The sequence below is a fragment of the Triticum urartu genome, chromosome 4 (assembly GCF_003073215.2).
Source record: "Triticum urartu cultivar G1812 chromosome 4, Tu2.1, whole genome shotgun sequence".
NCBI classification, from domain to species: domain Eukaryota; kingdom Viridiplantae; phylum Streptophyta; class Magnoliopsida; order Poales; family Poaceae; genus Triticum; species Triticum urartu.
The window spans coordinates 499,095,687-499,167,775 of record NC_053025.1 but is presented as its reverse complement, the minus strand read 5'-3'; the positions used below and the strand labels follow the sequence as shown (position 1 = coordinate 499,167,775).

The 72,089-nt window shown below is 47.1% G+C and overlaps 1 protein-coding gene across 2 annotated transcripts; it reads left to right on the top strand.

The window, feature by feature from the left end:
- The first annotated feature begins 55,727 nt into the window (after positions 1 to 55,727).
- LOC125552273 (protein SPA, chloroplastic-like) lies at positions 55,728 to 63,549 on the top strand. Of its 2 annotated transcripts, XM_048715769.1 has the most exons (7): positions 55,872 to 56,023; positions 56,115 to 56,198; positions 56,358 to 56,409; positions 57,366 to 57,512; positions 57,901 to 58,822; positions 58,913 to 59,129; positions 63,105 to 63,549. In XM_048715769.1, the coding sequence occupies exons 5-7, from the start codon at positions 58,532 to 58,534 to the stop codon at positions 63,218 to 63,220; spliced, it is 624 nt and encodes a 207-aa protein (XP_048571726.1). In that variant the 5' UTR covers positions 55,872 to 56,023; positions 56,115 to 56,198; positions 56,358 to 56,409; positions 57,366 to 57,512; positions 57,901 to 58,531; the 3' UTR covers positions 63,221 to 63,549. The 2 variants fall into 2 exon arrangements, with proteins under 2 accessions (XP_048571727.1, XP_048571726.1); XM_048715770.1 differs by lacking the exons at positions 58,913 to 59,129; positions 63,105 to 63,549 and having other exon boundaries at positions 55,728 to 56,023; positions 57,356 to 57,512; positions 57,901 to 58,133.
- Positions 63,550 to 72,089: the final 8,540 nt, after the last annotated feature.

Here is a 72,089-nt window from a genome sequence, read left to right as displayed (position 1 = left end):
GCGGTCATGTCGAGCGTGTCAACCAGATTCTTGAAGATATGCTCAGGGCTTGTGTTATCTCTTTCGGCATGAAGTGGGAGGATTGTCTTCCTTATGCTGAATTGTCCTACAACAACAGTTTTCAAGCAAGTTCGGGCAAGGCCCCTTTTGAAATTTTGTATGGAAGGAAGTGTCGTACCCCTCTCAACTGGTCTGAAACCGGTGAACGTCAGCTTTTGGGTAATGACTTAATCACAGATGCAGAAGAAATGTGCAAAGTCATTCGTGATAACCTCAAAGCAGCCCAATCCCGCCAGAAGAGCTACTATGATAGTAAGCACCGCGGTTTGGCTTTCAAGATCGGAGATCATGTTTACCTCCGTGTCTCTCCTATGAAAGGTACTCGTCGCTTCGGTATTAAAGGGAAGCTTGCCCCTAGATATGTGGGACCTTTCAAGATTGTCAGCAAGAGAGGCGACCTCGCTTATCAACTCGAGCTTCCTTCAAACTTTGCAAATGTTCATGACGTGTTCCATGTCTCTCAGCTCCGAAAGTGCTTCAAGACTCCTGACCGCACCGTCAACTTCGAGGACATTGAGCTCCAAGAAGATCTCTCTTATCGTGAGCACCCAGTTGCTATTCTTGAAGAGACTGAACGCAAGACTTGCAACAAGTCAATCAAATTTCTCAAAGTCAAGTGGTCACACCATTCTGACCGTGAAGCTACCTGGGAACGCGAGGATCACCTCCGTTCTGAGTACCCGGCGTTCTTTCAGTCCTAGATCTCGGGACGAGATCCTTTCGTAGTGGTGGAGTGTTGTAACACCCCGGATGTAATTTTCCCAATTTGTACTCCAACTCTTGCCGTTTCCGGCGTTAAGTTATATTTATTTCCTTGGGTTCAGGTTTTTGTCTCCGTGTGTTGTTGTCATTGTCATGCATCTCATATCATGTCATCATGTGCATTGCATTTGCATACGTGTTCATCTCATGCATTCGAGCATTTTCCCCGTTGTCTGTTTTGCATTCTGGCGCTTCGTTCTCCTCCAGTGGTCAATTCTACCTTTCTTTCATGTGTGGAGATTAAACATTTCCGGATTGGACCGAGACTTGCCAAGCGGCCTTGGTTTACTACCGGTAGACCGCCTGTCAAGTTTCGTATCATTTGGACTTCGTTTGATACTCCAACGGTTAACCGAGGGACCGAAAAGGCCTCGTGTGTGTTGCAGCCCAACACCCCTCCATTTTGGCCCAAAACCCACCTAACTCTGCTCCATCATCTAGAGCGTTCGATCACGATCGCGTGACCGAAAACCGCACCCCATTTGGAGCTTCCTAGCTCCTCCTACCTATAAAAAGGCATCTTCCCCGCAAATCCCGGGTCATTCGCACCCTAACCCTAGCTCCCCGCTCATCCGCGCGCCGGATACGTCCGCCCGCGCGCCGGACATCGCCGCCGCCCACTCCCGTTGCGCCACGTGGCGGCTCCCCACATCGCCGCCTCTCTCCCACCTCCGACCCGCGCGGCCCGCGACCGGCCCCCGCGGCCAGGTTTCGCCGCGCCGCCCCACGCGACGCCCCGCCGCCCTCGCCTCCTACTCCGGCAGCCCGCGCCGCCCTGCGCCATCGCCGCCGCCCGCCTTCGCCGCCCGCTCCGGCCGCCCCGCGCGCCCTTGCCGCCGGCCGCCGCGCCCGGCGCCGCCACCCTCCTCTCCCGCGCCGCCTCGGCGAGCTCCGGCCGCCACGAGCTTCTCCGGCGACCTCGACTTCCGGCGGTGAACAGTAACTCCGGCGACCTCGTAATCCGCGCAGATCTCAGATCTGAAAATATCTCAGTTGATTTTTTTGCCCGAAACCCTAGTTCATGTGCCCATCTTCATCATGCTATAACTTTGCATCCGTAGCTCCGATTTGGGCATATAGCATATCAAAATGTTCACCTCAGAGAGTGCATCATTTCATTCCATTGCATCATTTTCATTTGAGTTCATCTTGATGCCCGAAATGCTGTTAGAAGATGGCTACTTGAGATAATTGTCAGATCTGCTACTCTGTTTAGTACTTTTGTCATTTTTGCCATGATTAATGTGTGCATGCTATGACCTGATGCTCTACATGTGTTTTGTTAAGGGTTTTGTCATCTTTCCAGAGGTGCAACCCATGTATTTTTAGGATGTGGCTGGTGACTTGTGCAAGCTTGCAAAGTGGTGCACTTGCTAATTCTGTTTTCAGGGACTTAGTAATATCACTAAGTCCTGGAGCTGTTCATCTCATGATGCCATATGTTCATGTTGTTTCCTAGTGATCCGTGCCTATTTTGAGGATGATCTGTAAGGGAGTTTTGTTAATCTTGTAGTGCTCCATCCATCCATGTATTTGTTTGCAATTATGGAGCACCCTAGCTTGAGTCAATCGAGCTCTACTTTTGCTACTTTGTGAATCTGGGCAGATTGTCAACTTGTTTGCAATTTTGCTGGTGTTGTTGTAGTTGATCCGTGCATGCTATGCTATTGTTCTTGCCATGTCTAGCTTGAATTTTGTGCCTTCTTGATGGATGTATGCTTGTTTTTCCATGACTTGTACCGTAGTGGGTGCATCGAGCTCGCAAACATGCCTACCTGAGTTATATTTCAGCATGTGCCAGTTTTTCACTAAGTCTGTGATCTGATTATGTTTTTGCTATGTTCACATGCTTGCAATTGTATTTTCTAATCCCTTTTGTCTCAAGGTCACTAAGGGACTTTTGTTAAGCTCTTTGAGTAGCTCCATGCCATGCTTTACTTTGCCATGTTCAGATCCTGTAGCATGTAGTTTTGTTGCTCGGAGGAGGGCTACCTGATCTGAAATTCCAGACAAGTGTTAATTTCACCAAGTCTGAGATCTGTTTGCCATTTGCATTTTTGCCATGCTTGTTTGAACCTGTTAATGGATGAATTGGCCGTAGCTCAGTGCTAGACTTTTGTTAAGAATCTTGTGTGAATCCCTTCCATGTATTTTTTTGTCATGTTTGGGTGTTGTAGCATGTTCATCTCATTGCATTTAGATGCCTACTTGCTGTAAATCGCAGACCGGTGTCATTTTGAATCGCTTGCCATTTCCAAACCGTAACTCCGATTCCGGCGTTCTTTATATTGTTTTCAAGCGATTTCATCTCATCTTTCCAGTGGCACACTTGGAATTCTAAGTTGAGGCTAGGTTCATGCATTTCCTGTCATATCTTGCATTTTGCATCCCGCATCGCATCCCGCATAGCATATCATCTTTGCATCGTGTTGTTTGAGTTTGCACGTGGTTGATTGTATCCTTGTTGCTTGTTTGTCTTGTTTGGGTAGAGCTGGGAGACGAGTTTGCTAACGAGGAGCCCGTTGAGTTTGCTTTCGAGGATCCAGTCAACTCTGACAACTGTGTAGGCAAGATGATCATACCCTCGAAATCACTACTATCTTTGCTATGCTAGTTTGCTCGCTCTTTTGCTATGCCATTGCTACGATGCCTACCACTTGCTTGCAAGCCTCCCAAATTGCCATGTCAAACCTCTAACCCACCATGTCCTAGCAAACCGTTGATTGGCTATGTTACCGCTTTGCTCAGCCCCTCTTATAGCGTTGCTAGTTGCAGGTGAAGATTGGAGGCCGTTCCTTGTTGGAACATTTATTTACTTGTTGGGATATCATTATATTACTTTGTTATCTTAATGCATCTATATACTTGGTAAAGGGTGGAAGGCTCGGCCTCTTCGCCTAGTGTTTTGTTCCACTCTTGCCGCCCTAGTTTCCGTCATATCGGTGTTATGTTCCCGGATTTTGCGATTCCTTACGCGGTTGGGTTATAATGGGAACCCCTTGACAGTCCGCGTTGAATAAAACTTCTCCAGCAATGCCCAACCTTGGTTTTACCATTTTGCCCACTAGCCTTTTCCCTTGGGTTTCGCGGACTCAAGGGTCATCTTATTTTAAACCCCCCCCGGGCCAGTGCTCCTCTGAGTGTTGGTCCAACCTAGAGCACCGTGCAGGGCCGTCCCTTGGCAACTTGGGTTACGTTGGCTCCCGTACGCTTAGCTTATCCGGTGTGCCCTGAGAACGAGATATGTGCAGCTCCTATCGGGATTTGTCGGCACGGCGGGCGGTGTTGCTGGACTTGTTTTACCATTGTCGGAGTTGTCTTGAATTACCGAGATACCGAGTCTGATCGAAACGTCTTGGGAGGAGGTCTATTCCTTCGTTGACCGTGAGAGCTTGTCATGGGCTAAGTTGGGACTCCCCTCTAGGGATTGAACCTCCGAAAGTCGTGCCCGCGGTTATGGGCAGATGGGAATTTGTTAATGTACGGTTGTAGATAACTTGAACCTTAATTATTTAAAATGAATCAACTGAGTGTGTTACCGTGATGGCCTCTTCTCGACGGAGTCCAGGAAGTGGACAAGGTGTTGGAGTAATGTTTGCGCAGGTTGTTCTCTAGTTTCTTGCTCGTGCTTTGCCTCCTCTTCTCGCTCTCTTTTGCGAATAAGTTAGCCACCATATTTGCTAGTCGCTTGCTGCAGCTCCACCTATATTTACCTTGCCTTACCTACAAGCTTAAATAGTCTTGATCGCGAGGGTGCGAGATTGCTGAGTCCCTATGGCTCACAGATTACTATTACACCAGATGTAGGGCCTGATGATTCCACTCCAGGAGACGCGTATGAGCTCAAGTGGGAGTTCGACGAGGACTCTCAACGTTACTATGTTTCCTTTCCCGATGATCAGTAGTGGTGCCCAGTTGGGGGTGATTGGGACCGTGTCGCATGTTGGGTTCTCTTTTATTTTGGCGCCGTAGTCGGGCCATGAGTGTTTGGATGATGTAATGTTATTTATGTACTTTATTGACGTGGTGAGTGTAAGCCAACTTTGTTATCTCCCCTTTATTTATTTATATTACATGGGATGTTGTGAAGATTGCCTAACTTGCGACATATGCCTTCAATGCGATTATGCCTCTAAGTCGTGCCTCGACACGTGGGAGATATAGTCGCATCGAGGGTGTTACACAGCGGGTGAGGACTCGGCGGAGGAGATCGCTTGTAGCGATGAAGGTGAAGAAGACGAAGGGGAGGAAGGCGAAGACGTCGAGCCGGCTGGTGAAGTGGCCAGCCAGCCCCAGCCTGACCGTGCCTCCAGCAACGAGGCGCGTGCTAGCACGCCCTCTGCAGGAGGCGGTGATCATGTCAAGGTTCGCCAGCTGGCCACTCCCCCAGCTAGCACTGCCGTCTCTACCGACCTGCCCGACTCGCCAGTCGCTCCCTTGGCTTAATCTGCCGTCCTTGCTTTTCCTGCTTGTTACTCTTTGAACAATTTTTATTAAACTTGCGTAGTTCCACCCCACTGGGGGTGTATTCAAACTATGTTGAATGCTGGCCTTTCGAAGGCCTTTTGTGTAAATATGATCGTGTCTGTGTTTGGCTTCCATTCGCGTATGCTTTTTATCTTTAGGTTGTTTCCTTTGCCGCCTTCCCCTAGCCGCTGCCTTCCCAACCGGCAGCTGCTCTACAGCCTGCGGCTAAGGAAGAACTTGGCTATATTTATTTTTTTATTATTTATTTTTTGGGGAAGGCAAGTACTCGAGCTTTCTTAGATTGAGGCGAGGTGAATGGAAGCCGGCCGGCCGGCTACTCTGGTAGTCGGTCGGTGGTGGGAGAAAAACCAGCTTTTGTTATATTAGTCCATTAGTCCCTAGCCATTTTTCGTGTGGGCGTCCTTTCCTGCCTTTAACTCTTGCCAGCCGGACAGTCGGTTCTTCGAACTGCGACTTATGGTAAGAGAAGGCTTGGGTGCCAGCACACTACTTGTCTGACCGCGGGTAGGACTTATAATATAACTCAAGGCGGCCAGTCTCTGGGCCGACTAGTCGAACCCGGTGCCGGACTAAAAAAGTGAATGTAATGACATGATCATAACCATGATACTCTTCTTTTATAGATAAAAGATGGCAGTCCCCGAGCTCTCCTCGGGGGGCCTATTGTCTCGTACTTAGTACAAAAGTTAGCGTGATACATGCTGCATTTCAACTGTAAAATCTTCGGAGGAGGTTGGCGTTCCATGGTCGTTCCGACTCTTTGCCGGAGTCGTCTCTATTTTGTGCCTTCGGCTTCTGTGCGTCGATCAGGTAGTAGGAGTCATTTCCCAGCGCTCTGCTGATGACGAAGGGGCCTTCCCAAGGGGCCGAGAGCTTGTGCTGGCCGGCTGTTCGCTGGATCAGCCGGAGCACGAGGTCGCCTTCTTGGAAAGATCTTGGTCTAACCTTCCGGCTGTGGTAGCGGCACAAGCCCTGCTGGTAGATGGCGGACCGGCTGAGGGCTAACAGCCGGCCTTCTTCCAGCAGGTCGACGCCGTCTTCTCGTGATTCCTTGGCCTCTGCCTCTGTGTACATGGTTACCCGAGGTGAGTCGAACTTGATGTCGGTTGGGATGACCGCCTCGGCACCATACACGAGGAAGAAAGGAGTGAAGCCGGTTGACTTCTTTGGGGTAGTGCGCAGACTCCAGAGGACGGCCGGTAGCTCATCGAGCCAACAGCCGGCCGAACGTTCCAGTTGTACGACCGGTCGGGGCTTGATGCCGGAAAGGATGAGGCCGTTGGCTTGCTCGACTTGGTCATTTGACTGCGGGTGGGCAACGGACGCTAAGTCCAACCGGATGCCCTGCGTCGCGCAGAAACATGCCAGTGCTCCCTTGGCGAAATTCGTGCTGTTGTCGGTGATGATGCTGTGTGGCACGCCGTAGCGAGTTGTTATATCTGCGATGAATGTCACGGCAGTCGGCCCATTCAGCTTCTTGATCGGCTTTGCCTCAATCCATTTGGTGAATTTGTCCACGGCGACAAGCAGATGTGTCATGCCGCCGCGCGCCGTCTTGAATGGGCCCACCATGTCCAGTCCCCAAACGGCGAAGGGCCAAGTGAGGGGAATGGTCTTGAGTGCCGAAGCCAGCATGTGTTGCTTGGAGCTGAAGACTTGGCACCATTTGCAATGTTTAACTAACTCCTTGGCGTCATCCAAAGCAGTCGGCCAAAGAACCCATGGCAGAAAGCTTTGGTGACGAGTGATCTTGAGGCCGCATGGTGGCCGCATTCTCCTTGGTGGATGTCTCTGAGGATTGCAATGCCCTTCTCTTGCTCGACGCATTGCTGGAAGACTCCAGTGACACTGCGCCTGACGAGCTCTCTGTTGACGATTGTGTATGCTCCGGCTCGGCGTTGGACTTGTCTTGCCTCTGTTTCGTCAGCCGGCAGATCTTGGTTTATTAGGAAGTTGAGGATGGACTGAGCCCATGATGGAGCTGCGACTTCTTCTATTGCCAACACGGCTACTGCGACCAGGGCGGGCGGGCTGGGTGGTGAAATGCTGGAGTCGGCCACCTGTTGTGTTGGTGCAGTCCCCGGGCCGACTACCGCAGTCCCCGAGCCGGGTGTGGCAGTCCCCGGGTAGGGCGTAACTACGGAAGTCCCCGAGCCGCCTACTGACGTCCCCGGGCCAACTATCGAAGTCCCCGGGTCACCTGCTTGGTTCTTCGAGCCGGACCCGGCCGCGTCGGGGTCAGGCGGCACGAAGATGGAATCGGACTCTGGAGACGGCTTGATAGACGGCTTGAGGAGGCGTTGCAGAGAGACACCGGTTGGTATTGCCTGCCGAGTGGAGCCTATTCGAGCCAGGGTATCAGCTGGCTCGTTGTCGGCTCGCGGTACGTGGAGGAACTCGCATCCTTCAAAGTACCCACTGATCTGCTAAACGAGGAAGCGGTAGCTTGCCATATTTGTGTCCTTGGTGTCCCAGTCGCCGGATGATTGCTAGACTACCAAGTCCGAGTCACCGTAACATAGGATCCGGCGTATGCCGAGCTCTTTGGCAAGCCGGAGCCCGTGTATGAGCGCCTCGTACTCGGCCACGTTGTTGGAGGCAGCAAAGTGAATTTGCAGCGTGTATCTGAGCTTGTTGCCTTTGGGAGAGGTGAGGATGACGCTGGCTCCCAAGCCGGTGTGCATCGAAGTGCATGCGCCAATGAGTGGAGTCGGGAGCTGGCGGTAGGTACTGGGTCTCGGCCCAGTCGACGAGGAAGTCGGCCAATGCTTGGGACTTGATGGTGGTGCGAGGCTGGTAGAAGATCGTGTAGGGGGCCAGCTCGATGGCCCATTTCGCCACCCGGCCGGATGCATCCCGGCTGCCTATGATCTCGGCAAGCGGGGCGGTGCATACGACCGTGATGGGGTGCTCTTGGAAGTAGGGCTTCAGCTTCTTGGCGGCGAAGTACACGCCATAGCACATCTTCTAGTAGTGCGGGTAGTTCTGCTTCGAGGTAGACAGCACCTCGCTCAAATAGTACACCGGCCTCTGGACCGGCTGGGCTCAGCCCTCTTCTGGGCGCTGGACTATGATGACGGTGCTGACCACCCGGCTGGTTGCGGCAATGTAGAGGAGCATGGGCTCTTTCTCAGTCGGCGCCGCCAGGACAGGCGGCGTGGCCAGCATCTTCTTCAGCTCGTGAAAAGCTTGGTCGGCTTGGTCGTTCCACTCGAAGTGAGTGGTCTTCTTCATGAGGCGGTAGAGGGGGAGAGCTTTCTCTCCGAGCCGGCTGATGAAGCGGTTCAGGGAGGCCAAGCACCCTGTGAACTTTTGGACGTCTCGAAGTTTGGTGGGAATCGCCATTCTCTCAATGGCCTTGATCTTTATTGGGTTGCATTCGATGCCGCGTTCGGAGACCAGGAAGCCTAGGAGCTGGCCGGCTGGCACTCCGAACACGCATTTCTCGGGGTTGAGCTTGATCTGGAACCGGCGCAGGTTCTCAAATGTTTCCTTGAGGTCCTCCAGCAAGGTGTCGCGCTTCTCCGTCTTCACCACAATGTCGTCTACGTAGACGTGGGCATTTCTGCCGAGCTGCTTGAGGAGGCACTTCTGCATGCAACACTGAAAAGTGGCACCGGCATTTCTTAAGCCGAATGTCATAGTCAGGTAGCAGAAAGCTCCGAATGGCGTGATGAAGGCGGTCTTCAGGCGGTCAGCCGGATCTAGCTTTATCTGGTGGTATCCTGAGTAAGCATCCAAGAAACTCAACAGCTCGCATCCGGCTGTGGAGTCTACCACTTGATCAATCCTTGGCAGGGCAAAGGGATCTTTGGGGCAGGCCTTGTTGAGGCTCATGTAGTCTATGCACATGCGCCACTTGTTGTTCTTCTTTAGCACGAGGACCGGGTTGGCGAGCCACTCTGGAAAGAAAACCTCCATAATGAAGCCGGCTGCCAGAAGCCGAGCTATCTCCTCTCCCGCAATCCTTCTTTTCTCCTCCGACAGTCGGCGGAGGGGTTGTTTGACTGGTTTTGCGCCTTCTCGGACGTGTAGCTTGTGCTCGGCGAATTCCTTCGGAACACCCGGCATGTCCTTAGGGGACCATGCAAAGATATCCCGATTCTCACGGAGGAAGTCGGCGAGCTCGCCTTCCTATTTGTTGTTTAGGTTTGCCCCGATGACGGCAAACCTTTCTGGGTGCTCGGGGTCAAGAGGTATCTTCTTCGTCTCCTTGGCCGGCTGGAAAGATCCTTGGGCATCACACTCCTTGGGATCGGGGGGCAGGGCCGGGTGTTTACCGGCCATGGCCACGACTCGGTCCAACATCTTCTTTTCTTCGGCAATCACAAGGGACTCGGCCAGCCGGCTGCTGGCTGCAGCGCACTTGGAAGATTTCTTGTAATCGCCGGCTACGGTGAGGATACCCTTGGCGCTCGGCATCTTCATTTTGAGGTAAGCATAGTGGGGAACAGCCATGAACCTGGCCAAGGCAGGATGGCCAAGAAATGCATGGTAGGGGCTCTCCAGGTCCACCACTTCAAACCAGATCGCTTCTCGGCGGAAATGATCCTTGTCCCCAAAGAGAACATCAATCTTGATCTTGCCAATGGGGGCGCAGGACAGGCCAGGTACAATGCCATGGAACACAGTCCGAGTAGGCATGAGTTGCTTCGTCTTGACGTTCAGCTTCTCCGGGGTGTCACTTTACAGGATGTTGATGCTGCTCCCGCCGTCTATCAGCACTCGGGAGAAATGGGCGGCGCGTCTGCCCATTGCAAGGGTGGCATCCAAAACCAACGCATAAGAGCCGGGAGATGGCATCACCTCTGGGTGGTCGGCCCGGCTCCAGCTGATAGGCTTTTCTGACCAGTGCATGTTCTCGGCGGGGTTGGCAGCGACCATGTTGACTTCCTGGTGCTCTCGGCGTCTGCTACGCCGGCCTTCGGGCTGGCTTGTAAAGACGACATAGGCGGCATGCTCGTCAGGGAACTCATCATGCACAGCTCCGACTGCTGGCCGAGCGGTCGGCAGCTGCGGAGCCGGAGGCGGCGGACCAGCAGGCGGAGGCGGCGCGAGCCCTTCACCTTTGGAGATTCGGGTGAGCCAGTGGCACTTCCGGGTTGTGTGGTTGGACGGCTTCGCGCCGCTGTGGAACTTGCACGGGGCGTCGAGAGTTTTCTCGTAGGAGAAAGCCGGCTGCCAAGCCGGCCTGCCGCCCTTCTGCTTCTTGGGTGCGGGCCGCCCTTTGGGCTGCTTGTCCTCGACTGTGGCCACCTACCGGCTGGTGGAGAGCGGCACGGAGTCCCCAGCCGGCGTCTTGGGCGCCGGGTTGATTACCTTCCCGGACGCGTCTACCCGGAGTTCAGTCTTCATTGAGGAGTCGGCGGTGGCATACTTGTCCGCTATGACCAGAAGCTCGTCGAGGGTAGTCGGCTCGTCGCAGAGGAGCTTGTGCTTAAGGAGGGTGCCTTCTCGGCATCCGGCGGTGAAGTATTCTATGGCTTGCACCTCGTGCGCCCCTTCGCAAGAGTTGCGGAGCTCGGCCCAACGCGTGAGGTAGTCATGAGTGGATTCGGCGGGGCCTTGTACGCACAAGGAGAGCTGTCTGGGCTTGGGGGGCCGCTTGTAGGTGCTGGTGAAGTTGCGGACGAAGGCCTCCGTGAAGTCTAGCTAGCTGTTGATGTTGTAGGGCCTGAGGCTATTGAACCAGGTCCGCGCCGTGCCTTGCAGCATGAGGGGCACGTACTTCACGGCAACGCGCCTGTTGCCGTTTGCTATGCGAACCGCTATGGAGTAGTCGATCAACCAATCTTCCGGCTTCACGGAGCCGTTGTACTTGGGCGTGTCTCTTGGGAGCGAGAACCCTTTGGGGAAAGGCTCATCACGGATGCGGGGGCCGAAGCAAGGCGGGCCGACATCATCTTCTTCTTCTAGCGCCAGGGATCGCGCTAGGCGGTCGATCCGATGGCGGGCGTCGTTCTCGCCGACTCCTTCACGGAGACCTAGTCAGCCGCTGAGAGTCGGATGTGTGACAGGCGATGGGGTGGGATATCTCTCCCCGCGAGGCGGAGGCGGAGGCGGGTTGCCCCGCCGCTCCACGGCCCGACGACGGCCTTCTGCGTCTCTCTCGATGGAGGTCCGGGTTCGGCTTCGGCTGGCAGCCGGCTCCTTCTCGTGTCACACGCGAGTTTTACCCGCAGTCGGCGTCCGGGACGTCGCGCCGTGCTCTCGGCGCGGGGGAGGGCTTTCCGTGCGGGCGTCGGCTTCGTGCTACTGTGCGGCTGCATCGATTAGTTGATAGATGCGTCTGGTCATGTGGGAGAGTTCTTCGGCCCCCAGTCCGTCTAGCTCGTCTACAGCCGCCTGGGCGGTGCGCAGGTTCTCGAGCGGAGTGGCTTAGACTGGGCGGTCGACTCCTAGCGTGTCGGCGAGGGCAGCACCGCGCTGTCTGACAATGCCGGCTCGGCTTGGCCCGCCTGGGGGCGGCGTGCCAAAGGCGGCGCGGTCGGCTTCGCGCTGGTGGGCCTCGGTGAGGCGTCTCATGGAAGCCAACTTCCGGCCCTCCGCGAGGAGGGCGAGGCAGCGAGCCTCCAGTGCTTCGGCGTCGACATCGGCCGGGAGGGGGATGGACAAATCGTGGACCGCTGCATGCGGGGCGTCGAGGGCGTTCTCACCAGAAGCGCCGCCGTGGCCGATGTCCATCACCTCGGTGGTGGCGCCGTCGCAGCCATCGGCCCGGGGAAGAGGGTCGTTGTAGATCGCGACGTCGGTGGGGAAAGCGTCGAGCGAGGCCGTGTCGGAGTCGACGGGCATCGGATCGGTGGAGCCAACAGACTCCAAGTCCACAGCAAGCTCGCCGGAGACGTGGAGCTGGCCGAGGAGGTTGATGAGGTGGTCGGTGCCTGCGTCAGAGGCGAGCTCGTCGGAGATGAGGGTCTCGTCAAGGAGATCGGCGAGGCCGCTCGCTGCGCAGACGTTGGCGACGCCTTGCAGCGCGTCGTGGCAAGCGCCATCGGGCGTGCCGGGCTGGCTACACTCGCTGGGGAGGAAGAGGGTTCCTGTCCAGAACAAGTCTCCGGACGACGGTGCACCTGGCCCCACGGTGGGCGCCAAATGTCGGGTGGTAGGTGCAACATATGCCAACGGGTGGCTTATCATTGTGGGAGCCAGTAAGACGTCGCCGGTGCCTGGAAGCGGGATGAGGCGAAGACATGCACGCCGGCGAATCTTACCCAGCTTCGGGGCTCTCCGTGGAGATAACACCCCTACTGCTGCTCTGCGGGGTCTCCGCATGATCACTAGATGAACGCGTGGCTACAAGATGCTCCTCGAGCTGTTTGGCGAGAAGAAGAAGAAGGGCACGGCTAGCTCTCCTCTCCTCTCTATATGGTGTCTAAAACTAGCTCAGATCAACTCTTTGCATGGGTGCCCCGGGGGGTTTATATAGGCCCACCCCCCGGGGGTACAATGGCAATCCGGCTGGGCATGGGCCCTAGCCGTCTGTGTCTACGCTCGCCGGCTTCTGCGCCGGCTGCTGGGGCCCGCCAGCTGGTGGGCCCCGCCGGCTGCCGGCTCCTTGGTCGACAAGCAGGCCCCACTGTCAAGGGCCTTGTCGGTGGCTGGTCACTGTTGCCTCAAACCTGGTGACGAGGGCTTCGCCGAGGTAAGCGTGGCTACAGTGCCGCCGCCCGGCGGGCGATCGCCGTAGCCACGCCTCATCTTGTCCCCTTAATGGGGCGTCTCCTTCGAGGGGGGAAGCAAGCCGGCCGTGGGGAGCCGGTCCCGTCTCAGGCCGACTGGGGGAGGCCTGGCCGCCTTCGGGTGTCTCTCTGCCAGAAGGGGCCCACCGCCCGTGGGCCGCGCTGACAGCCGTCGTGGGTGGCATCAGGGTCAACATGGCAACAGTGCTGCGCCGGACGGGTCATGGCCACCCCGTACGGCGCACTTTGCCAGGCGTGCTCCGGGATTCGGGGGTGGCAGGCTTTACTATAGCCACGCCCCGTCACATCGCCGTTATGTGGATGCAGACTTCGAGGGTATGATCTTGACCGCTTTGTGGGAGTCGGCTTCTTGCGGCCGGCTTCTTGGAGACGGCCCTCCCGCGGCTTTCTTCTTGAGGGCTAAAGTCGGGCCGCCTCCCGATAGTCGGCCTGGGAGACAGCCAGCAAGGGGAAGGCGGCCCGACGTCTTGGATTCTTGAGGGCCGGATCGGCTCGTAATTTTTTTCAGACGGGCCAGGGGGAGCCGGCTAGGCTACCCGTGGTCATTTACTCCGACACCAGAGGATAATCCTTTGGCCACCCGAAGTCCTCAGTGTTCGGCTCCTAAAGAGAACAATAGAAAGAGTCCGGAACCGTATAGTGTGTGGTCGGACGCACTGAAGGATCTTCTGGAGCAAGAGGCCATCTCAGAAGCACACCGTACGCTAATTGGTATGGTGATTGAGAGGATTTCATCCAGCGAAAGCTGGTTGCATGAAGCTTTTATGAGTCAACTAAAAGGCTTTAAGGTACATGAAATAGTGTATGTTTTTGACAGTACTGCACGCGTTAGGTGTGCCCTATGCAGATAGTAGCCCCTGAGACTCTGGTTGTCATCGAGAACGGCGGCAAACAGAGGATCATAGTCCCAGGTAATAATCAGGCTGCCTTCATGTGCAGGTGGCTGAAGGTCCGGTGGCTCGCCGGACTGATGAGTTTGCTGAGCTGAAGCGGCAATTTGATGCGGCAGATGCCAACATCGTGCTTGTCAACAAGCGGCTCGACGAGGCACAAGGTATGTGATTTCTCCGGTAATCAACACATAGTAAGAGGAGCATGATGCTAGTATCTTTAATATGTTGTGACTACAGATGGAGCTGCCATCATGGAGACCCTTCGGGCGGAACTTGCCCGAGCCAAGGAACAAGCCAGGAATAGTGATGCGGCCACTCTAAAGGCGGTCGAAGAGCTGAGGGCCGAACAGGCTACGCATTGCCAAAGCAAGGAAAAATAGCCAAGATGGCCGTTGAGTTGAAAGATGCCACCGACCGTTACCAGCTTCTTGAAAAAGAAAGCCGAGCGAAGGCGACGGACCTGGAGAAGGCCATGGTAGCAGCCAAGGAATCCCGCTCCAAAATTAGAGCGGCGAAGGAGGAGCCGTGTCAAGCTGGGGATATCGCGGCTGGGAAGCCCTTTTTATTGCGGACCAAGTTCGGAGATCCGAAGTATGCTTCTCTTGATCAACTATGGAGTTCTGCAGACGCATACGTGGATTTGGCAGCAAGTGCTGCTGATGCGGCCAAGTACTTCAAGGATCAAAAAGATCGTGAAGTGGAAAAGTTGTTCTGGTCACAGTTCCATGCTCCAGTGCGTCCGCTGCTGTTGAATGAGTGAATGGCCGAGTGGACTAAGCTCCATAGGTTGTCCGGACTTGCCATGAGGTCTGTTGTGGATCATTTGTGGCCGGAAGGGCCAAGGCCGAATAGTAACTTTAGTTTAGTGCAACAATTCCTTGGTGTTGTGCCACACATAGACGCTATGAAGAGGTCGGCATGCATAGAGGGTGCGCGGATGGCACTTGCCCGTGTCAAGACATGCTGGGCAGAGATGGAGGCCACCACTATTGCAACACAGGGTTCGGCCGTGGGCCGAGTAGCTGCCGAGCACTACTTTGAAGAAGTCCTTGAAGGCGCTCGTTCAATAGAGGCTCAGTGCTCGAAGAATATTATGTTCGAGTGACATGTATTCCCATTGTAAAAACATTGTTTTATTGAATTATAAAGGTTGTGTTTATACTTTTTCCTAAAAGTATTATCATGCCTCATGTGCGGCCGTTTATGTATATATGAATATAAGCTGAAAGTTTGCAGTTGTCGGCTTCAGCCCCCACGCATATAATGCGGGGGTGTTTGCAAAAAACGCGTATTCACACTTGATCCAACGTCTTGGTCCATAAAGGAGGTGTTAGCGCAGCGAACGAGGCAATCGGACTATATTGCTTTAACACTTTCACTTAGCCATAGGAGTTTGACGGTGGGACTACTATATAGCCGCTGGTACTTCCGCGCTCATCCGAATACAGGGCGCGTACGTACATGACTGGGAAACGGCCCTTCGTTAATGCGGAGGAATCCCGAAGATTCTGTTAAGTCATCGAATGGTTGACCAGTCTCGCGCTTTATCATGACAGTCAGTTTTCGGCTTTCTCTACTGAGGTGCTCATCCAGATGAACTTGGGCACAATCGCAGTAGTTCTCCCGGTGCCGCCTTAGCCGATAGAGCGGAACGTAAGGTAGCAAAACACGGGAGCCAGGCAAACCCAACATTTGACCAAAGACTTGATTCGGAGCTGATGCATATAAGGCCAAACTTGCGACGTCGAACACTCCCTAAGGTATTCGGTCTTTATAACATATGTCGGGCTGAACAATGCACTTAATAATAAACCCCGACTGTCCAGGTACGTGCAATATCCTGACGTGGCCACATGCCAATAACATCGGCATCCTTCTTGGTTGTATTGAGTATCCGGAGGATGTGAATTAACAAGAAACAGTAAAAGAGGTTTACGTAGGGTCTTAATCTGAAAAGAAACCTTTGAGTGGGTCCCTGCTGCACGTCTACGCCTGTGTCTCCGTTGTGTCGTGTCCTGGACGAGTGTAGCACGATTGTTGTCTATAAAAGAGAAGAACTTAGGTGAAAGTTGCCGTGCCAAAAAAGTTGGTTATTCTAGATAAACCATTAAAATTCAAGATAAGTCAAGTTGAGCCGAACTAGCCCTGATTACACACGTGAAGCCCCTGGTACCATCTATGAGGGTTTAACCATCAAACCAATCTCATGTATATGAGTGATGCGCCGGACTCGTCCAACCGTGTCCGTGGTCTTGATGACCTGTCATTTATTCGGGTTGGTGAGGTCGTCTAGTGCTCGGCTGTTAAAGCCGCCGCACGTTCTTCCGCGCGTAGAGAACGCTCAATATTTCCACTAACTGTGATGGTGCCACGTGGACCGGGCATCTTAAGCTTGAGAGAAGCGTAATGTGGTACTGCATTAAAACGAGCAAAAGCCGCTCTTCCGAGTAGTGCTTGATAGCCACTTCGGAATGGAGCGATGTAGAAAGTTAACTTTTCGCTTCGGAAGTTGTCGGAAGAACCGGATACAACCTCTAGTAATAGAGAGCCCATGCAACGGGCCTCTAGGCCTGGTATTACTCCCTTGAAGGTAGTATTACTGCGGCTGATTTTTGTCGAGTCTATCCCCATTTTGCGGACTGTGTCCTGATATATTAGATTTAGACCACTGCCGCCGTCCATAAGGACTCGTGTGAGATGGTATCCATTTATTATTGGGTCTAACACCAAGGAAGCCAATCCTTCATGTCGTATGCTTGTCGGGTGGTCTCTGTGATCGAAAGTGATTGGGCAGGCCAACCAGGGGGTGAACTTGGGGGTGACAGGCTCTACGGCGCGTATGTCTCAGAGTGCATGTTTGCTTCTCCTCTTCGTCACCTAGATCATGTTTACTGTTTTAACCTCTAGTGGGAATTTTTTCTGTCCTCCAGTGCTTTGTTGGCGAGGTTTGTCCTCGTCTTCGCTTGGTGTCTCCCCCCCCTTGTGTTCGGCGTTTAGCTTACCGGCCTGCTTGAAGACCCAACATTCTCTGTGGGTGTGATTTGCAGGTTTTTCGGGGGTGCCATGAATCTGACATAGTTTTTCTAGAATCTTGTTTAGGCTAGACGGTCCATCTCTGCTGCCTTTGAAAGGCTTTTTCCGCTGACCTGGTCGAGAGCCCCTGAATCCGGTGTTTACCGCCGTATTATCTGGGATGTCTTCTTTATTGCGACGTTTGCTTTTACTGCGTCGTGGTTTTCCATTGCCATCCCTGACTTCGGATGTGCTTGGGTTGCTGGTGCTACTGTGGGCTAACCAGCTATCTTCGCCCACGCAAAAGCGGGTCATGAGGCTTGTCAGGGCTGCCATTGTTCTCGGTTTTTCTTGGCCGAGGTGTCTGGCGAGCCATTCATCTCGGACGCTGTGTTTGAAAGCTGCTAAGGCTTCAGCGTCCGGACAGTCGACGATTTGGTTCTTCTTAGTGAGAAACATGTTCCAAAGCTTTCAGGCTGACTCTCCGTGCTATTGAATTATATGGCTTAAATCGTCTGCATCCGGAGGTCAGACATAGGTCCCTTGAAAATTAGCCTGAAAAGCGTCCTCGAGCTCCTCCCAACTTCCAATTGAGTTTTCGGGGAGGCCTTTCAGCCAGTGCCGAGCTGGTCCTTTAAGCTTGAGGGGCAAGTACTTGATGGCATGGAGATCGTCTCCGCGAGCCATATCGATATGGAGGATAAAGTCCTCAATCCAGACCCCAGGGTCTATGGTCCCGTCGTACGCCTCTATGTTCACTGGTTTGAATCCTTCTAGGAATTCGTGGTCCAGCACCTCATCGGTGAAACATAGGGGGTGTGCGGCACCCCTGTATTTGGATGTATCATGGCGTTCGAACGGTTGTAGTATTCGGTTTTGATTTTGTGCCGGAGCGCGCTTCCTAGATCCATAGATGGATCTGGTCATACTGGTTTTTTGGCGCAAGTCTTCACGTAGATCGTGTGTTGAATCATGTGCGGCCTTGTTAGCCGCTCTATCGTGGTCACAAGGTGGTTGATCCGGCCGGTTGGCCGTTTTATTTTTCAGCTGTATGGGCTCTAAGGCCTCATCGTCGAATTCGGGTGATAGCTTGCGCTTTGGATAGCTCTTTGTGTGGTAACCTCCACCATACTTTTCTTTGTTGTCAAGCACTTTGTTCCACCTGCTGTTGAGCGTATTTTGTTCGGCCTTAAGCCTTTGCTTCTGCTTCTTCAGACTCCTCGCTGTGGCAATAAGCCTTCTGCGGAGGTTCTCTTGCTCCAAGTGTGTTTCCGAGATGATGTGTGCATCTTCGTCCGGACTGTTTCCTCCCCAGAGGGGGTTTGATGAGGTTTATCCTCGGCGTCGCCGTGTTCGGACGTCGGATCCGTACTATGTTCGCCATTTGTAGCTTCATCGTGCTCTGCCGCCGGGGCAATGTGGTCGTCATTTCCTCTGGAGTCGACTAGAGTGTTATTTTCTCTTGTGTTGTTATCGCTGTTTTTGCCGAGGCGGGATTTGGAGCAGCGCCTACGCCAACGCTTTGTTTGCTTCTTGGAGGGGTCATCCTCCGCTGTCTCCTCTCGTTCCTCGTCATCGTTTTATCTGGGTGTATCCACCATGTATATGTCATGTGATGAAGTGGCTGTCCAGTGCCCTGTGGGCACTGGTTCCTGTTCCTCTCCTGCATTGTCGTCCATGCCGTCGATGTTTGCGGAGTCGAAATCGAGCATGTCGGTTAAATCATCGACAGAGGCTACTAAGTGGGTGGTGGGTGGGTAGCGAATTTCTTTGTCATCCGCATCCCACTCTAGCCGGACATAGTTCGACCAAGGATCTCCTAACAAGGAGAGAGACCTTAATGAATTTAGCACGTCACTGAAAGGTGAGTGCTGAATGATATCCGCGAAGGTGAACTCCATGATTGGCGCCCAATCTGATTTGGTAGGCACGGACGCAGGCGGCTCGGAGCCCATGTTCGGAGATGAATCCAATGGTTTGGCAACATGGCTCTCGTAAGGGGTGAAGTCAGTATTCAGCTCTATCGCCACTGAGAGTGCGGCCTCCATGGCGGGGTCTATCCACTCGTCCTCGGATGGCGCAATTTGCTCCGGATTGAGGGCTGGAGTAGTTGCAGATGCCATCTCCCGAACACTGTCCGACGGTAGAGTTACGTCATGCTCGTCGTGATCGTGTGGCGCACCTGACATGGGCTCGAATCCGTCGAAGATCAAGTCTCGGCGGATGTCGGCAGTGTAGTTTAAGTTTTTGAACCTAACCTGATGGCCAGGGACGTAGCACTCGATCTGCTCCAGATGGCCAAGCGAATTGGCCCGCAGTGCGAAGCCGCCGAATACGAAGATCTGTCCGGGAAGGAAAACCTCACCCTGGACCGCATCGTTACCGATGATCGAAGGAGCCATCAAGCCTTATGATGACAGCACAGTGAAACTCTCAATGAAAGCACCAATGTCGGTGTCAAAACCGGCGGATCTCGGGTAGCGGGTCCTGAACTGTGCGTCTAAGGCGGATGGTAACAGGAGGCAGGGGACACGATGTTTACCCAGGTTCGGGCCCTCTTGATGGAGGTAATACCCTACGTCCTGCTTGATTGATCTTGATGATATGAGTATTACAAGAGTTGATCTACCAAGAGATCATAGAGGCTAAACCCTAGAAGCTAGCCTATGGTATGATTGTCTGTCCTCCTACGGACTAAACCCTCTGGTTTATATAGACACAGGAGGGGACTAGGGTTACACAGAGTCGGTTACAGGGGAGGAGATCTACATATCCGTATTGCCAAGCTTGCCTTCCATGCCAAGGAAAGTCCCATCCGGACATGGGACGAATTCTTCAATCTTGTATCTTCATAGTCAACAGTCCGGCCAAAGGATATAGTCCGGCTGTCCGGAGACCCCCTAATCCAGGACTCCCTCACACACACACACAATTTTCCCTTTGTCTTTGTTTTGTGTAGGTACTCACGTATACTCGTCAACCTCTCAATCCCAAGAGTTGACTAAACAATCTCTTGAGAGCAAAGATGACTTGGGATCCCGTGAACTATCCTTCCCACCATTCTCTTCACGCACCGACTACGCGCATCTCTTTTACTTGGATCTCACACGGCTATGGGCTATTTACCATTTGTCACCTTATGCCCACTATATCGTGTTCACTTTGCATGTTATGCCTATTTCTATGTCTTTGCCATGCAATTGTGACCCTTGCTTGCATTTACCCATGATTCACCATTTTACTACTCATATGTGTATTTGCATGCTTGGTGGAGATCCTTGCTGCTATTGCCATGTTTATCATGTGCCTCATGCTATTGATGCTATTTTGCTCATATCTTTCCTTCATGCTTGTGATATGTCATGTGCATTATTCATGCCCACTATTTGCACACATGACATGCTTGCCATGATTACTCCTAGTACGTTGCATCTTTGCAATACTAGCTTGCTTGACTTGATCACTATGATTGATTGCTTTGTCGCATCGCCCATGTTCCATTCTTACTCGCTTTCTTGGGTTGATGACATATATGCTCTTGCCTCTCACATGATTTATCTTGATCATTGTCTCTTGTCTCCATTAGTGGCATCCTTCATATCCACTTGTATTGCGTGCCAACTTGCTATGCTTATTGATCGTGGAGACTTTGACACTTTACTTGTGATGCATGCTTGCTTGATTGCGCCTATTGTATTTGGTAGTTCTCGCATCATATGCCTCCATACCATGAAATGCTCCCTTGTCCTTTCTTATGATGAGCATGATGCATACACTTGTTGGGTATCTTACCACACGAATGATAGGTTTTGCACTTCCGCTAACCTCATTTGTTTTTCTGAGTGTTTGTCATGTTCTTTCACTTTGAAGGATTCACAAGGTGGTACCACCACGAGACAACTTGGTCATGTGAAGGCGTACACGATGCGCGACACCAACATTTTCGACATTCTCCAAAAGGTGACCTCCTTCCCTTTGAGCCATCCTCACATATGCATATTGGACGGGTCATTCTTTCATTGTTGTTTCCTTCTTGTCTACATGATACATCTATTGGAGGGAGGATCGGCATTGAAGATTGGCTCTATGGATCTTCAAATTGAGGAGCGCTCGAACTTATTGGAAGCACCTTCGAACCTCCACTCATGCCACGACATCGAGCATTGGTACATCAACACCTCCATATTTGTTGATTGTGCTCACACATGTCATGATCATTATTGGACATATCATACACATGATAAATTTGCATCTTATGCATGGATTGACTCACATAATGATTGCCTTGTTGCATCTTGTATTCGCATGTCATCCATGATATATGATCTTGTGCATTTTCTTAGCAAATTTGTTGTGATCTACCTTGATGGCATATTCATACATCATGATCATATTACCCATCATCAATTGCATGATCACATACTCATTTTGAGCACCCATTACCATGTTCATGCTTTTGATAAACCATCCCATTATGAGATCATTTTGGACCATGGTTGCATTGATCATATTCACAATACATTTGTGTGCACAATGAATTCTTTTGCTCACATGAATGCTTTACATCTCATTTCATATCATCTTGCTAAGCTTCATGTGTTTTGTCATGAACAATCTTGCCGCACGGACTCATACTTCCTTGATGGACACTTTGTGTGCGCTAACCATTGTACTTCCAAGTGTTGTTTGTGTTTGCTCTTTTTGCATGTATACTCCCCCGGCGACACCTTGGAGTACTTGGATTGCGCAATGCCTTCAACTCCGTCCAACTACAAGTCCGTCCACGACAACCGTTTCCATGGTGATGAGGATCACGATCCGAGGTCGGATCTTTCCCAAGGGGGGGAGATGATGCGGAGCATCCCACGTTCATCCCCATGTACACTCCGACTACTCTCCAAGCCCCAAGAGAACATAAGACGAAACCTCAAGTATACACCATTGAACACAAGGTGAACTCGCTCCTCTCTGAATCGTCACTTTCCACATGTGAGACATGGCTACTACCTCAAACATGTGTGCTATGCATGACCAGGAACCAAGAGGAAGCCCATGGACAATACGGCGAGGACACAAAGCGCGATGAGCAAGAGAAGGAGCTGCTCGGAAGCTTAAGCCACCGGATGACCAGACGACGCTGGACATCCGACGCCTGGGCACTCATCCAGCAAGAAGGGCTAGCCAACGGAAGCTACAGCGGCCGGACGTCCGACACACTCAAGCGATCGGATGTCCGACCGTCGCCGGATATCCGGCGCCACCTCAACCGAGCCAAAACACCGGACGTCCGACAAGTACCGGATGACCAGACCCTCGTGAGCCACCGGACGACCGGCGCCTGTCTGTGTGCAGAGTATCGGGCCAAGGCCCATGTATCCCCCACTTACCCCTTCGTGGACCTAGACTATATATACTCCTCCACCTCCTCCTAGTTAGGGTTAGCATTGTGTTAGCTCATTTTCAGAGATAGAGCTTCGCTCATCCATATCGGATCTACTCCACGAGAGAGACCGCGGCCTCTACGGAGAAGATCCACCTTGGATTCAAGACCCCTCACGGGAAGATCCCCTCATGGATTCAAGACCTCCTTATGGAGAAGAACCGGTTACCCTATGTATCGTCCTTTGTTGGATGCGGATCGTGTATCTCTTTGTGGTTCGAGGATCTAGCACATGTGTGATTGTTTCTTGTTGATTTGAGTGATTCCTCTCTTTCCCCTCGTGTTTTCCCCCTCGTGTTCTTCGTGTTCTTCGCGAGATCCCTCCTTTCATGAAAGATCGGCCACCTAGGGTTCCACCCTACATCATGTTCTGGTCGCGGTATCTTGCGCCAGAGCATCCAATGCCCCTTAGTGATCAGCTGAAGCAGTTGACCGAACTGCATAGGGTGGCTGAACTAGCCATGAAGGATGTCATAGTCCGTTTTTGGCCAGTTGAACCCATACCCAACAGCTACTTCAGACTCGTGAAGTGGCTAGTCAAAGCCTGTCCTTGGCTTGACGCCATAAAGCGGTCGGTCTATATCGAAGGTGCCCGGATGGCCTTCGCCCGTGTCAAGGTGTAGTGGGCGAAGATGAATGCCACCAAGCTTGCAACCGAGGGACCGCCCCCAGGCAAGGAGCACCACATGCCAGAGCGATATTTTGATGAAGTCTTGGAAGGGTCCCTCATTGTAGAGGGCCAGTGTTCGAAGGACATTATTTTTGAATGAATGTATCCGTGCTGCCCGAACTTTGTATTATGAAACAAAGCTTTTGTACAATATGTTTGCTTGTTTTGTCTCAAAATATTTTCCTCCTGTGCGGCCATTTACGATAACTGAGAGTTGGTCAGTCGTCGGCTTCAGCTCCCACGTAGGTAGTACGGGGGTGTTCAGAATAGCACATGAACACACTTAACCCGACGGCTTGGTCTTTGAAGGAGGTGTTAGTGCGGCGAACCGGGCAATCAGACTATGCGGCTTTATCACTCTCACTTAGCCATAAGAGTTTGACAATGGGATTGTATGCACAACCCCTTGTATTGTTCAGCTATCCAAACTTGGGTGTTGTAGACGCCTGACCAGATGAAGATCGGTCCTTCGTATAATACGGAAGAAATTGCAAGAGATTTGTACTTAGTCGCCGAATAGCTGACCAGCTCTCACCGCACCATCACAGTCAGTTTTCGGCTTTCTCTACTGAGGTGTTTATCCGGACGAACCAGAAACACAATTGCAGTAGTTTTCCCTTTACTACCTTAGCCGAACAAGCGGAACGTAAGGCGGTAACCACAGGAGCCGGGCAACCCAACTATTTGACAAAAGACATGGTTCGGAGCCGAAGCATATAATGCTATATTCGGGACTCCGAAGTGTGCTATAAAAGTGTTCGGACTTTCTATTGTTTAGGATATATATATGGCTTGAATAGAGCCCCTCACGATTTAAGTTGTACCAAGGTGTATAGGCCAATTCGGACGTAAAGTGGGAAAACAGATTAAGAAATAAGCCGATACTAAACAAGGTTGGGCAAAACTGTTTCCATTATAGTCTGATTGGTATGTCAAAACGTATCTTTATAGAAGATGCCATAAGCCTCGAGGCCATTTTACATGTCGAGAACAAGGGAAAGTTGTGTACAGGTCCTGAATTTGAAAAGATGATCTTGAAGATCCTTCGGACACTCTGCCACACGTCTGCATTGCTTTTCCCCATGGTGTATGGTCCTTTGAGAGGATCAACAATCGAGTGTATATAAGGGGCCTGACAAAGGGCCCTAAGTACCAGCGAAGAGTGGTGTGGGTTGTAAAGAACCTGAAAAAAGAAAAACAAGAGAAAAAAGGAGAATATGAGGGCCCAGATAGGGTCGAGCCATATTGTGGACTTTATTTTTAATATGCCTCCATCTTTGCCCATGGTATCTTTAGTGCGTAGTTATGTACGCGTGGTACATATGCCAAAATCCTGTTGGGGCTGTGACAGAGGCCGAATTGCTAATCTAGCTCTTGATGAGCCGGACTGTCATTCTGCAGGGTGGACCGGACACGTTTGACAGTGTCCGGGGGCATGACTGTCGATGTAGTATTCGGCTTGATAAGGCCGCCTTGTACTTCCGCTGCGAGGGCCGCGGTGTGCTCCTCAATATGGAGGGAGCGTTCCATGTTTCCATTGACTGTTATAACACCGCGTGGTCCGAGCATCTTGAGTTTTAGATAGGCATAGTGCGGGACCGCATTGAAGCGAGCGAATGCGGTTCATCCGAGCAGTGCATGATAGCCACTGCGGAAAGGGACGATGTCGAAGATCAAGTCTTCGCTTAGGAAATTATCCGGTGAACCGAAGACTGCCTCCAGTGTTATGGACACTATGCAACAGGCCTCTACGCCGGGTATCCCTCCTTTGAAGCTGGTTTTGGTGGGCTTTATTCTTGACGGATCAATGCCCATTTTGCGGACAGTGTCCTGATAAAGCAAGTTAAGACTGCTGCCGACGTCCATAAGGACTCGCGTGAGATGAAATCCGTCAATAATTGGGTCGAGGACCAATGCTGCTGAACCTCCATGACGGATACTGGTCTGATGGTCTCTGTGATCAAAAGTCATCGGACAGGCTGACCAGGGGTTGAATTTTGGGGCGACTGGCTCTATGGCATAGACGTCCCTTAACGCGCGCTTGCGCTCCCGCTTGGGGATGTGAGTAACATATATCATATTCACCGTTTTAACCTCGGGGGGGATTTCTTCCGCCCCCTGTGTTTGGTGGGCGAGGCTCTTCATCGTCGTCCTCACTAGGTGGCCCTCTCCCCTTATGTCTGGTGTTTAGCTTACCGGCCTGTTTGAAGACCCAACAATCTCTGTTGGTATGATTGGCAGGCTTGTCGGGGGTGCCATGAATTTGGCAGGGTCGGTCTAGTATTCAGTCCAAACTGGATGGACCATCTTTATTTCCTTTGAATGGCTTCTTCCGCTGACCGGGTTTGGAGCCACTAAATTCGGCGTTGACCGACGTGTCTTCAGTATTGTCATTGTTGCTTTGACGCTTGTGTTTGTTACGTCGTGACCTACCGTTGCCATCTTTGGCTTCGGAGGTGCCAGGGTCGCTGGCGTTGTTGTTTCGATGAGCGAGCCAGCTGTCTTCTCCCACGGAAAAGCGGGTCATAAGTGTGGTGAGGGCTGCCATGGACTTCAGCTTTTCTTGGCCAAGGTGTCAGGCGAGCCATTCATCGCGGATGCTGTGTTTAAAGGCCGCTAGGGCTTCGGCGTCCGGACAATTAACAATTTGGTTCATTTTAATTAGGAACCTGGTCCAGAATTTTCTGGCTGACTCACCGGGCGGTTGGACTATGTGACTAAGGTCATCGGCATCTGGTGGCCGGACATAAGTACCTTGGAAGTTGTCTCTAAAGGCGTCTTCCAAATCTTCCTAGCTACCGATGGTGTTTTCTGGGAGGTTTTTTAACCAGTGTCGTGTTGGTCCCTTAAGTTTTAGGGGGAGGTATTTGATGGCATGTAAATCATCACCGCGAGCCATGTGAATGTGGAGAAGAAAATCTTTGATCCATACTGCGGGGTCTGTCGTACCATCATATGATTCAATGTTCATGGGTTTAAACCCTTCTGGGAACTGATGCTCCATCACCTCATAGGTGAAGCATAAGGGGTGTGCGGCGCCTCTGTATCGGGCGATGTCGCGGCGCAGTTCGGATGAAGTCTGTATGCGGTTTTCGTCCCAGGTGAGGTTGTGCCTGTCACGCCAGGCCTGATGGCCGTCCTTGCGTGTTGGGGCATGCCCCCTTGATCCATAAATTCATCTGGCTTGGCCTGCTCTACTGTAGGTCATAGGTGTATCCTGGTGCCGCTGTCTCTCTACCTCTATGGCGAGGTGGCGCGGGTTGGTGTTTGGCGTAAGTAGCCGCTTTATCTCGTCCACGTGGTGGCCGGTCTGGTTCATCAGCACGGTCGTATCTTGACGGTATGGGCTCGAAGGCCTCGTCATCGAATTGTGGAAGTAGCCGACGCTTCGGATAACTCTTAGTTGGGCGTTGAAGGCTGTATTCCTTGGCAGCCAAGACTTGGGTCCACCTGTCGTTGAGTGTATCTTGTTCGGCTTGGAGCCGCTGCTGCTGCTTTTTTAGACTTCTCGCAGTGGTGATTAGTTGGCACTTGAAGCGCTCCTGCTCGAGTGGTTCCTCTGGCACGATCAAGTCTTCGTCGCCGAGGCTCACATCATCTTCAAAGAGCGGTAGATAATTACTATCTTCCGAGTCCCCGTTCCCGATCGGATCGTCGGGGTTGACTTGCCCCTTTCCCACATCATCTTGTTCGGATGTGGTCTCGACGGGGGCTTCGGGCTCTTCGGCACCCTCTGGAGTGTTATCGTCTGCGGTGCCAGTGTTACTGTCCTTGTCACGACGTGATTTTGAGCGGCGTCGCTAGCGTCGATGTTTTGGTGGTGCCTCATCAAGTTTATCCTCTACCGGATCTTTCCTGTTTGCATCGTCATCCTCTTTGGGTGTGTCCACCATGTATACGTCGTATGTGGAGGTGGTCGTCCAACATCTGGTAATCGGTGGGTCTTGGCCTTGTTCGTCTCTGGCATCGTCGTCCATGCCGTCGATGTCTTTGGAGGCTTAGTCCAGCATGTTGGTTAAGTTTTCAATAGTGGCTATGAAGTGGGTGGTGGGTGGGACATAAAATTCCCCGCTCTCAACCCCTAGCCCGAGCTGGGCGTAGTTCGGAAGTGATTCCTCTACAATAGTGACGGATCGCATTAAGTCTAGAGCCTCGTTTGAGAGCGAGGGTTCGGATCTAGAGTATGGGGGCGAGTCCGGCTTTTCTGAGTTTGCCGCAGATATAATCGCCTCCGGATCTATGGCAATGTGGTTTGCAGCGGAGAGTCCGGTGGGCTCCAAACTCCCATCTTCGGACCTGGTAGCCTGCTCTGGATCTGAGGCCAGAGCGGTGGTTGGGGCCGCGAACCCTTTGAAGATCAAATATCCTAGGATATTAGCGACATAATTCAGATTCCCAAAACTAATCTGATGACCAGGGGCGTAGTTGTCGATCTGATCGAGGTGGCCAATCGAGTTGGCACGCAGAACAAAGCGACCGAATACAAAGATTTGACCAGGGAGGAAAACATCCCCGGAAACGGCATCGTTGAAGATGATCGAGCTAGCCATCTAGCCTTCTACTGACAACACAGTGGAACTCTCAATGAAAGCACCAATGTCGGTGTCAAAACCGGCCGATCTCGGGTAGGGGGTCTCGAACTGTGCGTCTGAGGATCGAAGGTAATAGGAGACAAGGGACACGATGTTTACCCAGGTTCGGGCCCTCTTAATGGAGGTAATACCCTACTTCCCGCTTCATTGACTTTGATGAGTATAGGGGTTACAAGAGTTGATCTACCTCGAGATCGTAATAGTTAAACCCTAGATGTCTAGCCTCTATGATTATGATTGCCTCTATGGACTAAACCCTCCGGTTTATATATATAGACACCAGAGGGGCCTAGGGTTTATATAGAGTCGGTTTACAGAGAAAAGAATCTTCATATCCGAACACCAAGCTTGCCATCCACGCAAAGGAGAGTCCCATCCGGACACAGGGAAAACCTTCTATCTTGTACATTCATGGCCCACCATTCTGGCCCAGGTCACACAGCCCGGACGCCCGAGGACCCCGTAATCCAGGACTCCCTTAGTCATCCAAAAGGTTTTAAGGTTACACATATCAGTGAAAGATCATTCCGTTTTTCGGTGGCTGGCAACAAAGTGGGTCATTATCATTACATTCATGGTCTCTAGGATAGAATCTGGCTGGACTTCATTTGTCATTTTCATTTGTTCAATGGCCGCTTCAATGGGTTTAAGCATTTCGATTCTCAGTGGCATGCGGATGAAGTTATTGATACAATTGTTGCGCATAGCCCGGTTGCAGTACGGGTTAACATGTCCTTCCTTGTGAAGAATTTTGTCCAAGACCTAGCTTCTGCCAAAGAACTTTGCAAATTTGGTCTGATTTCTCTAGACTCCATGGAATTTCAAAAACAAAAGCAGTGATGAAGCTTCTTGTTCTTCTTTGCGTTCTTTAGACATGCAACATCTGACAACCATCTCGGCCTCCTCGGTGGAGTTGCCAGGGTCTAGGAACATTCAATGCTCCTCCCCTAATCTGGAGACACGGACAGATTTGATTGAGCATTCAATTGTGATTGGTAATTTCTGGTTTCCTAATAATGTCCATTACCCGACAGTCCCACAATGTTTCCTAATGTCAGCCTTAAGGTACGCACGAAATCACCTTTCCTCGCCACCCTCGCTATCCAAATCTCGACAAACTGATATTTCGTGTGAGGATATGGTCATTTGGAAATCTCTGATATTGTCAAATACTAGGTTCGGACGTAGAAAATGAAGTTGGGTCGAGACCAATGTCGGGGCTTGACGCAATGATGGGTCGTCTGAGGCGGTGGTGATTGATTCTTCCGTGTGGCCTGCCGGTGTCGGGGACCCTAATCCGACATCACCACGAGAGATCAGTTTCAGAGTCGATCCCTCGATGTCTGATAAGACCTTGATCCGGCCAGGCGTCCAACTCGACAGAATGAGCTCGCCGTGGGAATCCGCCGTGTATTCCAAGCCTCCGAAAGTCGCAATCTAATCCAGAGCATAGTTCTTGACGGAAGCTAGATGGCCCGCCGAGTCAGCGCAGAAGACCATGCTACTGAACACAAAAAAATTGGCGGGGACGTATACGTCCCCATAGCCGGGGCCATAGTTAAACTGCGAATGATCCATGGATCCTTCTATTGATCTCACAATGGAACTCTGAGTGAAAGCACCAGTGTCGGTGTCAAAACCGGCGAACCTCGGGGTAGGGGGTCCCGAGCTGTGGATATCGGATCGCTAGTAACAGGAACGAAGGAGACAGTGTTTACCCAAGTTTGGACCCTCTTGATGGAGGTAAAACCCTACGTCCTACTCTTGTTTATATTGATGATGATGATGTATCGAACATAAGCTTGATCTACCTCGAGATCGTAAGTTGTGTTCTAACCCTAGGGCTGGGTGAATGTGATTGTGATTCGGTCCCCTATATGGGCTAAACCCCTCGGCTTATATACACGCTAGGTGGGGCTCCTAAGGTTACGTGGCCGGTATCCAGGGATGCGTATGGAGGCAGCAGGAGTTGGCTTGGAGTATACATCAAGTATTTGGTAGGCGTAATCTTGATCTTGCGTGTAGCTTCAGGAGTCCACCTTAATAAGAATGAAGGCCTATAGGCCCAGCCCGTGGACTATGCGCTGACCAGGTTGGTACCCCCTAGTCCATGACACTGTCACCATTGTTTTCCCCTTAATGGAAACAATACAAATACGTGTCTTCTCCCCTAATTTGTCACCAATATAGAGCATCGCAAGATTGAACCCATTACAAAGCACCTCTCCCATTGCAAGATAAATCAATATAGTTGGCCAAACCAAATGGATAGATCAGAGAGAATCACAAAGCTATAATAATCATGCATAAAAGAATTCAGAGAAGACTCAATTAATAATCATGAATAATCTAGTCATGAACCCATAATTCATTAGATCCCAACAAACACACCACAAAAGAATATAACATCAAATAGGTCTCCAAGAACATCGAGGAGAACATTGTATTGAAGATCAAAGAGAGATAAGAAGCCATCTAGCTACTAGTTAGCAATGGACCCGTAGGTCTGTTGTAAACTACTCACACATCATCGGAAGGAAAGCAAGGTTGATGTAGAAGCCCTCCGTGATCGATTATCCCTCCAACAGAGTACCAGAAAAGTCCTCCAAATGGGATCGCAGAGGAACAGAAACTTGCGATGGCGGAAAAAGTATTTTGGGTGGCTCTCTGTTTGGGAATTAAGCTAGACAGAGCCACGAGGGGCCCACAAGGCATCAGGCGCACCCTGTTTCCTTGTCGTCTCCTTGTTTGCCATCTGGTCTCCTCCCGAGGCTTCTAGGGTCTCTCTTGTCGAGAAAAAATTCGTCAAAAAGTTTTGTAGCATTTGGACTTCGTTTGGTACTGATTTCCTGGAAAACCAAACATGCAAAAACAGCGAGTAGCACTTGGCACTAGGTCAATAGGTTAGTCCCAAAATTGATATATAATTGCATATAAAACATCCAAGATTGATACTATAATAGCATGGAACAATCACAAATTATAGATATGTTGGAGATGTATCAGCAGTGGAAGTAGACGAGTCGGTGTAGATCGTACTTGGAGTCCCTCAAACCGTAGATGAACGATCCCGCGAACAGTCCCTCAAATGGAAGACAGAAAGCACAACCTTTCTACGAGTTGCAAGCATATGGTCTTCATGATCCGGCAACGCTTCACCGTCTAGTGCTATCGTCACCGAATAATTAGAGGGAGGACACTGGAACTACACTGGGCTTCTAGTCATGAGGATTAGAGGATCTAGGTCAAGCTCTAATTGATCAACTAGGACCAACTAGAACTAGAACTAGAGAACTAGAGGAGGTTCCAAAACTTGTGTGTTAAAAAGGTGCAAAAGCCTCTAGTATATATAGGTTGAGAGGGGGCACACAAGGGAAGGAGTCCTCCCCCCTTGCACCAGTCCTAGGGGGAGGGAGGACTCCCTCCCCTAGTACAATTCGGCCTCCCCTAAAGAGAAAGGTGGCGCCTCCCCCTATTGGGCCTATGTGGCCCAATTCTCCTTCCACCACTTGGCCTCTTAAGGACCGTCAATATCAAATTAAATATAAAAGCCTCCTAACCATTACTATAACCTTTAATTATTAAATTAACATCACCGGAAACATTTTCCATCTATATATTATTTACCAAAAATACCCGGTATTGCCTGATAAACTCTGAAACCCTTCCAGTAACCATGAAACGCTTCCGGTTCCTCTCGAAACTATTCCGAATATTAATGAAACAATTCCACAAATATATTCTCATTATTCCCTTCCTACTAACACTCAGTAGATCGTGATTACCTTAAGATTGTGACCCTGTAGGTTCAGTAAAACATAGACATGAACGAAACCCCTTCGTTCAATGACCGATAGCGGAACCGTGGACGTCCATATCGATCCCTATGAATACATGAATGACATTTGAGTGAACCTTTGGTTATCCTGTGATGTTCCCTTTGCTTCATGATACTTTACAAAACCCGAGGGAAGATATATCGGTATTTTCTTGAGTCATACACATGCTCACTATACGGGTCTCCTCGTTACCGGTTTTGTTCTTCTTTCTCGTTAACGTGTTCCGGTATCCCCGTGACATGTGCGCATGTGTATGGCTAGATGATGATGGCCTAAGAACATCTCTCCATTGTCGGAGGAGCAAACACCACTCTTGAGCTATCTAGTCCCTTGTCAAACTTTGCGATGAACATCTAAGTTGTCGTTATGATCACCGTGTTATAGATGACATTTGAGCAACCCCAAAGTTCATCGTATGGCAAGAAGTGACTACGATACTCTCATGGTGTAAGGAACAAAATCACACATTAACACTCTATGTTATAACAATTGACTTGTGATGATATTATCTCAAAGTGTAACAAACAAGTTTGGGTCGATTCAATATGATCAGTCTTCTAACGTCATACTCTCAAAGTTATTTTGAGACCATCGTTACACTTAATGATATCTCAAGAACCAGAAAACGTGATCACAAACAACACTTGAGATAGTCTTAGAGGCGAGACTAGGAATCTTATCTTATCGTTTATCATTCCACAAGTGCATATGAGTTTTCCACTGAATCGCATATACCAAGATCATAGCAGTTATAACATAGAATATAAACTCTTAATTATGAATAGATAAATATAATAATACAATACTATTGCCTCTAGGGCATATTTCCAACAATATCCACAAAGCAATTTTATTCCACACGTACAAGACATCATAATACTTCCATTGATCCCTCCAACAAATACATAGGGCTGCAGGGCTATGACTCAACCCATGACCTTACCGAACTACTCACACATGGCGATCTAATCGGGAGAATAGACCATTGTAGAACTGTTGGGGAACGTAGTATTTCAAAAGTTTTCCTACGATCACGCAAGATCTATCTAGGATAAGCATAGCAATGAGCGGGGAGAGTGTGTCTATGTACCCTCGTAGACCGAAAGTGGAAGTGTTTAGTAGCGCAGTTGATGTAGTCGAACGTTTTCGCGATCCAACCGATCAAGTACTGAACGCACGGCACCTCCTCAATCTGCACACGTTCAGCTCGGTGACGTCCCTCGTACTCTTGATACAGCTGAGGCCGAGGGAGAGTTTCGTCAGCACGACGGTGTGGTGACGGTGATGATGAAGTTACCGACGCAGGGCTTCGCCTAAGCACTACGACAATATGACCGAGGTGGAAAACTGTCGAGGGGGGCACCACACACGGCTAAAGATCAACTTGTGTGTCTATGGGGTGCCCCCTCCCCCGTATATAAAGGAGGGGAGGAGGAGGAGGGCCGGCCACAAGGGGCGCGCCCAAGGGAGGGATTCATACTCCTAGTAGGAGTAGGTTTCCCCCCTTTCCTAGTCCAAGAAGGAGAAGAAGGGAAAGAGGAGAGAAGAGAAGGAAGGAGGGGGGCGCCCCCTCCCCTTGTCCAATTCGGACTAGGCAAGGGGCGGGCACGCGCCACCTATGGTGGGCCCTCTCTCTTCTCTACTAAGGCCCATTGCGGCCCATTAATCCCCAGGGGGTTCCGGTTCCGGTAACCTCCCGGTACTCCAGAAAATACCTGATACACTTTGGAACCATTCCGGTGTCCGAATATAACCTTCCAATATATCAATCTTTATGTATCGACCATTTAGAGACTCCTCTTCATGTCCGTCATCTCATCTGGGACTCCAAACAACCTTCAGTACATCAAAACACATAAACTCATAATATGAATCATCATCAAACATTAAGCGTGCGGACCCTATGGGTTCGAGAACTATGTAGACATGACTGAGACACATCTCTGGTCAATAACCAATAGCGGAACCTAGATGCTCATATTGGTTCCTACATATTCTACGAAGATCTTTATCAGTCAAACCGCATAACAACATACGTTGTTCCCTTTGTCATCGGTATGTTACTTGCCCGAGATTCGATCGTCAGTATCACCATACCTAGTTCAATCTCGTTACTGGCAAGTCTCCTTACTCGTTTTGTAATGCATCATCCCGCAACTAACTCATTAGTGACATTTCTTGCAAGGCTTATAGTGATGTGCATTACCGATAGGGCCTAGAGATACCTCTCCGACAGTCGGAGTGACAAATCCTAATCTCGATCTATGCTAACTCAACAAACACCATCGGAGACCTATAGAGCATCTTTATAATCACCCAGTTACGTTGTGAAGTTTGATAGCACACTAAGTGTTCCTCCGGTATTTGGGAGTTGCATAATCTCATAGTCATAGGAACATGTATAAGTCGTGAAGAAAGCAATAGCAATAAACTAAATGATCATAGTGCTAAGCTAACAAATGGGTCTTGTCCATCACATCATTCTCTAATGATGTGATCCCGTTCATCAAATGAAAACACATGTCTATGGCGAGGAAACTTAACCATCTTTGATTAACGAGCTAGTCAAGTAGAGGCATACTAGGGACACTTCGTTTGTCTATCTATTCACACATGTACTAAGTTCCAGGTTAATACAATTCTAGCATGTATAATAAACATTTATCATGATATAAGGAAATATAAATAACAATTTTATTATTGCCTCTAGGGCATATTTCCTTCAGTCTCCCACTTGCACTAGAGTCAATAATTTAGATTACATTGTAATGATTCTAACACCCATGGAGTCTTGGTGCTGATCATGTTTTGCTTGTGAGAGAGGCTTAGTCAACGGGTCTGCAACCTTCAGATTTGTATGTATCTTGCAAATCTCTATGTCTCCCTCCTTGACTTGATCGCGGATGGAATTGAAGCGTCTCTTGATGTGCTTAGTTCTCTTGTGAAATCTGGATTCCTTTGCCAAGGCAATTGCACCAGTATTGTCACAAAAGATTTCCATTGGACCTGATGCACTAGGTATGACACCTAGATCGGAAATGAACTCCTTCATCCAGACTCCTTCATTTGCTGCTTCCGAAGCAGCTATTTACTCCGCTCACACGTAGATCCCACCACGACGCTCTGCTTGGAACTGCACCAACTTACAGCTCCTCCATTCAATATCAATACGTATCCGGTTTGTGACTTAGAGTCATCCGGATCAGTGTCAAAGCTTGCATCGACGTAACCATTTACCACGAGCTGTTTGTCACCTCCATAAACGAGAAACATATCCTTAGTCCTTTTGAGGTATTTCAGGATGTTTTTGACAGCTGTCCAGCGATCCACTCCTGGATTACTTTGGTACCTCCTTGCTAAACTAATAGCAAGGCACACATCAGGTCTGGTACACAGCATTGCATACATGATAGAACCTATTGCTGAAGCATAGGGAATGACTTTCATTTTCTCTCTATCTTCTGTAGTGGTCAGGCATTGAGTCTGACTCAACTTCACACATTGTAACACAGGCAAGAACCCTTTCTTTGCTTGATCCATTTTGAACTTCTTCAAAACTTTATCAAGGTATGTGCTTTATGAAAGTCTAGTTAAATGACTTGATCTATCTCTATAGATCTTGATGCCTTATATATAAGCATCTTCACCGAGGTCTTTCATTGAAAAATTCTTATTCAAGTATCCTTTTATGCTATTGAAATTCAGTATCATTTCCGATCAACAATATGTAATCTACATATAATATCAGAAATGCTAAAGAGCTCCCACTCACTTTCTTGTAAATACAGGCTTCTCCAAAAGTGTGTATAAAACCATATGCTTTGATCACACTATCAAAGCGTATATTCCAACTCCGAGATGCTTGCACCAGTCCATAAATGGATCATTGGAGCTTGCACACTTTGTTAGCACCTTTTGGATCGACAAAACCTTCTGGTTGCATCATATACAACTCTTCTTTAAGATATCCATTAAGGAATGCAGTTTTGAGATCCATTTTCCAAATTTCATAATCATAAAATGCGGTAATTGCTAACATGATTCGGACAGACTTAAGCATTGCTACGGGTGAGAAGGTCTCATTGTAGTCAACTCCTTGAACTTGTCGAAAACCTTTCGCAACAAGTCAAGCTTTGTAGACAATGACATTACCGTCAGTGTTAGTCTTCTTGAAGATCCATTTATTTTCTATGGCTTGCCGATCATCGGGCAAGTCAACCAAAGTCCATACTTTGTTCTCATACATGGATCCCATCCATATTTCATGGCCTCAAGCCATTTCGCGGAATCTAGGCTCATCGTCGCTTCTTCATAGTTCATAGCTTCATCATGGTCAAGTAACATAACCTCTAGAACAGGATTACCGTACCACTCTGGTGCGGATCTTACTTTGGTTGACCTATGAGGTTCGGTAGTAACTTGATCAAAAGTTTCATGATCATCATCATTAGCTTCCTCACTAATTGGTGTAGGAATCACTGGAACTGATTTCTGTGATGAACTGCATTCCAATAAGGGAGGAGGTACAATTACCTCATCAAGTTCTACTTTCCTCCCACTCACTTCTTTTGAGAGAAACTCCTTCTCTAGAAAGGATCCATTTTTAACAACGGAAATCTTGCCTTCGGATCTGTGATAGAAGGTGTACCCAACAGTTTCCTTTGGGTATCCTATGAAGACACATTTCTCTGATTTGGGTTCGAGCTTATCAGGTTGAAGCTTTTTCACACATGCATCGCAGCCCCAAACTTTAAGAAATGACAACTTGGGTTTCTTGCCAAACCACAGTTCATATGGTGTCGTATCAACGGATTTAGATGGTGCCCTATTTAACGTGAATGCAGCTGTCTCTAAAGCATAACCCCAAAACGATAGCGGTAAATCAATAAGAGATATCATAGATCGCACCATATCTAATAAAGTGCGGTTACGATGCTTGGACACACCATTATGTTGTGGTGTTCCGGGTGGCGTGAGTTGCGAAACTATTCCACATTGTTTCAAATGAAGACCAAACTCGTAACTCAAATATTCACCTCCACGATCAGATCGTAGAAACTTTATTTTCTTGTTACGATGATTTTCCCCTTCACTCTGAAATTCTTTGAACTTTTCAAATGTTTCAGACTTATGTTTCATCAAGTAGATATACTCATATCTGCTCAAATCATCAATGAAGGTCAGAAAATAACGATACCCACCACGGGCATCAACACTCATCGGACCACATACATCAGTATGTATTATTTCCAATAAGTCTGTTGCTCGCTCCATTGTTCCGGAGAACGGAGTCTTAGTCATCTTGCCCATGAGGCATGGTTCGCAAGCATCAAGTGATTCATAATCAAGTGATTCCAAAAGGCCATCAGCATGGAGTTTCTTCATGCGCTTTACACCAATATGACCTAAACGGCAGTGCCACAAATAAGTTGCACTATCATTATTAAACTTATATCTTTTGGCTTCAATACTATGAATATGTGTATCACTACTATCGAGATTTAGTAAAAATAGACCACTCATCAAGGGTGCATGACCATAAAAGATATTACTCGTATAAATAGAACAACCATTATTCTCTGATTTAAATGAATAACCGTCTCGCATCAAACAAGACCCAGATATAATTCTCATGCTTAACGCTGGCACCAAATAACAATTATTCAGGTCTACTACTAATCCTGAAGGTAGATGTAGAGGTAGCGTGCCGACGACAATCACATTGACTTTGGAACCATTTCCCACGTGCATCGTCACCTCGTCCTTAGCCAATCTTCGCTTAATCCGTAGTCCCTGTTTCGAGTTGCAAATATGAGCAATAGAACCAGTATCAAATACTGTAGGATCGAAAGTATGTCTAGAGGGGGGGTGATTAGACTACTTGACCAAATAAAAATCTAGCCTTTTCCCAATTTTAAGTCTTGGCAGATTTTAGCAACTTAGCACTAGTCAACTAAACAACCTACACATGCAAGTCTAAGAGTATACCAGCGGAATGTAAAACATTGCACATGAAGGTAAAGGGAGGAGTTTGGAGGGAGCAAACGCAATGTAGACACGGATATTTTTGGCGTGGTTCCGATAGGTGGTGCTATCGTACATCCACATTGATGGAGACTTCAACCCACGAAGGGTAATGGTTGCGCGAGTCCACGAAGGGCTCCACCCACGAAGGGTCCACAAAGAAGCAACCTTGTCTATCCCACCATGGTCATCGTCCACGAAGGACTTGCCTCACTATGGTAGATCTTCACGAAGTAGGTGATCTCCTTGCCCGTACAAACTCCTTGGTTCAACTCCACAATCTTGACGGAGGCTCCCAAGTGACACCTAACCAATCTAGGAGACACCACTCTCCAAAAGGTAATAGATGGTGTGTTGATTATGAAATCCTTGCTCTTGTGCTTCAAATGATAGTCTCCCCAACACTCAACTCTGTCTCATAGGATTGGATTTGGTGGAAAGATGATTTGAGTGGCAAGCAACTTGGGGAAGGCTAGAGATCAAGATTTATGTGGTTGGAATGGAATATTTTGACCTCAACACAAGTGTAGGTGGTTCTCTCTCAGAAGATGTATGATGGAAGTGTAGGCATGTTCTGATGGCTCTCTCCACAAATGAAGAGTGGGTGGAGGGGTATATATAGCCTCCACACAAAATCTAACCGTTGCACACAATTTACCAAACTCGGTGGGACCGAATCAGAAAACTCGGTCAGACCGATTTAGTTCAAAATGTGAACGTTAGGATTTTCGGTGGAACCGACATGTCAACTCGGTGGGACCGATTTCATTAGGGTTAGGGCATAAAGTAATCTCAGTGAGACCTATTACACAAACTCGGTGGGACCGATTTTGGTAATAAGCAAACAGAGAGTTGGTCAGGCAAACTCGGTGGGACCGATTCGCTCATCTCGGTTGGACCGAAACGTTATGAAGGGGAAACAGAGAGTTTGCATTGCGAACTCGGTGGGACTGATCGCTCGTCTTGGTTGGACCAAAACATTATGAAGGGAAACAGAGAGTTTGCAATCCTATCTCGGTGAGACCGAGATCCCTATCGGTGGGACCAAAGTGACTAGGGTTTTGTGGCAGTGGCTATTTCAACTGAACTCGGTGGCGCCGGATAGAAAATTTCGGTAGGGCCGAGTTTGACTTTTGGTTTGGGACATGTGTGGATATGAGAAAGTGGTTGAGTATTTTGGAGCATATCACTAAGCATTTTGAGCAAGTAACCCATTAAGCAACACCTCATCCCCTTTTAATAGTATTGGCTTTTCCTATGGACTCAATGTGATATTGGATCACTAAAAGGTAAAATGTGGAGTCTTGAGCTTGAGCTTGAGCCAATATTTTGTCCTTAGCATTTTGAGGGGTCCACATTTCTAATCCATGCCATGCCAATCATTGAGCTTTCCTGAAATATTTTTCTTGAAATAGTATTAGCTCAATGAGCTATATGTTGTTAGGAATTACCAAAACCAACCAGGGATAGTTGCACTTACAATCTCCCCCTTTTTGGTAATTGATGACAACATATAGATCAAAGCTTTGACAAATGATTATAAGATTGAAATACATCATTGCTTTGAGAAGTATGTGATAAGCAAGACCTCCCCCTAAATTTGTGCATTATTTAAAGTTTTCTTTTGAATGCAAATGCACAATCGATTAGGATCATGGGTTACTCTTACATGTCACATACATATTGGTGGAGCGCTCAAAATGATATAACTTAAAAGCATGCACTCATCACCAAGCAAACTGAATGATCATATAGAGATATAAAAGATAGTATCATCCAAGCAAGCATTAAAGTAGCATATGATCAATCACATGATCACACAGATATCTCACACAAGGACATAAAGTATCTCACACAGGCATACAATAAAAAGTTCAACCAAAAGGCAAAGAAGCAAAACACTCTCTCAAAGCCTATGATCTATACATATTTCTCCCCCTTTGGCAACAAGTTACCAAAAAGTTCAAATATGCATAGTGCTATGCGTCTCTCAGGCTTGGTCTTCGGGAGGTGGTGTAGAGATAACTCCAAGGACGAAGGCATCCGTTGACGTAGTTGGAGCTGGTGGAGTGGCTGCTGGAGGTGGTACTGAGGCTGTGGCTACTGGTGCTGATGTTGTGGCTCTTGTATCAGGTACATGCACTGCAGCAGACCTCTGTACTCTAGGCACTCACTGAAATGCATTAGTAGTTGCCTTCCCTCTCTTCTCTTCTGCTTCCTCCTGGAGCTGCTCAATTGCTGTTTGAATCTCAGTTACCTTCAGATCAAGATCATAAAATTTGGTTTCTATGATCCTCTCCAAGCTCTCCTGGTTTTGAGTCAGGGTGGCCAAGCCCTTCTCAATCCTCGGTGTAGATTGGATCAGATATGCAAGTTGATCTTGCTTGCTCTTCAGGAAAACTTGAGATGCCTCTTCAACACTTGGCATCTTGGCAGCTTTCTCAGCCTTTGCTTTGGCTCTCTTCTCCTGTGCTTGAGCTGATGATGGTTCCTCCTCATTCATCACTACAGTGTTGTCTTCAAAATCAGGATATAAGGGTAGATGCTCCTTATGCAACAGATATGTTCTTGTGCCCATCTTGGAGTTGATGAGCTCCTTAATGTGTGGAGCATACCCACAGCTTCTCTTCTGGTCAGCAGCAGTACTCTTGATTGTCTCTACAATCAGACTCATGACCTTGAACTTCTGAGGGCCATCAAAAAGCTGTAAGAGGTTGATAGAATGCCCTCTGATCATCTTGTGATCTCCTCACTTGGGTAGCAATGTGTGCCTAAGGATCCAGTTGATGGTAGGCAGACCAGACAACAAGTAATGTACTGATCCAAGCTTGCGAGTCTCCAAGGCTTTATCTGTGATCTCCTTGTACATGTTTTCCATAGAGTTGCGGTCTTTCTTCTTCTTGGCATACACATCCAAGTCATCCTCATGTTCCTCTAGGGCATTTATCAACTTGGCCCATTCTTCAACAGTGGATTGGTACCTAGTACCTTCTGACATCCAAATGACCTTCCCATCTGGGTAAAAGTGAGCAATGGAGTAAAACTGCATGATCAGCTCATCATTCCATTTTGTGAGCTTCTGTCCAACAAACTCATCTACTCCACATGCTTTGAATCTATCATAAAATCCTGGGAAGTGATCTTCATTCTCCTTGATGAATTCCCAATCAACCCATTTCATGTCACAAACAATGGGCTTCTTGTCAAGCAAAATAGTTTCATAGAATTCTTGTTGTTCTTTTATGTGGAACCTGTAGTCAACTGCAGTCCTTCTCCTCACACCATAGGGATCAAACTGTCTCCACAATCTCAGTCCAGCATCTTTTCTGATGTGCATGTCTTCAGCCACTGGATGAGTATCATTGTGGTCTGGGATCTTGGGTTTCAACTTTCTCAACACATGGGATTCATCATCCTCTTCTTCAGCTTCAGGCACTGGGGCCTTGTTCTTCTCTTTAGCAGGAATACTTCTGGTGTTCCTCTTGGGCTTAGTGGGCTTCTGAGCTTGAGCTTTCGGAGCAGCTTTGGGCTTTGATGTTGCAACCCTTGACTTTATAGCATCTCCCATAAGCTTCTGAGCTTTGGGTGCTGGAGCATCCTCTTCCTCTTTCTCTTCTTCTGTGGGATCCTTGAACATGGATGATCTTCCTAGAACTCTGGCAGTGGTCTTCTTGACCCTCTCCTTCCACTTCTTGTCTTCTCCACCTTCTTTGGGTTCAAGAGTGAACTCCATTGTCTCTTGAGTGGAGGCTCTTGCCTTAGACATAGGAATCCTTCTTGCTGGAGCCTTCTTATTCATCCCTGGCTTAATTGTAGCAGTTGTGCCATACTCCTTTTTCAGCACCTTCTTCTTGGATCTTACTTCCTCCTCAGTAGCCACATAGTCCTCATCCTCTGAATCTGAGGTTCTCTTCTTTCTAGATCTGGTGGCTGCCTTTGGCAAGTTACTTGGAGTGCTCCTGCTGCCATCATCAGAAGTGCTTGAGGGATCTGAACTCTCACTCGGCTGCACATGTTCCTCAGACCTGTTCTGACTGTCACTCTGATCAGACATCTTTGCAAACTTACTGACAGCAGACCCTGTGAATATATGTAGATGAGGTAGAGTGGATGAGCATCACAAAGTGCAGAGATTTTGCAAAACAGATGACTTAAAAACTTAGTTTTAGTTCTCCACAGAAAGCATTTCGGAGCTACCGATTTGTAACCTCGGTGATACCGAAGCAGCTTTTGGAACCTAAACTAGTGAACTCGGGCAGACCGAGTCAAAGTTTGGTGGCACCGAGACTGCTAGGGTTTCACAAAGAATCGAACTCGGTCACACCGATTTGCAAGTTTCAGTCAGACCGAAAATGCATATGCTATGGCCTAAGCCAAATTGGTGAGGCCGATTTCTACAACTCGGTCGGTCCAAGATGAGTTCGGCGGAGACCTAACCCTAAATTTTCAAATCGAATTTAACCTAAAGGATGTTTTTAGTGGATAGAGTGTTTGCATACGTGGTAAGGATCATGGCAAAACAATGTGCTATGAATCAGAGGTAAAAGAATAGCATAAAAGATTGAACCCATACCCTAGTTCGACGGGAGTTTGCTACGGTGACAATGGTGGGGCAGATTTCCGTTGACGGCGACAGAGACCAGCGGCCGGAGGTCGCTGGCGGCGAGGAGACGATCCGGAGACCCGAGGAGGCAGAGTAGGACATGCGCGGGGTGAAGAGTTTTGGAGAAATTTCCAAAATTCAACCCGTGAGTATATATATCCCGACCCTGTCGGTGTGACCGAGTGGAACAACTCAGTGGCACCGAGATGCAAAATCGCAAGCAGTTACTGCAACTCGGTGTGACCGAAAATTTCAAATCGGTTGCACCGAGATTCAAAACCTGGATCAACTTAGTGAACTCGGTGTGACTGAAGTGGATGACTCGGTCATACCGAAATGCACAAAGAGGTTTTGGAAGTTTAAGTCTATGACGAATCGGGGACTCCGAGTGCTCCTCACACAGAGTGGTTCGAATCTGACTTGATCAAACTTTATGATGTAGCATGAATAGAGTTTGAGACGAGAAAAGCATAGATATCTAGAGGAGGTTCTTAGTCATTATTGTCCATCCATTTGGCAAAAGAGAAAAAGCCAAACAATCAAAGCAACAAATGGATTTCCTCAAATGAGTAAAATATGCAACCAACATGCTCACACAATAAGATGGCAAATGAAATATGTGACAAAGCATGCACAATCACTCTAGCATCTATCAAGCAATTTGCGATGACTAGATCATCTATATATGAGTATATTGACTGAGGAGTCAAATGATAACATTTGATCGTAGGTCATACTCATCGTTTAAGCACAAGTGGGGTTGCCACTTTTACATAAAGCATTGTTGTGTTCACACCATTAGAGTTTATTTAGCTCAATTGATTTGAATAAAGCTCCCCCTAGATGTGATATCCCCCCTAAGAGGGATGAACTAACCTTGGGTTTTTTCGATGATGACTTCATGTAGGTGTTGAAGATGTAGATGCTCAATGTTGAGAAATCCATTAGAGTGAGTTGCACTTTCAATACCTACACGGGTTAGTCCCACAAGGAACAAACAAGGATATCCATAGATGTAGAGTGATGTTCACATAGCATGATGTCCATGAAAGCATTAGGTTAGTTTGTACCTTGTCTTACCAACAAGAGGGTTTGCGACTCCTTGAACTAGTGCAAGATGTGGAAGTTGTGTGCACTTGTCCTCGCCAAAATGATATGAGTGAAGTATGTTGGCTGAGTCACCCTCAAGAACTGTATAGTTCTTCTTCGGGATCCACACCATCTTGATGGGAATCCTTGAAGTTGTAGTTGTACTTGATGAAGTAGAGAACTTGATGTAGTCTTGGGAACCCACTTGACCAAGGCTTTGGGAGCTTCCTCAAATGCATCAATCTCCTCTTGAAGCTTGTCCTTGCCTTTTTGCTTGTGGTCTTGTGGTGGAAGATCGTCTTGAGCTTGTGTTCCTTGGAAAGAAGTAGGATCATACTTCTCTTTTTGAGGAACAAATTTCGTCTTGGGGTATTGATCTTCTTCGCACTCAACTCCATTGGCATTGAACTTTCGTTCAAAACCAACACCTTGATTCTTCCGGTGTCTTCCTTGCTTGCGTACAATTTCCTCAAATTGCTTACTTCCGGCAAGGCTTTTGTAAACACCTTTCTCTATAATTCCCTTCAATAGGCTATTTTCTTGATCAAGTGTAACTTGGCTAAGAGAATCATTAGTGGAATCAAGAGAACTACTAGAAGCAACATAATTGGGTTTAGCATGATTATTGTTACTACTAGAAGAAGAATCTTTCTTACTCTTGTTGCTAGATTTAACTTGTGGCATGTAAGTAGACAACAGTAAACGCTTGGCAATGTAAGAAGAACTTTTCTTGCAAAGATTGTCATTGATTGCTTTTAAGAACCCATGCTCTTGCTCAAGGTTGAGCTTTTGGAAGCATAACTTCTCATGAGTCTTTAAAAGCTCTCGATGATTTTCCAAGGTAGTTTCATGAGCTAACTTCAGAGTGTTTAGTTCTTTAGTTAGACGCTCAATCTCCTTCTTATCATCGTCATTCGTTTTATCTTGATTAGCATGATTAATAGCAAGTTCATCATAGTTTTCATCACTAGAATTGTCAACGAGTAAATCATCATCATAGTTTTCATCACTAGAATTGTCAACAAGTAAATCATCATCACCTAGTAAGTCATCTTCATCACTATTGAAATCAACATACTCAGGGTGTGATACCTTCGGGCCTTTAGCCATGAAGCATCTTCCAATTCCTTCATTTGGTGACTCAAATATGTCGTAGGAGTTGGTTGACACAAGTGCTAGACCGGCAACACCTTCATCTTGAGTATATTCGGAGTCGGAGTGATAACTTCTCTTGGAGTGATTGTCGGAGTCGGAGCCGGATACCCATTCACCAACGTGAGCTTGATGTCTTCGTTTTGTGTAGCTCCTTGATGATTTGTCCTTCCTTTCCGAATCCTTGCTTCTCCATGATGTTCTTAGTTCATAACGGCCATCTCTACTCCTTCTCTCTCTTGGTGGTGATTCTTCTCTTCTACTTCTTCTTTTGGGAGAATCTTCTCTTCTTTTGTAGGGAGCTGTACACTCATTGGAGTAGTGTCCGAGTCTTCCACAATTGTAGCAATTACGTTCACGACTTGAAGATCTTTTGTCATTGTAGGACCTTGACTTCGAACTTCTTTCCTTGCTTCTAGTCTTGTAGAACTTGTTGAAATTCTTCACCATTAGGCTCAATTCTTCATTCAAGGCTTGTTTCTCACTTGATGATGTGGAATCATCACATGAGGCTTTGTAAGCACCACTTGACTTGTTGTGAAGCTCTTCCTTATCCTTGAGTGACATCTCATGAGCAACAATTCTTCCAATGACTTCCGTTGGCTTGAGATCTTTGTAATTGGGCATCATTTGGATTAATGTGCACACGGTATCATATTTTCCATCCAAGGCTCTTAGGATCTTCTTGATGATGAATCTATTGGTCATCTCTTCACTTCCTAAGTCGGCAAACTCATTTGTGATGAGAGCAAGCCTAGAGTACATTTTAGCGACACCTTCAACATCCTTCATTTTGAACTTGTCAAGTTGACTTTGAATCACATGGATTCCTTGACGGAGTCGGTACCTTCGTGCATATCAATCAAAGTATCCTAAACTTCCTTTGCATTCTCAAGACGGCTGATTTTGTTGAATTCTTCGGGGCGCAATCCATTGAAGAGAATATCACAAGCTTGAGCATTGTATTGTAGCATCTTCAACTCTTCCGCGCTAGCTTCACGGTTCGGTTCTCTCCCATCAAAGAATTCACCTTGCAAGCCAATACACACAATAGCCCAAACGGCAGGGTTATGTCCAAGAATATGCATTTTCATCTTATGCTTCCAACTAGCAAAATTTGTACCATCAGAGTAAGGACCTCTATGGTGGTAATTTCCCTCGCTAGACGCCATACTCTCCTAGTTTGTGAAACCAAGGCTATGATCACCAAAAGCTATGGAAATCAAGGCAAATGGAGACCAAAGCTCTGATACCACTTGTAGGATCGAAAGTATGTCTAGAAGGGGGGTGATTAGACTACTTAACCAAATACAAATCTAGCCTTTTCCCAATTTTAAGTCTTGGCAGATTTTAGCAACTTAGCACTATTCAGGTAAACAACCTACACATGCAAGTCTAAGAGTATAGCAGCGGAATGTAAAACATTGCACATGAAGGTAAAGGGAGGAGTTTGGAGGGAGCAAACGCAATGTAGACACCGAGATTTTTGGCGTGGTTCCGATAGGTGGTGCTATCATACATCCACGTTGATGGAGACTTCAACCCACGAAGGGTAACGGTTGCGCGAGTCCACGGAGGGCTCCACCCACGAAGGGTCCACGAAGAAGCAACCTTGTCTATCCCACCATGGCCATCGCCCACGAAGGACTTGCCTCACTAGGGTAGATCTTCATGAAGTAGGCGATCTCCTTGCCCGTACAAACTCCTTGGTTCAACTCCACAATCATGACGGAGGCTCCCAAGTGAAACCTAACCAATCTAGGAGACACCACTCTCCAAAAGGTAATAGATGTTGTGTTGATGATGAACTCATTGCTCTTGTGCTTCAAATGATAGTCTCCCCAACACTCAACTCTCTCTCATAGGATTGGATTTGGTGGAAAGATTATTTGAGTGGAAAGCAACTTCAGGAAGGCTAGAGATCAAGATTTATGTGGTTGGAATGGAATATCTTGACCTCAACACAAGTGTAGGTGGTTCTCTCTCAAAAAATGTATGATGGAAGTGTAGGCATGTTCTGATGGCTCTCTCCACAAATGAAGAGAGGCTGGAGGGTATATATATAGCCTCCACACAAAATCTAACCGTTACACACAATTTACCAAACTTGGTGGGACTGAATCAGAAAACTCGGTCAGACCGATTTAGTTCAAAATGTGAACATTAGGATTTTCGGTGGGACCGACATGTCAACTTGGTGGGACCGATTTCATTAGGGTTAGGGCATAATGTAATCTCGGTGAGACCGATTACACAAACTAGGTGGGACCGATTTTGGTAATAAGCAATCAGAGAGTTGGTCAGGCAAACTCGATGGGACGGACCGAAACGTTACGAAGGGGAAACAGAGAGTTTGCATTGCAAACTCGGTGGGACCGATCACTCATCTCGGTTGGACCGAAATGTTACGAAGGGAAACAGAGAGTTTGCAATCCCATCTCGGTGAGACCGAGGTACCTATCGGTGGGACCGAAGTGACTAGGGTTTTGTGGCAGTGGCTATGTCAACTGAACTCGGTGGCACCGGATAGAAAATTTCGGTAGGGACTAGTTTGACTTTTGGTTTGGGACATATGTGGATATGAGAAAGTGGTTGAGGATTTTGGAGCATATCACTAAGCATTTTGAGCAAGTAACCCATTAAGCAACACCTCATCCCCTTTTAATAGTATTGACTTTTCCTATGGACTCAATGTGATCTTGGATCACTAAAAGGTAAAATGTAGAGTCTTGAGCTTGAGCTTGAGCCAATCTTTTGTCCTTAGCATTTTGAGGGGTCCACATTTCTAATCCATGCCATGCCAATCATTGAGCTTTCCTGAAATATTTATCTTGAAAGAATATTAGCTCAATGAGTTATATGTTGTTAGGAATTACCAAAACCACCCAGGGATAGTTGCACTTACAAATACCCAGGCACTACTGAGAGCATTAGTAAGGTACACATCAATAACATGTATAACAAATATACCTTTCACTTTGCCATCCTTCTTATCTGCCAAATACTTGGGGCAGTTTCGCTTCCAGTGACCGGTCCCTTTGTAGTAGAAGCATTCGGTCTCAGGCTTAGGTCCATACTTGGCTTATTCACTTGAGCAGCAACTTGCTTGCCATTCTTCTTGAAGTTCCCCTTCTTCCCTTTGCCCTTCTTATTAAAACTAGTGGTCTTATTGACCATCAACACTTGATGCTCCTTCTTGATTTCTACCTCCGCAACCTTTAGCATTGCAAAGAGCTTGGGAATTGTCTTATCCATCCCTCGCATATTATAGTTCATCACGAAGCTTTTGTAGCTTGGTGACAGTGATTGAAGAACTCTATCAATGACACTATCAACCGGAAGATTAACTCCTAGCTAAGTCAAGTGATTGTGGTACCCAGACATTCTGAGTATATGTTCACTGACAGAACTATTCTCCTCCATTTTGCAGCTATAGAACTTATTGGAGACTTCATATCTCTAAATCCGGGCATTTGCTTGAAATATTAACTTCAACTCCTGGAACATCTCATATGCTCCATGACGTTCAAAATGTCATTGAAGTCCCAGTTCTAAGCCGTAAAGCATGGCACACTGAACTATCGAGCAGTCATCAGCTTTGCTCTGCCAGATATTCATAACACCTGGAGCTGCTCCTGCAGCGGGTTTGGCACCTAGTGGTGCTTCTAGGACGTAATTCTTCTGTGCAGCAATGAGGATAATCCTCAAGTTACGGACCCAGTCCGTGTAGTTGCTACCATCATCTTTCAACTTAGCTTTCTCTAGGAATGCATTAAAATTCAATGGAACAGTAGCACGGGCCATTTATCTACAAGAACATAGACATGCAAAATACTATCAGGTACTAAGTTCATGATAAATTAAAGTTCAATTAATCATATTACTTAAGAACTCCCACTTAGATAGACATCCCTCTAATCATCTAAGTGATCACGTGATCCATATCAACTAAACCATGTCCGATCATCACATGAGATGGAGTAGTTTTCAATGGTGAACAACACTATGTTGATCATATCTACTATATGATTCACGCTCGACCTTTCGGTCTTAGTGTTCCGAGGCCATATCTGCATGTGCTAGGCTCATCAAGTTTAACCCGAGTATTCTGCGTGTGCAAAACTGGCTTGCACCCGTTGTATGTGAACGTAGAGCTTATCACACCCAATCATCACGTGGTGTCTCGGCACGACGAACTGAAGCAACGGTGCATACTCAGGGAGAACACTTGTACCTTGAAATTTAGTGAGAGATCATCTTATAATGCTACCGCCGTACTAAGCAAAATAAGATGCATAAAGGATAAACATCACATGCAATCAATATAAGTGATATGATATGTCCATCATCATCTTGTGCCTTTGATCTCCATCTCCAAAGCACCGTCATGATCACCATCGTCACCAGCTTGACACCTTGATCTCCACCGAAGCATCATTGTCGTCTCGCCAACTATTGCTTCTACGACTATCGCTACCGCTCAGAGATAAAATAAAGCAATTAAACGGCGATTGCATTTCATACAATAAAGCGACAACCATATGGCTCCTGCGAGTTGCCGATAACGGTTACAAAACATGATCATCTCATACAACAATTTATATATCATCACGTCTTGACCATATCCCATCACAGCAAGCCCTGCAAAAACAAGTTAGACGTCCTCTACTTTGTTGTTGCAAGTTTTACGTGGCTTCTACGGGCTTCTAGCAAGAATCGTTCTTACCTACGCATCAAAACCACAATGATTTTTGGTCAAGTGTGTTGTTTTAACCTTCAACAAGGACCGGGCCTAGTCACACTCGATTCAACTAAAGTTGGAGAAACAGACACCCACTAGCCACTTGTGTGCGAAGCACGATGGTAGAACCAGTCTCATGAACGCGGTCATGTAATGTCGGTCTGGGCCGCTTCATCCAACAATACCGTCGAACCAAAGTATGACATGCTGGTAAGCAGTGTAACTATTATCGCCCACAACCCTTTGTGTTCTACTCGTGCATATAACATCTACGCATAGACCTGGCTCTGATATCGCTGTTGGGGAACGTACTATTTCAAAATTTTGCCTATGATCACGCAAGATCTATCTAGGAGAAGCATAGCAACGAGCGAGGAGAGTGTGTCTACGTACCCTCGTAGACCGAAAGTGGAAGCGTTTAGTAACACGGTTGATGTAGTCGAACATTTTCGCGATCCAACCGATCAAGTACTGAATGCATGGCACCTCTGCAATCTGCACACGTTCACCTCGGTGATGTCCCTCGTACTCTTGATCCAGCTGAGGCCGAGGGAGAATTTTGTCAGCACGACGGGATGGTGACGGTGATGGTGAAGTTACCGACGCAGGGCTTCGCCTAAGCACTACGACAATATTATTGAGGTGGAAAACTGTGGAGGGGGGCACCGCACACGGCTAAAGATCAACTTGTGTGTCTATGGGGTGCCCCCCTCCCCCATATATAAAGGAGGGCAGGAGGAGGAGGGCTGGCCACAAGGGGTGCGCCCAAGGGGGGAATTCCTACTCCTAGTAGGAGTAGGTTTCCCCCCTTTCCTAGTCCAAGAAGGAGAAGAAGGGAAAAAGGAGAGAAGAGAAGGAAGGAGGGGGGCACCCCCTTCCCCTTGTCCAATTAGGACTGGGCAAGGGGGTGCACGCCACCTCTGGTCGGCCCTCTCTCTTCTCCACTAAGGCCCATTGTGGCCCATTAATCCCCCGGGGGGTTCCGGTAACCTCCCGGTACTCCGGAAAATACCTGATACACTTCAGAACCATTCCGGTGTCCAAATAGAACCTTCCAATATATCAATATTTATGTCTTGACCATTTCGAGACTCCTCGTCATGTCCGTGATCTCATCCGGGACTCTGAACAACCTTCGGTACATCAAAACACATAAACTCATAATATGAATCGTCATCGAACGTTAAGCGTGTGGACCCTACGGGTTCGAGAACTATGTAGACATGACCGAGACACATCTCTGGTCAATAACCAATAGCAGAATATGGATGCTCATATTGGTTCCTACATATTCTACGAAGATCTTTATCGGTCAAACCGCATAACAACATACGTTGTTCCCTTTGTCATCGGTATGTTACTTGCCCGAGATTCGATCATCGGTATCACCATACCTAGTTCAATCACGTTACAGGCAAGTCTCTTTACTCGTTCCGTAATGCATCATCCCACAACTAACTCATTAGTCACATTGCTTGCAAGGCTTATAGTGATGTGCATTACCGAGAGGGCCCAGAGATACCTCTCCGACAATCAGAGTGACAAATCCTAATCTCAATCTATGCCAACTCAACAAACACCATCGGAGACACCTGTAGAGTATCTTTATAATCACCCAGTTACGTTGTGACGTTTGATAGCACACTAAGTGTCGGGGATATACCCCGCAGTAGGACCCTGCCGGATATATGACCCGGCCGAACTTGGCGTTTTATCGGTAACCCGCTGGAGGATTGGTGGGTCACGAGTCTGGCGGCTTATTGGACTGACGACTCACGAGCCTGGCGACTCACTGGTGGCCTCTAAGTCGGGTCAGATAGAGGACAAGGCCCAAGGCCCAGAAGCCCGGCTCATGTTATGGTGGGCCAGCTTAAGAGGAAAGGCATAAGGAATATTCTCCTACAAAGGAAGGAAGACTAGGACTCCACTTGTAATAGAGTAATCCTAATCCTACTAGGACTAGTCATGTAACCCGCCCCTTCAACATATATAAGGAGGGGCAGGGCACCCCAAGAGGGATAGAAAATAATGGCTAAGGCTAGACACAACTAAAAGGGGAGCCGGCTTATGCGGCGAATCCCTCATGAGCATAATGAGACCTAGCCACAAACAGCATGTAGGGCTATTACCGGATGTTGTTTCCCAGGGCCCGAAGCTGTCTAAATCCTTGTCTTGTGTGTTGTATCTATCGATTCCGCTCAACCCCTCTCTTCTCTCCTCTTTTAGTTTTGCCCGTCTACTTAGTTGGAAGAGTACAAAGCTCTTAACCATATGGATGTGGGTTCGAGCCCCATGGAGAGGATTACATCATATGATATTATTGTCTTGTGTGTTGCATCTATCGATTCCGCTCAACCCCTCTCTTCTCTCCTCTTTTAGTTTTGCCCGTCTACTTAGTTGGAAGAGTACAAAGCTCTTAACCATATGGATGTGGGTTCGAGCCCCATGGAGAGGATTACATCATATGATATTATTGTCTTGTGTGTTGCATCTATCGATTCCGCTCAACCCCTCTCTTCTCTCCTCTTTTAGTTTTGCCCGTCTACTTAGTTGGAAGAGTACAAAGCTCTTAACCATATGGATGTGGGTTCGAGCCCCATGGAGAGGATTACATCATATGATATTATTTTCAATGAAGTATATATAAAGTCCCAGCTTAGTATTATCTTACTAAGCCGGCCCTTGGGGGCTACTAGTTGCTGTTCAAGTCTACATAATCATATCTACAAAGTCCCTGCTCATTATTGCATAATGACCCGGCCCTTGGGGGCTACACTGGTTGAAGTTTTTATGAGCATAAGGCAATTACAAGTCCCAGGTTGCTGCAAGCATGATAACCCGGCACTTGGGGGCTACATATATGGAGTATTTAGTCTTTACTAGAGACTGAGATGAACATCATGGATTTCTTCAAAGTGGCAAGATCTACATTTTGAAGCCGGCTCAAGATCAGATGAGTATTTCAAGACCAATATTTTTAAGCATTGGGAGCTGAGTCAAATGAATTATTCTTCACATTTTTTCTCTGTGATAAACCAACGTCAGCAAATTGATTATGAAGTTGGCTTATTGACACGGATTTTCTAGAAGAAGGATTTAAGGATGTTCAGGTGCCGGCTTACAAGAATATTTAACCCGGAGCACAACCTGTCAAATTTGTTCTTGCGTTATTTTGCAGGATCAATTTAACATGGATAAATCCAAATTAAACTGAGGGCTAATGTCGGGGACATACCCCGCAGTAGGACCCGGCCGGACTTGGCGTTTTATTGGTAACCCGCTGGAGGATTGGTGGGTCACGAGTCTAGCGGCTTATTGGACTGACGACTCACGAGCCTGGCGACTCACTGATGGCCTCTACGGCGGGTCAGATAGAGGACAAGGCCCAAGGCCCAGAAGGCCGTCTCATGTTATGGTGGGCCGGCTTAAGAGGAAAGGCATAAGGAATATTCTCCTACAAAGGAAGCAATACTAGGACTCCACTTGTAATAGAGTAATCCTAATCCTGCTAGGACTAGTCACGTAACCTACCCCTTCAACATATATAAGGAGGGGCAGGGCACCCCAAGAGGGACAGAAAATAATGACTAAGGCTAGACACAACTAAAAGGGGAGCCGGCTTATGCGGCGACTCCCTCATGAGCATAATGGGACCTAGCCACAAACAGCATGTAGGGCTATTACCGGATGATGTTTCCCGGGGCCCGAAGCTGTCTAATCCTTGTCTTGTGTGTTGCGTCTCTCGATTCCACTCAACCCCTCCCAAGCTACCACATAGATGTGTTGGCCTCATGACTAAGTCCTTTCAACAAGGACATCTGCCGTGACAATTCCATGACACTAAGTGTTCCTGCGGTATCAGGAGTTACATAATCTCATAGTCATAGGAACATGTATAAGTCATGAAGAAAGCAATAGCAATAAACTAAACGGTCATAGTGCTAAGCTAACGAATGGGTTTTGTCCATCACATCATTCTCTAATGATGTGATCTCGTTCATCAAATGACAACACATGTCTATGGCTAGGAAACTTAACCATCTTTGATTAACGAGCTAGTCAAGTAGAGGCATACTAGGGACACTCAGTTTGTCTATGTATTCACACATGTACTAAGTTTCTGGTTAATACAATTCTAGCATTAATATTATCATGATATAAGGAAATATAAATAACAACTTTATTATTTCCTCTAGGGCATATTTCCTTCAAGAACACATCAAGAAGGTTGATTGATTGATAATATGTCTTACAATAGTTGTCGGATGCGATACACAATTACAAAGTATGGCTAATTTGGATGAGTGTTATGGTGATGGTTGTGGCTATGGAGACGGGAAATGGTGGAGGCTAGGGTTGTTGTGGATGACGAAGATGAAGGTTTCTGCAATGTTCTCTTCTCTTTTTGGTGTTGGCCCCTTCATGATATTTGTTGGGTTAGATCAGGGGCACCGTTGGTAGCTCATACGAGCGCATGCGCTCGTATGAGGCGCTTTCTTGTGCTCTGGAGTCTTCTTGCGCTTCCCACCTAGGCTCTCCTCTTCTTTTTACTCCTTTCCATTTATGTGCTTGATTTTGTCCACGTTTAGCCCCATTTCCTATGGAAACTAAATAAAGATAGGTTTGTGGAATCCTTTGCATTCATTAGTCATTAGTAGCAATATGGAAGTGGATATATTAGTTTTTGTGAAATAAACCGGTTTAATCTTAGGTGTGATGAGCGTAAAAATAGCACTCATCAGTTGGTTGTGCTGATGAGATTAGTGATGGCGGTCGGTGGTGGTGGTGATTCCGGCTTCGAATTGTTGGTGGTTGGGCTTATCGAGGCCTGGCAACAACACCGCTTGGTGTTGTCTAGAGGCCTTCTTCTCCTTATGTGCCCTTCCTCGGCGGGTCTTCTGGGGTTCGCCTGTGTGTGTGTGTGTGTGTGTGTGTTTTAGTTGTGTCTCCTCTCTTGTTTTCCATGTGTACTTTGGTTCACTTGAACCTGTCTTGTATGGAGCTGTGTGGCTTCTAGGCAAATTCAATACAAATATATTCAGGTGGGGATATCCACCCCCGGTTGGCCATTCAAAGAAAAAAGACCACTCACTTTGGCCAAGGCCACTAGCTAATCAATATGGCCTCCATTTTGAATAACATCTCCATCAACAACTTTGAAATGACAGTTTTTTTTCTACACGTACTATATATTAAAGAAGAAAGTAGGGGTAGAGAGCCCCTCCATGTTGATGTTACATATTACACAACATGAACACCAACTCCATGCGACACACTATTGTATCGATGCTAACTACTCATACTATCCCACACTACTAACTCCCCAAGGAAGGTGTTAACGTCCCCCTTGAGTATCCCCGCTTGCTTTCACGCTCTTCCCTCGGCCTCAATTTTGAGGATAACATGGTTCATGGATGGGGTCGCGCCGTCGAACACAAGGCCTTGCGGTGCTTCCGCATTTCCCAGACTATGTACGAGGGTTAGGATCGCCCTGGCATCCGTCTTGGCTCTTCCCGTCCCACACTTACCGGCGCACCATTGCAAAATAAACTCACCCCTTCTCGAAGCCCACTCCGGCTTGCCCACCACTCCACATACTACTGTCCAGACTCCCCTGGCAAACACGCAATAGAGGAGTAGATGGTTTATGGTTTCTTCTTCCTGGTGGCAAAAAGGGCACTGCTCTTGGTGGTCCAGTCCACGACGAGCCAGTTGGTCGGATGTCCAACATCTGTTCTGTAGGGCAAGCATGCGGAAAAAAACGGCATTGAAGTGGGGCCTTGGATCTCCAAGTGAACTCACCCGTCGAGGCCACCTCTCTGCCCCAGAATCTCGCTGCGTATGATGTCCTCGTCAAGAAGCACCCGTCCTTCTCCCAGGACCAAGCTATGGAGTCGCGTACATCAGGGTTCAGCTGCACCCGCGTTGTCTCAGTCCACAAGTTTAGGTATTCCTGCAACATTGGGGCTGTCAATTCCGGCCCAACACCGGTAGTCTAGCCGCCGTCCATCAATGCATGGCTAACAGTGCAGCTAGAGCGCACCCGGGATTTGATTAGGGCATATATGTTCGGCGCCACCTCTTGTACCCTTCGGCCATTCAGCCATCTGTCCTCCCAGAATAGAGCATTGTTCCTATCACCAATTGTGCAGTGAGCCGCCGCCCTAAAAAGTTGCTTTGATTCCTCAGGCACGTTGATTTGGAACTCCGCCCATGGCCTTGTAGGATCGGTGCGTTGTAGTTACGGCCATCTAGCCTGCATCGCTATATTAAGCCACTTCATGTTCGGAGTGCCGAGGCCACCAGCCCACTTTGGGGTGCAAACTGAGTCCCACACTACCGTACATTGTTCGCCGGAGGCCTGTGCTCCGGCACACCGAAAGAACCCACGTACTACCAGTTTAATGCCCCAATTATACAGCTGTTGTTGGAGATGCTCTTAGATTGATCTTTCTGTTCTTTATCAAATCTGAAACTAATCGAGCTGGCCACCATGTGCGGATGTGCCATATTTTCTGACGAGCACTCTTCACCGTTGGATGGTCACATTACCAGCTCGGTCCTCAGCAGCTTGATCAGCGACCCAACTGGCCTGCCTCCAATCCAAGGGTAGAGAGTTGTGAGGCTCGCAAACTTCCAGAATGGATAATGCCCATATCCGAGAAGACCAAGCCCTGGCCACCAGTGCCCGCAAGGGGTGAGAAGTGTGGCGTTGTGTCCTGCTGCGGCTACCCATGATCACCGTGCCTGCTTGCCCAGGCATCTGAAGCAGCAGCGTCCAACGGGCGACGCGTCTATGGCCATGGCCACCACCTCCTCCCGACTCACCACCACCCAGTACTCCTTCCTCTCCTCCACGCCATGCTCGCCCGCCACCATGGCGGCGCTCCCGCGGCGGCGGAGACCCGGCGCGCGGTACCCACGCATCCAGGCCATCGAGTTCGACCAGAACACGGTGCGCCCAAAAAGGCTACAACGCCCGTTCTATGGAGGTTGCCACTAGATTTCCTGCCGAGTTTTAACGAGCGGTTTCTTGGTGGCTTCAGGTCGTGGCCATAACTGTCGGCGTCGTCAGCGTCGCCGCCGGGATAGGCATCCCGATTTTCTACGAGAATCAAATTGATAATTCCGTAAGTTTTCTTAAGCAAGAATGGTATTTGGACAATTAAGTTTGCTGAAGTAAGATTAGGAGTAGCATTTTTTCTAGAAACATGTTGACTGAAACTGAAAGAGCCTAGACCATGCCCTTGCATTGATGCAAAATGTGATTTTGATTTTCTCCAATGCAGGCGAAGAGAGACAACAACCAGCCGTGCTTCCCCTGCAGCGGCTCCGGCGCGCGTATGTGATTATGCCCTTCGATTGATGTCCTAATTTGGTCCGCTCTTCAAAATTTTAATATGTTCGTTCCAATGCCATGGTACACTACATGTACAATGAGACGAACTGTTGGATTTTGGAAGCGTTAAAGTTTGAGTTTGATAGGAAATTTCCATATAAGATGTAACAACCGATTAGTTTAGTTTGCATTATATTTGCTCTCCATTTTGGTAGTCTTGTTTTAGCTGGAATGACCTTTTCAGATGTTAGGCGTTGCATCTAGGTCTTTCGTGCCTTGTACGGTGGATGTTAACTGAATAATTTTTGTTTTGCACCTATGTTATAACTGAATAATTGAACTGATGTATTCATTGTTTCACTCAGTGAAATGGAATTGGGCTGCGGCCTGTTTCTTGAAAAAAAATCAATTTATTTTTTGCAAAACACTATATCCAATAGTAACTTGGTTCAACCATATGTGGCATCTTCCATGTCAGGCAGAATAATCTGTGGTGCTTTATATATAACACAACCTTCTCTTCCTCGACCACATGGTGTTTCCACTTTCCAGCTAGTTCTTAATTTGATGTGGCAATAGAACCGGGTGGCATTGGGAGAATTCAGTCGTCAAACTTAATAAAGGAATTTTGATATTTCTTCGACTATTTGTTTGATTGCACAAGGCGTTAAGCAACGAAGCTGATGATGTTAAAAGAGTATGATGTCAAATGACAAGCCTTCTCCTGTCTGAAATAGTGGAATCCTTAGATAAAAAAGAATCAAAAGTTCTCTTTGTGAGTTTCAACAACTTAATTAGACTATTCCCTTAAACCGGAAGAGGATGACTAGCCATAGCAAAATCAAATGATGACTTCATGGTGCATGCCGCACACATTATTCTTTTCCTTTTTCTCTGTGTCAGCATCTAGTAGATCAGAATGTTGAAAAGAAATCGTTGATTTTCCAGAGGTATGCAGGTTTTGCACCGGAGCAGGGACTGTTACTGTAGTAATTGGCAATGGTGAATCTGAAGTATCAAAGTGTGTCAACTGCGATGGCATTGGCTCATTGACATGTACCACATGCCAAGGTAGTGGCATTCAGCCACGCTATCTTGATCGCAGGTAATGGGTTGTTCTCTAATGCTTTCATATATGTTTGTCTGTGGAATAACACCATGCTAGTTTATTTAACAACTTCAGAGTGGTACTATTGAATTACCAAAATGAAAGCATGCTTAACACATAAAAATTACTTGAAGCCATCATAATGTGGATCTTTCATGTAGAGATGACAAAATTACTTAGCTACAGATGGCCCATAGTGTTTTTCATATTGTATAGGAACCTGTCATGCCGGGACCTTGCCTTTTATGCCCTTGATAACAGGAGTATTGAATATACCCGTTTCTTATGCCCAAACATTTTGGCCAAGTGGCGACATTCCGAATAAATGGATGTACCTTGAACAAAGGAGATGTCTGATGGTCTGTTTATTTGGTTGACTAACCAGGGAGTTCAAGGATGATGATGACTGAAGATTTTTTCGTTACGAGCTAACGACGGTAAGGTGAGGAATCTGATCTAAGGATGATGCTGAATACTTGGTGACGATGTGTCCATCAGGAATGATATGATTGTTTTGTGTTGTATTATATTCCTCTCCCTTTTTGGTAAATATGTATGGATGTACATGCACACTCTTTTGATGTCTGAAAATGACTGTCCCTCAGTGGGCAAAGATGATATTTTCTTGTTGAACATTTTCAATATATGTCACATAGCGTGTTCTTTCCAATGTACTAGAAGATAGAAGATGACTCTGCATTGCGTTGGTGCTTATATTGTGGAGCAGCCAAGTTATATGCCACAATCTTTAGGATGTCAACTTTTCAGCCAATTGGTTAGTGGATGTAACACAATAGTGGAAACCAAATTGAGGGCTTCTGAGCACAGTGAGGGCAGTGTTGACCTAAGACCACAGGTCATCCCTTGTAAAACTTACGTGTACATGAATATGTCGCAACGTGGACGAGCTCCCTGGGGTTGCTGAGGCAGTGTTGGGTACGCACTTCTTTGGTTTTTTCTATGAAATCGAGAAGGTGTTGGTTCGTGATCCAGAAAGAGAGAAAAGAGAAGTGCAGATGGAGGCGGATGTTAACAAATCCCCTTTTGTGAGAACATCCACATGGGGCAAGCATGACCCTAAGTCTGGACACAAAGGAAAAAATGATGGATACAGTAAAAATGGTGGTGATGGGGACGAGAACCCTGTCGATGAGAAAGAAGGAGAAAGCATGGAATCTGAGGAATCAGAAGATAACACACTGTTAATTGAAACCATGGCTGTGGAGGCATATAACAAAGAAAAAGCGCAGGCCTCTCAGGCAATGCTAGGTGTTGATGACACCAAGCATAATGTTGATGAGATTCAGGTAGAAAAAAATGTTGATACATGTTCACATGTTGCTGTTATGCCCCATGATGATATAGCTCATTTAAATGTGGCTATGGATTATGAACAGGTGGTGGAACTTGAGGGAGAGGACCTTTCCAAGTTGGAGAAATCAGATTATCTGGTACAGTTTCCTGCCTCCCCTTCTGAGGATGTGGGAGAGGTGATTCCTACCCCTCCCCTTTTATCTGAAGAGGTTCAGAGGTTTAGCTTGAGGAACTTGCAGAATATGGAGGGAAGAATGCAAGAGAGAGCTGTTGCCATTTCCAAGAAGAGAAATTTTGAAGGTAATTCAGCTAACCATAACTCCTTTGATGCACTAGCTAATCCTGAACTGTGCTGTGAAAATGGGGGTAGCTTTCCCTGACAATAACTTCTCTAATGTGGATATTATTAGAGAACTTGAAATAGTCAGGGGGGGAATGTCCAAAACAGAGAGGGGTCAAAATGTGAGGGTAGAGGAAGAAATGATTTATATCACTACTGGTAAGGGAGACCAAACCCCTGTTAGTACTGACTGGGGGATGGGGAAGAGGACATGGAAGAGCAATTTACCTTGGTCCAGTCTAGGAAAAGGAAATGCCCTAAAGTGAAAGTGGCTACTTCCAAGCCCATTACTAGAAGTCAAAAAAATCCTGTGGAAAGAACACAGGCTGGCAGCCCTGTCCATAATACCAGGGCCACCAGAAGAGGGCGAAAGGGGAAAAGATACAAATGATAGGTCTATTTTGGAATTGCAGGGGGCAGGAAAGAAAGGAATGAGAACCTGCCTGTCCCATATGATTAAGGACCATTCTCTTGACTTTCTTTGTTTGCAAGAAACGTTGAAGAAGAATTTTTTGGTTAGTTATTTTAGAAAGCTCGACCCTCACAACTTGTTTGAGTGGGAGTGGATCCCCTCAATTGGCAAGGCTGGAGGTATCCTATGTGGGGTTCGGAAGGAGAAGTTTGAAGTAGTTGCTTGGAGAAAAGGCAGGTTCATTCTCCAGGTATCTCTTTATGATATTAGTATGAAAAAGATCTGGACTCTCTGTAGTGTCTATGGAGCAGCCCATGAGGGGGATAAAAGTGATTTTCTTAGTGAATTGGCCGATTTCTGTTGCCATATTCAAACTCCTTTATTGATTGGGGGAGACTTCAATATCCTCAGACATAGTGGAGAAAAGAATAAAAGATGGCGTCGAACAGCACATTCTGACCTGTTCAACTCAATCATTAACACTATGTGTTTGAGGGAGATTTATATGAGTGGGGGGCGTACACTTGGTCTAATAACCAAGCTCATCCGACCTTGGAGAAATTGGACCGTGTTCTTATGAGTAATGAGTGGGAGGAGATGTTTCCTATGGTTAGCATGAAGAAACTCGTTAGGGAGATTTCTGATCACAATGCTCTCTTATTGTACTCTGATAACCATGTTATCAGAGCCCCACAAAAAAGAGAGTTCAGATTTGAAATAAGCTGGCTAAAATCTGAGGAATTTCTTCCTCTAGTTAGCAAAATCTGGAATCAGAACGTGAATGCCACCAATCCTGTTGATATTCTAAATATCAAGTTAAAAAGATTTAAGAAGTTTTTCAAAGGCTGGGGATCGAATAAGTTCGGTCATGAAAAGAAAAGGAAGCAGGAGATTAGAGAAGAACTTGCTTTCATTGAGAAAATAGAAGAGGAGGGGGAGATAGACCATGAACTATTTTGTAGGAGGACTGATCTCCTTGTGGAGATGAATGAAATTCTTGTCAATGAGGAGCTTTTTCTGCTGCAGCAATCTAATGAAAGATGGCTGGTCGGGGGGATCGCAACACCGCTTATTACCAAAAAAATTGCTAACGGTAATAAGCGGAAAAACACTATACATTTGCTTCATGCTGGGAGTACGGTGATTGAGGGGACTGAGAAACTGCTGGAGCATGCCACTGATTTTTACAAAAATCTTTTTGGGCCGACTCAGGGAAACATATTCCACCTTGACCCGGATATTTGGGGGGCAGAAGAAAAGCTCGATGAGCTGGACAACGAGATTCTTAATAAACCTTTCACAGAGGAAGAAGTGAAGAGAGCCTTGTTTTCCATGAAAAGTAACAGGGCCCCTGGCCCGGATAATATCCCCGCTGAATTTTACCAGCATTGCTGGGAGATAGTGAAGAGCGATATCATGAGACTGTTTACTGCCTTTCATGTTGGGGAACTTGATGTCTGTAGATTGAACTATGGCATTATTACTTTACTGCCTAAAATCAACGGGGCCAATAAGATTCAGCAGTTCAGGCCGATCTGCCTGCTTAGATGTCCCTATAAGTTGATAACTAAGGTGCTGGATAACAGGGTGACCCCCTTTGCTGATAAGCTATTTAGTAGACACCAAAATGCATTTGTCAAGCATAGAAATATCATGGATGGAGTATTATCTTTGCATGAAATTCTGCATCATACTTACATCAAGAAGAAGGTGGGCATTGTCATTAAGCTTGATTTCGAGAAAGCGTATGACAAAGTGAATTGGGACTTTCTTTTGGAATGTCTCGAGATGAGAGGGTTTGGTCCCACATGGTGTGGGTGGATTAAAAGTGTTTTGGTTGATGGCACAGTTAGTGTGAAGTTGAACAACGTTGTGGGGCCATATTTCAAGAGCTTTAAAGGGGTTAGACAGGGGGATCCGGTGTCACCCTTCCTTTTTAATATTGCTGCTGAGTGCCTGTGTAAAATGGTGCTGCAGGCACAGAAGAATAATTTAGTTGTTGGGCTCGCTCCGGACCTTGTTGAAAAGGGAGTGGCCATATTGCAATATGCAGATGACACGGTCTTGTGCATTGATCATGATCTGGAAAAAGCTGTGAACATGAAGTTGTTGTTATACATTTTTGAGCTCATGTCTGGGCTCAAAATCAATTTCCAGAAAAGTGAGATCCTGTGTGTAGGGGGGGTGACGATATTCTTAAAGCATATGTTGATATGTTCGATTGTCAAATAGGGCACTTTCCCATGAAATATCTGGGGGTGCCAGTGACCTTTTCTTCTTTGCGAGTTGCTGACTGGGACTTTTTAGAGTCCAGATTCATTAAGAGATGTGACTCTGGCCTGTGGGGCAATGCCTCATCTGGGGGACGTTTAACGCTGCTCAATGCTAACATTTCTAGCATTGCTTTTTATTATATGTCTATGTTCCTTCTTTCTAAAACTATACTGGCCAGGATTGATAAATGTAGAAGGAGATTCTTTTGGCATGTGACCCAGAATAAGAAACGGTATTACCTTGTTAAGTGGACTAGAATTTGTAGATCCAAGAATAAAGGAGGGCTGGGTGTGAAAGATTTGCATAAGCAGAACCTTAGCCTGCTTACTAAATGGTGGTGGAAGTTAGAAACTAAATCCGGCTTATGGCAGGATATTGTGAAAGCTAAATATTTCAGTAGGGCTACTGTGGCTGACATTAAAATGAAGTGCAATGACTCACCATGCTGGAAAGCGGTCATGAAGGTGAAAAATCTTTATATGGCAGGGAGGAGAGTAATTGTTCAATCGGGAAACATTGCTAGGCTATGGATTGACCCCATTGGGGACAATATCCCTCTGGCTGAGCAGTTCCCTCGTCTTTTCTCGATCTGCAATTATCCTGATTGCACTGTTAATAAGTGCTTAAATGTTGATCCCTCCTCATTCTTTAGAAGGAGACTAAATGGTGAGCTTTTTGATCAATGGGTCGTGGTTGGTAATATGGCCAGGGAAGCGTGTGTTTCAGATGCCTCTAATGTGATCAAATGGGGCTTGGGTGGTAGAACCTCTTTTACCACCAAATTGGTGTACTCGTTCCTGGAAAAGAATATTGTTGGGTGCGACTACAGATGGATTTGGAGTGCCAGAATCCCTCTCAAAATTCAAATATTCCTCTGGCAACTTTTTCAGGATGCTGTCCTGACTAGGGATGTGATGAAACATCGTGGTTGGAAAGGGAATCCAAAATGCTCTTTTGCGGAGGAAGAGAGACCGCACAGCACTTGTTCTTCGCTTGCCCTGTTGCCAGGATAACCTGGAGGACAGTGGCATGTATGTTTGGCACTGCTTTATGCCCTGATAATATTTGGCAGGCCTACTCTTGGTGTTTTACATTCTTACCTGGGGGGAAAAGTTCTATACAGCAGGAATCGTTGCTATATGTTGGGCGATCTGGTCGTGTCGCAACAAGGCCACCTTTGAGTTCAAACCTCTTACAAGCCCGTTTGAATGTATCTTCTCTACCTGTGCCTTAATTTGCTATTGGGCAGGAATGATGAAGCAGGATGACACGACTGCCATGAGGGACGGCGCGAAGATGTTGAAGGAAAATGCGTCGATGATGATGAGGATTTGTGCTGCGAACCGTGAAGAGGCGACCTGTTGATTCTGCTGGAGATGTGTCCCTGTGGTTTAGCTTGATATTTGAGCTGCTCTCCCTTGTGTGGGACTGAACTTATTCTGCTCGACTGTTGCGAGCTTGTGTTTTGTGCTCTTTTGGGGCTGTTTGGTCCTGGTCCCTAGCTGCAGAGATATGGTGTCGTCAGGTTTTCGCCCCACAGTGAGTAATCTCGATGGCGAGTGCTCACAGTGGGTTTCCCGGCGATGCGTTGAACTCGCTTCCCCTTTTCTCCTTCTTTGGACTGTTGTATTTCCGTTATGTTGCAGTAATGGAAAGGGGTAATGCCCAGTTCAAAAAAATATTCTTTGCACAAAGTAAACTGTCTGGTACATCTGGTTTGTCCTAGCAAGTGTTTGATAATCTAGTAATGCATCGTAGGACATAAATATCTGATGAAGTAATAGAAGGATTTCCTATTCTTTTTGAATCTGTCAGGCCGGGGAGAGGGCTCTCCACCTGAATTGACATCATTTTAAAAAAAAGATAGATCCAATTTACGAGGGAGACCAGATTGAAAACCTAAGAGAGGGACCCTATTTATGAGGAAAACCAGGCTGAAAAGTCGCACAAGCAACGAAGCCCCGTCGACCATCTGACACATGACATTGTCACAACAAACACACAATGCAGGAATCAAGAGATTAAACATGGGGCAGGAAGAAAAGAGGGAAGTGGGTGCCAATGACAAAGCACGACCCAGTTGGCGTACACACCGATCATCACCACGAATGAGGTGCACCGACGAAGGGTATTATAATACCAAGAACTTCCAAATTTCCAGAACACCCGGGTAGGTATCGGTATCCCCGCTTGCTATAAATGAGAAGATGCTATCAACGACTATCATTGACCGCAAGCTCCACTACATGAGCATGACACAAGAGTAGTGCAAGTCATGGGACTACCAATGAACATGAACCTTGAATGGAAGCTCTGCCACAGAGACAACCAAAACATTTGGCAAGGTGGGGCGAGCATCCTGGTCACCGAAGGGCAAAGATCAACCGAGATAGTGGCGAGATCATGAAAGTCATCACAACACTTCCACCGCCATGGGAGGGGTCCGAGGATGAGTAGTGACGAAGAATCAACGTCATAAGCACCCCATGAAGGACAGAGGGTGAAACGACGATAGCACGGCACCATCACCGGACCCGTTGTCACCGCCAGCGAAGACCAAGGACCCACGCCAATGGCAAGGGCAAGGGCTAACAAACAATGCCTTCATGAAGGCGGGTGATCTCCACGGACTCTGTCATCATTGACTATTCACCCGGAACCACGTCGAGTAGATATGCCTCTTCAGGACCTCACATCCACAGGGTTTTATGATGTTGGGGACAGGCGTCGTGGTTGCTTGAGATACGAGCTCAGCAATTTCTTCAAGAGCACACACACCTCAATGTTGCGAACCTGGCCATTGGTTGGAATGTATAGCTGCAAGAACACACCGCCGAAGAGGTAACGACATCGGGATGACACTGTCGTGGTTGGAGTTATTCGAACGCATCTCACATAAACAACATGTTGATTACATACATATAACGGTGTCTTCAGAGCTACGGATAGATCTGTACGTGGTCCTTACTCACTCCTACGGACTCCGGAAAGCCATTGATTACTGGGTGCAACCAGTGGAAGATGGTAGCACGGGCTATATTCAACCGGTTTGGATGGCGGTCGCATAACAAGATAGGAGTCTAGGGATCTTGTCATTTTATTCATACCGGTTGTGGTATTGAGCTTTTTATGTGTTCTTTGCTCCATTTGCGAGATGTAACATTCTTTTGACTCGTACTACTTTGAGACTTTTAATAATATGGTTGCATGCATTGTTCAGATGCAGAGCCTGGGGGCAAGCCTCATTTTCCAAAAAAATACATATAACGGTGTCTATCAGTCATGTTGAATAACTAGATAGGATCACAAACGCAAGTACACGCTGCAGGTAAAACCTTAAACCTGACCTATTCTCCTTCTTATTGTTTCTTACATTAAACTGTGCGTTTGTCGGAAATCATTTTGCCTTTATATATCTTAAAAAAAACTGCTCATGGGTTCGATAACAGCCCTGACCATCGACGGTTGAATTATTTTTTCTCCAACACCAGGTTTTTGGTCCGACTCGGCGGCAGGACAGCACCCAAAGTCCGGTTTAACCTTGCTCTGCGCTGTGCTGTGGAACCGGGAGGATCCTCTCGGGCCCAGCTCAAGGTGTCCTTGAATTGGTTGAGGGAAATACCACAACATTTTCTCAGCTTTTTTGTACGCCATGCAATCTTTATCAGCATCTTTTCTGGCTAAAGTACGTAGCATTATCCGTTGGAAGCTATGCAGCTAGCCAGCAATGGTAAGTGGGAGAGCCCCCCTCTCGCAAAGCAGATTGCATCCATGATCAATAAAGCTGGGTTGCCCGCAATTGAATATTGCAAAAGAAAGTTCCCGCAGCGCTTTCATTTCACAAAAGGAAGCACACTGATCTCTCTTTGAGCTTGGGATCTTCCCTCGGGCCTTCGCACGCGAGGAAATCATCACGGTATCTCTTTTTGGCAGGAATCATCACTGCATCTTCTTTAACTGGGTGGAGCTAATTGGGCTTTGATTAAAACTTTATAATTAAGAGCCTCTTAAAGCCCTGACGCACGGCAGGTGATATGCTTTTTCATGGTTTGTGGATGGATAACTCCAACGGGTGATCCAAACAGATGTCCGGATTGTCCGGATTCTATTCATTTGGGTAGACTACGTCCGGCCGTTTCTACATTTATGCTGGTCGTGTGTCCGTTCATCCGGCCGCCTGAAATTTTTGCAAAGGAAATGAAAACTTAAATTTAGGCCTCGCAGTCATAGTTTCATGCCAGCGGCTATAAAATGATCACCCTCACAGTTTCACGCCGGCAAACAAAGTCAGCGGCCGGCACATTTGTCAGCGCACAAAAAACGGCCATAGTTCATGTCTCGCGGCACACTAGTTCATGCCGGCATACAAAATGATGTTCCTCTTAGCGGTTGCTCAATCATCTTGCTCGAGCATCTCCTTTTGCTTCTTCTTGAACCAACTTTTTCTTTTCGGGGACATCTAGCTCAAGTGCACGGTCATGAAAGCTAGCACCACCTCTTTTGCTTTGGTGTTTGCATTGGTGGCCTCGATCTTGAGCTTCTTCATTTGGACGGCCTCCTCGATCTCGAGCTTCCTCCTTTTGACAGCCTCCTTCATCTTGAGCTTCTTCATTTGTAGCTTCATGTAGGCCTTCATTTGTTATTCTTTTTCTTGCCCTTCCTCTCGTCCCTTGCTTTCTTTGGGGTCATCATGCCTTGTAAACTTTCTTGCAAGGTGAAAGATGTTGCATCACGCTTCTCGTCCACCTTTGAGTTGGTCTTGCCCCTCGGCCGCTTCAATCCATCTTCATGCCCAACGACGGTTGTCGGCCCTCCATTCTTCTTTAGAGCGGCATATTGGTCTTTGAACTTGGGGCGTTCTTTGATGAGCGTCCAACAATGGGTGAGGGTGAATAACTTGTTCACATATTGGATCTTGAAGGCTTTCACAGTTTGGAATGCCTACAGAATAAAAGTGAAGGCCACAGTGTAATAATGAATGACACAAAATGCAACAAACATGAACATGGCATAGGAACAAAGAGAAGAAGTGCATACCAAATCACCCACACTTAGGCCACTCACAGGACTCGCTTCAACGCTCTCAAGCATGGCACAAAACTTGTAGCATTCTTGTTGCATAAACCCCCACCTCTTTTGGATTGAGTTGATGCCATGGGTGCTCGCAAACTTATAGGCTGAAGCTTCCTACGTTCATGAAAGGTCGCATGAACTCTCCCCCTAAAATGAAACCTTTTGCTCGGCACCGGTCTTTGGATCTTGCCCTATTTCCTTCCAACTCTCGCAAATCAACTTGTCATCGTCTTTGGTGTATGATCTCGTGTGAATGCTTTGCTTCCTCTTTTTGCATTGACTCTTAGGGTGAGCTCATCGATAAACAATGGCTCTCCCTTAATGTCAACACCCTCTTCTTCGTATTCGCAATAGATGTCTTCATGCAATGAATCGCCTTGGTCGTCGGTCTTGGTTGTCGTGGCCGCCAATGTGTTCGTCACTATCATCTTGGCTGCAATCCTCTTGGCTTTGGGTCTTGTCGGGGTCAAAATCTTGGCCATGGCCCTCGGGGTGGAAGGCTTGGCCACGTCCCACGTAGATGATGCGCCTACCTCGGGTCGGGTGTTCGTCGAACAGCCTGCGAGCATCGGGGAGGTTGGTCGTAGGAATCACCTGCGATTGCTTCTTTTGCATCCCGGGGGCCGAATGGCCGACGTCACCGGATCCAGGCATGACGTTGAGGTTGATGTCGACCGTGGGGTGGGGGTGGCCTGCACAATCACGATGTCATCCGACAACGTGGAGGAGCGGGTCACAGCATGCTCGTGCGCGGGATGAAGACTGCAAGTTTACGGTGTTGTGGAGGAGCTCAGTGATTGGCCTTGTTGATGGCGAACGGCCGACGAGCATGTGCTCGCCGCACCATGGCGGGGCGGAAAGAATGGTCGGCGCGGGTTGGCTAAACCCTAGCATGAGGAGGGTGTGTGTCGTTGTTTCCTGTGTGGCCTTGGTGACGAGGGCCTCGTTGTCCCCAACAATGGCCTTGTGTTGTGTGGCGGAGGCGATGAGGGCGGCCTGGGCGGCGACTTTCCTCTCGGCAGCAGCGACCCTCCGACCTCTCCTCTTGGTCGTTTCTTGGGCGAGTTCGTCGGTGATAGCTCCTTCTTTGGTTTCTTCTTCTTTGGGGCCGCGGGACGGGCGGAGGTGGCGACCTGGATGACGGCGGCAGGGTGCTGTGGGGCGATGGCCATGGAGGGAGCAGAAGGGTGATACGTCTCCAACATATCTATATTTTTATTATTATTTAATGCTATTATATTATCACTTTTGTATGCTTTATATGACATTTTATATTTTTTCATGGACTAACCTATTAATTTAATGCCCATGTCAGTTCATGTTTTCTGCATGCTTTTTGTTTCGCAGAAATACCATACCTACCGAAGTCCAAATACAATAAAACTTTACGGCGATTTTTTTAACATAAGAGATCCTAGAAGCTTCAGGGGAGGACGATAAGACCCACGTGGGCCCCACAATCCAGGTCGGCGCTCCCCTTGACTTGTGAGCCCTATGTAGCTTCGATTGACCTAATTCTTAGCCTGTAAATTCACATATATTCTGAAACCCTCAGAATGAGACCCAAAACAATTCTTTCGGCGCCGCAAGCCTTTGTCCTTCCGCGATTTCATCTGGAGCCCTTTTCTGGTACTCCGTCGGAGGGGTGATCACTCGAGAGGTTGTCTTCATCAACCTTGGTGCCTCCGTGATGATGTGTGAGTAGTTCCTATAGGACCTACGGGTCCATAGCGGTAGCTAGATGACTCTCTCTCTCTCTTGATCTTCAGTACAATAATCTTCTCTAAGATCAATCCGATGTAACCTTTTGCGGTGTATTTGTTGGGATCCGATGAAATTTGGGTTTATGATCAGATTATTCATTGAACTATTTTGAATCTCTTGAATCCTTTCTTATGCATAATTTTATAGCTATGTATGATTTTTGATCTGTAAGTCTTAGTTGGCCAATTGGATGAGTAGATCTTCAGAGGGAGTGGTGCATAGTAGTGGGTTCAACCTTGCGGCGATCTTGACCGGTGACAAAGGGAAAAGGCATGTATTGTGTTGTTGTCACTAAGGATAAAACAACGGGGGTCGGTCATATTAGTTTATCTTATTATGTCTACATTATGTCATCATGCTTATTGCATTACTCTATTTGTATGAACTTAATACTTTGAGATGCATCCTGGATAGTGGTCTTGAGGTTGAGTAATAGTAGTAGACGTCTGTAAGCTTAACGGTCTACTTGTCACAGATATAATGCACATGTAATTATTATACCATGGATGATCATCATAACTATGCGAAATCTACTATATCTAAATAGGAGCTCCCCACTATATGATTTCTCTCAACATGCAAGGCATCCACATCAGCAGCGCCATGTCATCGCTAATCAACCCGATCCCGCCCGCGCTTTTTCCATTGCGATCAAGGGGAGTGACGCCCCCCTTGCCTTTGTTGGATGCAAGCAATTATTTTGTTTGTGTGCAGGTGCTGCTAAAAAAATCATGTGTTGACTCCTACTAGTTTGATAAACCTTGGTTCTTAAGTTAGGGAAATACTTCCTGCTGATGTGCTACATCACCCTTTTTCTTTGGGGAATCCAGCGACTCTATCGTGAGTAGCAGAAAAATTTCTAGCATCGTTGCCAGCGAGGCTTCACCTAACAAATCAGGTGCCTTCGCACAAACACTTTCTTTTGCTTGTTTTATTTTCTTGTCTAGTCATGCTATCTTAATCCTAGATAAATATATGGAACCACTTAAATCCTTTACTGCTGAAGCTTTCTATTTGGATCGTCTTCGATCTATTTGTGCTTGTGTTAAAAATCCATCTAGCTTAGTTGATGGGAAATCATTAGAAGAGCATGCTTATTTTGTGCACCATCTCTTGTCTCAAACAGGGAAACGGTTGAAGGATCAAATAAATACGTTATATTGCTGCTCTATATATGATTTTACTTACCGCGTTCTAGCAGAGCTTCATACGACTAATCACGCGAGTGTTGATGCTCGTATGATAGGCCGTCCTTGGCCCTGTTATTTTTGTACGTTTTAGCCAGAGCTTCATACGACTAATCATGCGAGCGCTGATGCTCGTATGAAATGTCGTCGATCACTCTGAACTTCTGTGCACTTCTCCTCCAGAGTTCCATACGACCTTCTATACGAGCTGTTGAACTCGTATCAGACATCGTAGATCACTCTGCACCTTTTTGACGTTTGCCTCCATCTTCTTATGCGAGCGATCGTGCAAGCTCGCCTGCTCGTAGATTGAGCCATCTTTTACTCTATTGCTTTTTTCTTTATGATATCTTCCTCTTTTCTCCTTTCTTAGATATTTCTCCTACAACACAAATTAAAATAGACTTTCTCGGACGTTATTTACCTAGTTCTTTCATGAGAGCATTCTAACTAAAATAAAAACTCTTTTTAAATAAATGATGGGTTGCCTCCCATGAAGCGTTGGTTTTTAGGTTGCTGAGCTCAACCTCGTGCCTCAGAAGTGATTCAAGTCTCTGGTGGCCAAAGATTCTCCTTACTTACCACACATACACACTTAGGTGGTCGAATATACTTCTCCTTCCCTCCAGGATTTCTTCAGGAAATATCTCACGATATCTTCATCATAAATCCTGATGGTTACTTTCCCTCCTATACAATCCAAAGTTGCACCCGCGGTATTAAGAAATGGTCTCCCGGGAATAATATATAATTTTTTATCTTCAGGCATATCAAGTAGTATAATAAAAATCAGTAGGTATAATATGCCCATCCAATCTCAAAAGCACATCTTCGGCCAGTCCTATTGGCTTCTTCATATATTTATCGGCCATCTGCAAGGTTATACTGTAAGAAGACATTCTCCCAAATTCAACTTGCGATAGAGACCTAGGGGCATCATACTGACCCCTTCTTCAATATCACAAAGAGCATTATTTATAGCTAGATTACCAATTGAACAAGAGATGGTAGGTATACCTGGGGATCCTAGCTTTGCCAGCACCTTATCCTCAAATGGGTACTTTGTTATCATAGCCACATGTTCCTTAAGATTCATACTTCTCTTATTGTTAACAATATCACACATGAACTTAGCAAAAGTGGGAATCTTCAATATATCAGTCACATGCAAAGAAACTCTGAGATTCGCAATAGCTTGTAAGAAGGATGAATAGAGTGCATCCTTTGAAGGTGGTCTAACAACTTTAGGGTAAGGAAGGGTTTTCTTTGTTTTAACTTTATCTTTACCTTTTTCTTGATTTGTTAAAGTCTGACTATTTTCTTCCCTGGTTGGATAGGGTGGTCTGGTTTCTTTCTCCACCCTTGGTTCTTTGGTTCTATCAGCTTCTGGTACTACTTCTTTATTATTATCACCATCGACGGTTTCTACGTCGAGATCTACTTTATCAGTTTCACTTTCTGCTTCATTATCTTATGCATCTTGTTGGACCGGTTCTTCCTGTTCTTCTTCCCCAAAGAGGAGTTCTCAATCTTCTTGGTTTTGGATCTGAATATCTCTTCCCTTTGCTACTTGTTCCTTCTTGTACCATGCAGATCCTTTTGGGTCATGTGTTCTTTTACCACTTCGGTTTTAATTTCGTTAGCAGAAACAAGATTATCTTTATCAAGTTGAGCAAGAATCAAAGACTGGGCTTCAGAAATTTGTAAGCATTGGGTTTCTATCATGCGCGAATGTTTATCGAGATTCTTCAAAGCATGACTTAACCCATCTACCTCTTTAGAGAGATAAGCGATAGCCTTTTCATCACGATGGATGCATCTTCGGAGGTCCCTATTGAAGTTGTCTTAGTGAAACTTGAATTTATTCATCGTCTCCCAGAGCTCGTCTTCCTGCTGATAGATACTAAATATATCCACTTTTTCATTAATAACTTGTTCAACAAGTTTACCTTTTTCTTGAGTGGCCTTTTTAAACTCCATGTCTTCAACACGATATATTTTTCCAGATGGCTTCATTGGCTCCTCAATATTCCATTTCTCTTTAGCAATCATAATGTTTTCAATAAAGTGTTCTCCCTTCTTCAAGAGTTAAAGCCATAAAGCGTCCACCTGCACTCAAATCAAGAGTAGACTTGGATTCATCATTAATTCCATGGTAGAATATATGAAGTATAACATGCTCAACATAAGAATGGTTAGGGCAAAGATTC

Coding starts and splice junctions, on each gene's coding strand:
- LOC125552273 (XM_048715769.1), top strand. CDS start 58,532: ATGGAGGCGGATGTTAACAAATCCCCTTTTGTGAGAACATCCACATGG. Junction 58,823..58,912: donor ATAATGTTGATGAGATTCAG/GTAGAAAAAAAT, acceptor GATTATGAACAG/GTGGTGGAACTTGAGGGAGA. Junction 59,130..63,104: donor CAAGAAGAGAAATTTTGAAG/GTAATTCAGCTA, acceptor GCTATTGGGCAG/GAATGATGAAGCAGGATGAC.